A 72,089-nucleotide genomic window follows, 5' to 3' on the forward strand; every position below is an offset into this window, starting at 1 on the left:
CTCTGAACTTCATTGTACTCTTACAAGCATCATGTGTGGCACCACCTACACTGTAGACGTTAAGGCTATCAATGGCAACTGCTCCAGTGACCCGAGTCCGGCCTTGACATTCAGCTCAGGTATGAGATGGAGAACATTACACGCATGCTCACACACACACACACGCGCGCACACACACACACACACACACACACACACACACACACACACACACACACACACACACACACACACACACACACACACACACACACACACACACACACACACACACACACACACACACACACACACACACACACACACACACACACACACACACCTCTTTTAAACCTGTGATGTGACAAAAAAGATGATTCTGATTAACTTTATTACTCAATTTTTCCTCTTCCCAGCCCTGTGTGCTCCATATAATGTTACTGCCAGTCTGGTGTGTCCCAACTCAACCCATGTGACCTGGGTAGGAAGCCCCAGTGCCACAGCTTACAATGTGACAGCAGTGGGCCAGGATGGACAAGTACATAACTGCAACACCAATAGTACCAGCTGTCAGATACCCAACATGCACTGTGGCCAGAACTATACCATCACAGTGACACCATATGCTGATTCATGTGCTGGGAATCCCAGCATTCCTTATCAGTTCATTGCAGGTAAAGTGCAGAAACTAGACTTAATTTCTAAAAACTATGTACTATTAGACTAATTAAACACTTTGAACATCATCAAGAAGATCGTGGTTCATATTACAAGAGTTGGTCATTTATACTGACAAACTTGATTCCCACAGTATGCCTAATGGATAATTAACATCTGACACTTACTGTAATTGTGTAATCAAATTACTTTTTGTGTACTATTCTGCGGCCCACAGAACTACCAGAACTCTATGAATACATAGTTGAAGTTGAGATCAGCACTGTTGATGTTGAAGTGTTAAAGCAACTGAAGGACATCGTGGACAACACTAGTCTTCCTATAAGAGTCAGTGACTCAATAAACATCACAGAAGTCAATATAACCATCATAGGTAAGAATATTCTATTAAACTTTGCAATTCATTTAGAAGTTAAAGGAAATTAAAATGGTGCCCTTTGCTTTGGGAAATACCATACATGCGAACGATGCTAGTCGGGAACAATGCAAGTTGGAAAACATGCCCCCCCAGTTATGCAATACCCGTTGTATATACAATAGAGTTGTTCCTGTCTGTCTGTCTGTCTGTCTGTCTGTCTGTCTGTCTGTCTGTCTGTCTGTCTGTCTGTCTGTGTCCCTTTTATTATTATTAAGTTGTATGTTGATTGAAATGTCAGTCTCAAGTACTGTTCCTAAATATTCTATGTGAAGCATTGCATATCGAATCTGAGAACAGGTGAGAAGATGTTCACCAAAGGCGCCGTAATTCAGATTTTGATGTGTTATAGGTCATAGATATGGAATGCACAATTGAGTAAAGGGAGGAAGGAAGAAATACGTTGCTCCATTTCTCTTTATTAATTTTGAGATTCAAATCATGGTTATTTACATTTTGCTTCATTATATCTTGAAGCCCAGTTAGATTTTTTCTTCTTAGCTCATCACATTATTGCTTTAATCAAAAGCATGCTTAACTTTGGAATTGTCTTCTCTTTGTAGTGCCATGTGTTCCTACCAACATCTCTGTAGCTCCTGAATGTATCAGCAACAGTGCTGTTGTGTCCTGGTCTGGCCACAAAGGAGCAGTACAGTACTATGTTTCTGCCTCAAGTAGTCAAGACAATGTCACCTGCCTGTCCTCTGAACTCCATTGTACTCTTACAAGCATCATGTGTGGCACCACCTACACTGTACGCGTTAAGGCTATCAATGGCAACTGCTCCAGTGACCCGAGTCCGGCCTTGACATTCAGCTCAGGTATGAGATGGAGAACATTACACGCATGCTCGCACACACACCCACACCCACACACGTGCGCACGCACACACTTCTTGTAAACCTGTGATGTGACAAAACGATGATTCTGATTAACTTTCTCAATCTTTTTCTTTCTCTTCCCAGCCCCATGTGCTCCATATAATGTTACTGCCAGCCTGGTGTGTCCCAACTCAACCCATGTGACCTCACTGACCTGGGTAGGAAGCCCCAGTGCCACAGCTTACAATGTAACAGCGGTGGGCCAGGATGGACAAATACATGACTGCAACACCAACAGTACCAGCTGTCAGATACCCAACATGCACTGTGGCCAGAACTTCACCATCACAGTGACACCATATGCTGACTCATGTGCTGGGAATCCCAGCATTCCTTATCAGTTGATGGCAGGTACAGAGCGGGAACAAGACCTAAAAACGATTTAGTATAAGACTATTTCAAATATTCTCCTCGTACTTTGGGTTCAGTTCAAGGAAACATGAAAGAGAATAAACATTTATTTTTCTTCACTTCTTACCTCTAATGTCTCCAGGTCCCTGCCCATCTAGTAATGTTTCTGTTTCTACATTATGCGGAGTTAGCAACGTGTCCTGGTCCCCTGACACAGGAGCAGACATGTACATAGCAACAGCAACAACACATGATGGAGACATCTACACCTGTGACTCAGGCAATGCAAACTCCTGCTCTTTCACTGATCTAGACTGTGGTGAAAACTACTCTGTCACTGTTGTAGCTGTGGACAGAGGTTGTCAAAGTCAACCAAGTTCAGCTGTGGATCTGAAAACAGGTGAGAAGATGATCACCAAAGGCACCGTAATTCTGATTTTGAAGTGTTAGATTTTCTCTGTGGGACTCAACTTACTTCAATTGAATGACTTAAAATCGGGATATGGAATGCACAATTGAGTAAAGGGAGGAACCAAGAAATACGTTGTTCCATTTCTCTTTATTCATTTTGAGATTCAAATCATGGTTATTTACATTTTGCTTCATTATATCTTGAAGCCCAGTTAGATTTTTTCTTCTTAGCTCATCACATTATTGCTTTAATCAAAAGCATGCTTAACTTTGGAATTGTCTTCTCTTTGTAGTGCCATGTGTTCCTACCAACATCTCTGTAGCTCCTGAATGTATCAGCAACAGTGCTGTTGTGTCCTGGTCTGGCCACAAAGGAGCAGTACAGTACTATGTTTCTGCCTCAAGTAGTCAAGACAATGTCACCTGCCTGTCCTCTGAACTCCATTGTACTCTTACAAGCATCATGTGTGGCACCACCTACACTGTACGCGTTAAGGCTATCAATGGCAACTGCTCCAGTGACCCGAGTCCGGCCTTGACATTCAGCTCAGGTATGAGATGGAGAACATTACACGCATGCTCGCACACACACCCACACCCACACACGTGCGCACGCACACACTTCTTGTAAACCTGTGATGTGACAAAACGATGATTCTGATTAACTTTCTCAATCTTTTTCTTTCTCTTCCCAGCCCCATGTGCTCCATATAATGTTACTGCCAGCCTGGTGTGTCCCAACTCAACCCATGTGACCTCACTGACCTGGGTAGGAAGCCCCAGTGCCACAGCTTACAATGTAACAGCGGTGGGCCAGGATGGACAAATACATGACTGCAACACCAACAGTACCAGCTGTCAGATACCCAACATGCACTGTGGCCAGAACTTCACCATCACAGTGACACCATATGCTGACTCATGTGCTGGGAATCCCAGCATTCCTTATCAGTTGATGGCAGGTACAGAGCGGGAACAAGACCTAAAAACGATTTAGTATAAGACTATTTCAAATATTCTCCTCGTACTTTGGGTTCAGTTCAAGGAAACATGAAAGAGAATAAACATTTATTTTTCTTCACTTCTTACCTCTAATGTCTCCAGGTCCCTGCCCACCTAGTAATGTTTCTGTTTCTACATTATGCGGAGTTAGCAACGTGTCCTGGTCCCCTGACACAGGAGCAGACATGTACATAGCAACAGCAACAACACATGATGGAGACATCTACACCTGTGACTCAGGCAATGCAAACTCCTGCTCTTTCACTGATCTAGACTGTGGTGAAAACTACTCTGTCACTGTTGTAGCTGTGGACAGAGGTTGTCAAAGTCAACCAAGTTCAGCTGTGGATCTGAAAACAGGTGAGAAGATGATCACCAAAGGCACCGTAATTCTGATTTTGAAGTGTTAGATTTTCTCTGTGGGACTCAACTTACTTCAATTGAATGACTTAAAATCGGGATATGGAATGCACAATTGAGTAAAGGGAGGAACCAAGAAATACGTTGTTCCATTTCTCTTTATTCATTTTGAGATTCAAATCATGTTAATTTACATTTTGCTTAATTATATCTTGAAGCCCAGTTAGATTTTTCTTCTTAGCTCATCACATTATTGCTTTAATCATGCTTAACTTTGGAATTGTCTTCTCTTTGTAGTGCCATGTGTTCCTACCAACATCTCTGTAGCTCCTGAATGTATCAGCAACAGTGCTGTTGTGTCCTGGTCTGGCCACAAAGGAACAGTACAGTACTATGTTTCTGCCTCAAGTAGTCAAGACAATGTCACCTGCCTGTCCTCTGAACTCCATTGTACTCTTACAAGCATCATGTGTGGCACCACCTACACTGTACGCGTTAAGGCTATCAATGGCAACTGCTCCAGTTCCCCGAGTCTGGCCTTGACATTAAGCTCAGGTAGGAGATGGAGAACGTTACATGCACACACACACACATGCACGTGCACGTGCACGTGCACACACACACACACACACACACACACACACACACACATCTTGTAAACCTGTGATGTGACAAAAAAGATGATTCTGATTAACTTTCTTACTCAATTTTTCCTCTTCCCAGCCCCGTGTGCTCCATATAATGTTACTGCCAGTCTGGTGTGTCCCAACTCAACCCATGTGACCTGGGTAGGAAGCCCCAGTGCCACAGCTTACAATGTGACAGCGGTGGGCCAGGATGGACAAGTACATAACTGCAACACCAACAGTACCAGCTGTCAGATACCCAACATGCACTGTGGCCAGAACTATACCATCACAGTGACACCATATGCTGATTCATGTGCTGGGAATCCCAGCATTCCTTATCAGTTCATTGCAGGTAAAGTGCGGAAACTAGTCTTAATTTCTAAAAACTATGTACTATTAGACTAATTAAACACTTAAGAACATCATCAAGAAGATCGTGGTTTATATTACAAGAGTTGGTCATTTATACTGACAAACTTGATTCCCACAGTATGCCTAATGGATAATTAACATCTTACACTTACTGTAATTGTGTAATCAAATTACTTTTTGTGTACTATTCTGCGGCCCACAGAACTACCAGAACTCTATGAATACATAGTTGAAGTTGAGATCAGCACTGTTGATTTTGACGTGTTAAAGCAACTGAAGGACATCGTGGACAACACTAGTCTTCCTATAAGAGTCAGTGACTCAATAAACATCACAGAAGTCAATATAACCATCATAGGTAAGAATATTCTATTAAACTTTGCAATTCATTTAGAAGTTAAAGCAAATTAAAATGGTGCCCTTTGCTTTGGGAAATACCATACATGCGAACGATGCTAGTCGGGAACAATGCAAGTTGGAAAACATGCCCCCCCAGTTATGCAATACCCGTTGTATATACAATAGAGTTGTTCCTGTCTGTCTGTCTGTCTGTCTGTCTGTCTGTCTGTCTGTCTGTCTGTCTGTCTGTCTGTCTGTCTGTCTGTCTGTCTGTCTGTCTGTCTGTCTGTCTGTCTGTCTGTGTCCCTTTTATTATTATTATTAAGTTGTATGTTGATTGAAATGTCAGTCTCAAGTACTGTTCCTAAATATTCTATGTGAAGCATTGCATATCGAATCTGAGAACAGGTGAGAAGATGTTCACCAAAGGCGCCGTAATTCAGATTTGATGTGTTATAGGTCATAGATATGGAATGCACAATTGAGTAAAGGGAGGAAGGAAGAAATACGTTGCTCCATTTCTCTTTATTAATTTTGAGATTCAAATCATGGTTATTTACATTTTGCTTCATTATATCTTGAAGCCCAGTTAGATTTTTTCTTCTTAGCTCATCACATAATTGCTTTAATCAAAAGCATGCTTAACTTTGGAATCGTCTTCTCTTTGTAGTGCCATGTGTTCCTACCAACATCTCTGTAGCTCCTGAATGTATCAGCAACAGTGCTGTTGTGTCCTGGTCTGGCCACAAAGGAGCAATACAGTACTATGTTTCTGCCTCAAGTAGTCAAGACAATGCCACCTGCCTGTCCTCTGAACTTCATTGTACTCTTACAAGCATCATGTGTGGCACCACCTACACTGTAGACGTTAAGGCTATCAATGGCAACTGCTCCAGTGACCCGAGTCCGGCCTTGACATTCAGCTCAGGTATGAGATGGAGAACATTACACGCATGCTCGCACACACACCCACACCCACACACGTGCGCACGCACACACTTCTTGTAAACCTGTGATGTGACAAAACGATGATTCTGATTAACTTTCTCAATCTTTTTCTTTCTCTTCCCAGCCCCATGTGCTCCATATAATGTTACTGCCAGCCTGGTGTGTCCCAACTCAACCCATGTGACCTCACTGACCTGGGTAGGAAGCCCCAGTGCCACAGCTTACAATGTAACAGCGGTGGGCAAGGATGGACAAATACATGACTGCAACACCAACAGTACCAGCTGTCAGATACCCAACATGCACTGTGGCCAGAACTTCACCATCACAGTGACACCATATGCTGACTCATGTGCTGGGAATCCCAGCATTCCTTATCAGTTGATGGCAGGTACAGAGCGGGAACAAGACCTAAAAACGATTTAGTATAAGACTATTTCAAATATTCTCCTCGTACTTTGGGTTCAGTTCAAGGAAACATGAAAGAGAATAAACATTTATTTTTCTTCACTTCTTACCTCTAATGTCTCCAGGTCCCTGCCCACCTAGTAATGTTTCTGTTTCTACATTATGCGGAGTTAGCAACGTGTCCTGGTCCCCTGACACAGGAGCAGACATGTACATAGCAACAGCAACAACACATGATGGAGACATCTACACCTGTGACTCAGGCAATGCAAACTCCTGCTCTTTCACTGATCTAGACTGTGGTGAAAACTACTCTGTCACTGTTGTAGCTGTGGACAGAGGTTGTCAAAGTCAACCAAGTTCAGCTGTGGATCTGAAAACAGGTGAGAAGATGATCACCAAAGGCACCGTAATTCTGATTTTGAAGTGTTAGATTTTCTCTGTGGGACTCAACTTACTTCAATTGAATGACTTAAAATCGGGATATGGAATGCACAATTGAGTAAAGGGAGGAACCAAGAAATACGTTGTTCCATTTCTCTTTATTCATTTTGAGATTCAAATCATGTTAATTTACATTTTGCTTAATTATATCTTGAAGCCCAGTTAGATTTTTCTTCTTAGCTCATCACATTATTGCTTTAATCATGCTTAACTTTGGAATTGTCTTCTCTTTGTAGTGCCATGTGTTCCTACCAACATCTCTGTAGCTCCTGAATGTATCAGCAACAGTGCTGTTGTGTCCTGGTCTGGCCACAAAGGAACAGTACAGTACTATGTTTCTGCCTCAAGTAGTCAAGACAATGTCACCTGCCTGTCCTCTGAACTCCATTGTACTCTTACAAGCATCATGTGTGGCACCACCTACACTGTACGCGTTAAGGCTATCAATGGCAACTGCTCCAGTTCCCCGAGTCTGGCCTTGACATTAAGCTCAGGTAGGAGATGGAGAACGTTACATGCACACACACATGCACGTGCACGTGCACACACACACACACACACACACACACACACACACACACACACACACACACACACACACACACACACACACACACACACACACACACACACACACACACACACATCTTGTAAACCTGTGATGTGACAAAAAAGATGATTCTGATTAACTTTCTTACTCAATTTTTCCTCTTCCCAGCCCCGTGTGCTCCATATAATGTTACTGCCAGTCTGGTGTGTCCCAACTCAACCCATGTGACCTGGGTAGGAAGCCCCAGTGCCACAGCTTACAATGTGACAGCGGTGGGCCAGGATGGACAAGTACATAACTGCAACACCAACAGTACCAGCTGTCAGATACCCAACATGCACTGTGTCCAGAACTATACCATCACAGTGACACCATATGCTGATTCATGTGCTGGGAATCCCAGCATTCCTTATCAGTTCATTGCAGGTAAAGTGCGGAAACTAGACTTAATTTCTAAAAACTATGTACTATTAGACTAATTAAACACTTAAGAACATCATCAAGAAGATCGTGGTTTATATTACAAGAGTTGGTCATTTATACTGACAAACTTGATTCCCACAGTATGCCTAATGGATAATTAACATCTTACACTTACTGTAATTGTGTAATCAAATTACTTTTTGTGTACTATTCTGCGGCCCACAGAACTACCACAACTCTATGAATACATAGTTGAAGTTGAGATCAGCACTGTTGATTTTGACGTGTTAAAGCAACTGAAGGACATCGTGGACAACACTAGTCTTCCTATAAGAGTCAGTGACTCAATAAACATCACAGAAGTCAATATAACCATCATAGGTAAGAATATTCTATTAAACTTTGCAATTCATTTAGAAGTTAAAGGAAATTAAAATGGTGCCCTTTGCTTTGGGAAATACCATACATGCGAACGATGCTAGTCGGGAACAATGCAAGTTGGAAAACATGCCCCCCCAGTTATGCAATACCCGTTGTATATACAATAGAGTTGTTCCTGTCTAATTCAGATTTGATGTGTTATAGGTCATAGATATGGAATGCACAATTGAGTAAAGGGAGGAAGGAAGAAATACGTTGCTCCATTTCTCTTTATTAATTTTGAGATTCAAATCATGGTTATTTACATTTTGCTTCATTATATCTTGAAGCCCAGTTAGATTCTTTCTTCTTAGCTCATCACATTATTGCTTTAATCATGCTTAACTTTGGAATTGTCTTTTCTTTGTAGTGCCATGTGTTCCTACCAACATCTCTGTAGCTCCTGAATGTATCAGCAACAGTGCTGTTGTGTCCTGGTCTGGCCACAAAGGAGCAGTACAGTACTATGTTTCTGCCTCAAGTAGTCAAGACAATGCCACCTGCCTGTCCTCTGAACTTCATTGTACTCTTACAAGCATCATGTGTGGCACCACCTACACTGTAGACGTTAAGGCTATCAATGGCAACTGCTCCAGTGACCCGAGTCCGGCCTTGACATTCAGCTCAGGTATGAGATGGAGAACATTACACGCATGCTCGCACACACACCCACACCCACACACGTGCGCACGCACACACTTCTTGTAAACCTGTGATGTGACAAAACGATGATTCTGATTAACTTTCTCAATCTTTTTCTTTCTCTTCCCAGCCCCATGTGCTCCATATAATGTTACTGCCAGCCTGGTGTGTCCCAACTCAACCCATGTGACCTCACTGACCTGGGTAGGAAGCCCCAGTGCCACAGCTTACAATGTAACAGCGGTGGGCCAGGATGGACAAATACATGACTGCAACACCAACAGTACCAGCTGTCAGATACCCAACATGCACTGTGGCCAGAACTTCACCATCACAGTGACACCATATGCTGACTCATGTGCTGGGAATCCCAGCATTCCTTATCAGTTGATGGCAGGTACAGAGCGGGAACAAGACCTAAAAACGATTTAGTATAAGACTATTTCAAATATTCTCCTCGTACTTTGGGTTCAGTTCAAGGAAACATGAAAGAGAATAAACATTTATTTTTCTTCACTTCTTACCTCTAATGTCTCCAGGTCCCTGCCCACCTAGTAATGTTTCTGTTTCTACATTATGCGGAGTTAGCAACGTGTCCTGGTCCCCTGACACAGGAGCAGACATGTACATAGCAACAGCAACAACACATGATGGAGACATCTACACCTGTGACTCAGGCAATGCAAACTCCTGCTCTTTCACTGATCTAGACTGTGGTGAAAACTACTCTGTCACTGTTGTAGCTGTGGACAGAGGTTGTCAAAGTCAACCAAGTTCAGCTGTGGATCTGAAAACAGGTGAGAAGATGATCACCAAAGGCACCGTAATTCTGATTTTGAAGTGTTAGATTTTCTCTGTGGGACTCAACTTACTTCAATTGAATGACTTAAAATCGGGATATGGAATGCACAATTGAGTAAAGGGAGGAACCAAGAAATACGTTGTTCCATTTCTCTTTATTCATTTTGAGATTCAAATCATGTTAATTTACATTTTGCTTAATTATATCTTGAAGCCCAGTTAGATTTTTCTTCTTAGCTCATCACATTATTGCTTTAATCATGCTTAACTTTGGAATTGTCTTCTCTTTGTAGTGCCATGTGTTCCTACCAACATCTCTGTAGCTCCTGAATGTATCAGCAACAGTGCTGTTGTGTCCTGGTCTGGCCACAAAGGAACAGTACAGTACTATGTTTCTGCCTCAAGTAGTCAAGACAATGTCACCTGCCTGTCCTCTGAACTCCATTGTACTCTTACAAGCATCATGTGTGGCACCACCTACACTGTACGCGTTAAGGCTATCAATGGCAACTGCTCCAGTTCCCCGAGTCTGGCCTTGACATTAAGCTCAGGTAGGAGATGGAGAACGTTACATGCACACACACATGCACGTGCACACACACACACACACACACACACACACACACACACACACACACACACACACACACACACACACACACACACACACACACACACACACACACACACACACACACACATCTTGTAAACCTGTGATGTGACAAAAAAGATGATTCTGATTAACTTTCTTACTCAATTTTTCCTCTTCCCAGCCCCGTGTGCTCCATATAATGTTACTGCCAGTCTGGTGTGTCCCAACTCAACCCATGTGACCTGGGTAGGAAGCCCCAGTGCCACAGCTTACAATGTGACAGCGGTGGGCCAGGATGGACAAGTACATAACTGCAACACCAACAGTACCAGCTGTCAGATACCCAACATGCACTGTGTCCAGAACTATACCATCACAGTGACACCATATGCTGATTCATGTGCTGGGAATCCCAGCATTCCTTATCAGTTCATTGCAGGTAAAGTGCGGAAACTAGACTTAATTTCTAAAAACTATGTACTATTAGACTAATTAAACACTTAAGAACATCATCAAGAAGATCGTGGTTTATATTACAAGAGTTGGTCATTTATACTGACAAACTTGATTCCCACAGTATGCCTAATGGATAATTAACATCTTACACTTACTGTAATTGTGTAATCAAATTACTTTTTGTGTACTATTCTGTGGCCCACAGAACTACCAGAACTCTATGAATACATAGTTGAAGTTGAGATCAGCACTGTTGATTTTGACGTGTTAAAGCAACTGAAGGACATCGTGGACAACACTAGTCTTCCTATAAGAGTCAGTGACTCAATAAACATCACAGAAGTCAATATAACCATCATAGGTAAGAATATTCTATTAAACTTTGCAATTCATTTAGAAGTTAAAGGAAATTAAAATGGTGCCCTTTGCTTTGGGAAATACCATACATGCAAACGATGCTAGTCGGGAACAATGCAAGTTGGAAAACATGCCCCCCCAGTTATGCAATACCCGTTGTATATACAATAGAGTTGTTCCTGTCTAATTCAGATTTGATGTGTTATAGGTCATAGATATGGAATGCACAATTGAGTAAAGGGAGGAAGGAAGAAATACGTTGCTCCATTTCTCTTTATTAATTTTGAGATTCAAATCATGGTTATTTACATTTTGCTTCATTATATCTTGAAGCCCAGTTAGATTCTTTCTTCTTAGCTCATCACATTATTGCTTTAATCATGCTTAACTTTGGAATTGTCTTTTCTTTGTAGTGCCATGTGTTCCTACCAACATCTCTGTAGCTCCTGAATGTATCAGCAACAGTGCTGTTGTGTCCTGGTCTGGCCACAAAGGAGCAGTACAGTACTATGTTTCTGCCTCAAGTAGTCAAGACAATGCCACCTGCCTGTCCTCTGAACTTCATTGTACTCTTACAAGCATCATGTGTGGCACCACCTACACTGTAGACGTTAAGGCTATCAATGGCAACTGCTCCAGTGACCCGAGTCCGGCCTTGACATTCAGCTCAGGTATGAGATGGAGAACATTACACGCATGCTCGCACACACACCCACACCCACACACGTGCGCACGCACACACTTCTTGTAAACCTGTGATGTGACAAAACGATGATTCTGATTAACTTTCTCAATCTTTTTCTTTCTCTTCCCAGCCCCATGTGCTCCATATAATGTTACTGCCAGCCTGGTGTGTCCCAACTCAACCCATGTGACCTCACTGACCTGGGTAGGAAGCCCCAGTGCCACAGCTTACAATGTAACAGCGGTGGGCCAGGATGGACAAATACATGACTGCAACACCAACAGTACCAGCTGTCAGATACCCAACATGCACTGTGGCCAGAACTTCACCATCACAGTGACACCATATGCTGACTCATGTGCTGGGAATCCCAGCATTCCTTATCAGTTGATGGCAGGTACAGAGCGGGAACAAGACCTAAAAACGATTTAGTATAAGACTATTTCAAATATTCTCCTCGTACTTTGGGTTCAGTTCAAGGAAACATGAAAGAGAATAAACATTTATTTTTCTTCACTTCTTACCTCTAATGTCTCCAGGTCCCTGCCCACCTAGTAATGTTTCTGTTTCTACATTATGCGGAGTTAGCAACGTGTCCTGGTCCCCTGACACAGGAGCAGACATGTACATAGCAACAGCAACAACACATGATGGAGACATCTACACCTGTGACTCAGGCAATGCAAACTCCTGCTCTTTCACTGATCTAGACTGTGGTGAAAACTACTCTGTCACTGTTGTAGCTGTGGACAGAGGTTGTCAAAGTCAACCAAGTTCAGCTGTGGATCTGAAAACAGGTGAGAAGATGATCACCAAAGGCACCGTAATTCTGATTTTGAAGTGTTAGATTTTCTCTGTGGGACTCAACTTACTTCAATTGAATGACTTAAAATCGGGATATGGAATGCACAATTGAGTAAAGGGAGGAACCAAGAAATACGTTGTTCCATTTATCTTTATTCATTTTGAGATTCAAATCATGTTAATTTACATTTTGCTTAATTATATCTTGAAGCCCAGTTAGATTTTTCTTCTTAGCTCATCACATTATTGCTTTAATCATGCTTAACTTTGGAATTGTCTTCTCTTTGTAGTGCCATGTGTTCCTACCAACATCTCTGTAGCTCCTGAATGTATCAGTAACAGTGCTGTTGTGTCCTGGTCTGGCCACAAAGGAGCAGTACAGTACTATGTTTCTGCCTCAAGTAGTCAAGACAATGTCACCTGCCTGTCCTCTGAACTCCATTGTACTCTTACAAGCATCATGTGTGGCACCACCTACACTGTACGTGTTAAGGCTATCAATGGCAACTGCTCCAGTTCCCCGAGTCTGGCCTTGACATTAAGCTCAGGTAGGAGATGGAGAACGTTACATGCACACACACACACACATGCACGTGCACACGCACACACACACACACACACACACACACACACACACACACACACACACACACACACACACACACACACACACACACACATCTTGTAAACCTGTGATGTGACAAAAAAGATGATTCTGATTAACTTTCTTTTTTTTTTAAGATATTTTTTTGCGGCTTACGCCTTTTATTGATTTTTTTTTTAAGGGACAGATAGTAGGCTGACAGGAAACGGGAGAGAGATGGGGGGATGACATGCAGTAAAGGCCGTGTCGGGTCCGGGAGTCGAACCCGCGGCACACTGCGACTGGATTACCAGTCCGGTGCCCAGACCGTTACGCTACGGCCTGGGCCTGATTAACTTTCTTACTCAATTTTTCCTCTTCCCAGCCCCGTGTGCTCCATATAATGTTACTGCCAGTCTGGTGTGTCCCAACTCAACCCATGTGACCTGGGTAGGAAGCCCCAGTGCCACAGCTTACAATGTGACAGCAGTGGGCCAGGATGGACAAGTACATAACTGCAACACCAACAGTACCAGCTGTCAGATACCCAACATGCACTGTGGCCAGAACTATACCATCACAGTGACACCATATGCTGATTCATGTGCTGGGAATCCCAGCATTCCTTATCAGTTCATTGCAGGTAAAGTGCGGAAACTAGACTTAATTTCTAAAAACTATGTACTATTAGACTAATTAAACACTTAAGAACATCATCAAGAAGATCGTGGTTTATATTACAAGAGTTGGTCATTTATACTGACAAACTTGATTCCCACAGTATGCCTAATGGATAATTAACATCTTACACTTACTGTAATTGTGTAATCAAATTACTTTTTGTGTACTATTCTGCGGCCCACAGAACTACCAGAACTCTATGAATACATAGTTGAAGTTGAGATCAGCACTGTTGATTTTGACGTGTTAAAGCAACTGAAGGACATCGTGGACAACACTAGTCTTCCTATAAGAGTCAGTGACTCAATAAACATCACAGAAGTCAATATAACCATCATAGGTAAGAATATTCTATTAAACTTTGCAATTCATTTAGAAGTTAAAGGAAACTAAAATGGTGCCCTTTGCTTTGGGAAATACCATACATGCGAACGATGCTAGTCGGGAACAATGCAAGTTGGAAAACATGCCCCCCCAGTTATGCAATACCCGTTGTATATACAATAGAGTTGTTCCTGTCTGTCTGTCTGTCTGTCTGTCTGTCTGTCTGTCTGTCTGTCTGTCTGTCTGTCTGTCTGTCTGTCTGTGTCCCTTTTATTATTATTATTAAGTTGTATGTTGATTGAAATGTCAGTCTCAAGTACTGTTCCTAAATATTCTATGTGAAGCATTGCATATCGAATCTGAGAACAGGTGAGAAGATGTTCACCAAAGGCGCCGTAATTCAGATTTGATGTGTTATAGGTCATAGATATGGAATGCACAATTGAGTAAAGGGAGGAAGGAAGAAATACGTTGCTCCATTTCTCTTTATTAATTTTGAGATTCAAATCATGGTTATTTACATTTTGCTTCATTATATCTTGAAGCCCAGTTAGATTTTTTCTTCTTAGCTCATCACATTATTGCTTTAATCAAAAGCATGCTTAACTTTGGAATTTTCTTCTCTTTGTAGTGCCATGTGTTCCTACCAACATCTCTGTAGCTCCTGAATGTATCAGCAACAGTGCTGTTGTGTCCTGGTCTGGCCACAAAGGAGCAGTACAGTACTATGTTTCTGCCTCAAGTAGTCAAGACAATGCCACCTGCCTGTCCTCTGAACTTCATTGTACTCTTACAAGCATCATGTGTGGCACCACCTACACTGTAGACGTTAAGGCTATCAATGGCAACTGCTCCAGTGACCCGAGTCCGGCCTTGACATTCAGCTCAGGTATGAGATGGAGAACATTACACGCATGCTCGCACACACACCCACACCCACACACGTGCGCACGCACACACTTCTTGTAAACCTGTGATGTGACAAAACGATGATTCTGATTAACTTTCTCAATCTTTTTCTTTCTCTTCCCAGCCCCATGTGCTCCATATAATGTTACTGCCAGCCTGGTGTGTCCCAACTCAACCCATGTGACCTCACTGACCTGGGTAGGAAGCCCCAGTGCCACAGCTTACAATGTAACAGCGGTGGGCCAGGATGGACAAATACATGACTGCAACACCAACAGTACCAGCTGTCAGATACCCAACATGCACTGTGGCCAGAACTTCACCATCACAGTGACACCATATGCTGACTCATGTGCTGGGAATCCCAGCATTCCTTATCAGTTGATGGCAGGTACAGAGCGGGAACAAGACCTAAAAACGATTTAGTATAAGACTATTTCAAATATTCTCCTCGTACTTTGGGTTCAGTTCAAGGAAACATGAAAGAGAATAAACATTTATTTTTCTTCACTTCTTACCTCTAATGTCTCCAGGTCCCTGCCCACCTAGTAATGTTTCTGTTTCTACATTATGCGGAGTTAGCAACGTGTCCTGGTCCCCTGACACAGGAGCAGACATGTACATAGCAACAGCAACAACACATGATGGAGACATCTACACCTGTGACTCAGGCAATGCAAACTCCTGCTCTTTCACTGATCTAGACTGTGGTGAAAACTACTCTGTCACTGTTGTAGCTGTGGACAGAGGTTGTCAAAGTCAACCAAGTTCAGCTGTGGATCTGAAAACAGGTGAGAAGATGATCACCAAAGGCACCGTAATTCTGATTTTGAAGTGTTAGATTTTCTCTGTGGGACTCAACTTACTTCGATTGAATGACTTAAAATCGGGATATGGAATGCACAATTGAGTAAAGGGAGGAACCAAGAAATACGTTGTTCCATTTCTCTTTATTCATTTTGAGATTCAAATCATGTTAATTTACATTTTGCTTAATTATATCTTGAAGCCCAGTTAGATTTTTCTTCTTAGCTCATCACATTATTGCTTTAATCATGCTTAACTTTGGAATTGTCTTCTCTTTGTAGTGCCATGTGTTCCTACCAACATCTCTGTAGCTCCTGAATGTATCAGCAACAGTGCTGTTGTGTCCTGGTCTGGCCACAAAGGAACAGTACAGTACTATGTTTCTGCCTCAAGTAGTCAAGACAATGTCACCTGCCTGTCCTCTGAACTCCATTGTACTCTTACAAGCATCATGTGTGGCACCACCTACACTGTACGCGTTAAGGCTATCAATGGCAACTGCTCCAGTTCCCCGAGTCTGGCCTTGACATTAAGCTCAGGTAGGAGATGGAGAACGTTACATGCACACACACACACATGCACGTGCACACACACACACACACACACACACACACACACACACACACACACACACACACACACACACACACACACACACACACACACACACATCTTGTAAACCTGTGATGTGACAAAAAAGATGATTCTGATTAACTTTCTTACTCAATTTTTCCTCTTCCCAGCCCCGTGTGCTCCATATAATGTTACTGCCAGTCTGGTGTGTCCCAACTCAACCCATGTGACCTGGGTAGGAAGCCCCAGTGCCACAGCTTACAATGTGACAGCGGTGGGCCAGGATGGACAAGTACATAACTGCAACACCAACAGTACCAGCTGTCAGATACCCAACATGCACTGTGGCCAGAACTATACCATCACAGTGACACCATATGCTGATTCATGTGCTGGGAATCCCAGCATTCCTTATCAGTTCATTGCAGGTAAAGTGCGGAAACTAGACTTAATTTCTAAAAACTATGTACTATTAGACTAATTAAACACTTAAGAACATCATCAAGAAGATCGTGGTTTATATTACAAGAGTTGGTCATTTATACTGACAAACTTGATTCCCACAGTATGCCTAATGGATAATTAACATCTTACACTTACTGTAATTGTGTAATCAAATTACTTTTTGTGTACTATTCTGCGGCCCACAGAACTACCAGAACTCTATGAATACATAGTTGAAGTTGAGATCAGCACTGTTGATTTTGACGTGTTAAAGCAACTGAAGGACATCGTGGACAACACTAGTCTTCCTATAAGAGTCAGTGACTCAATAAACATCACAGAAGTCAATATAACCATCATAGGTAAGAATATTCTATTAAACTTTGCAATTCATTTAGAAGTTAAAGGAAACTAAAATGGTGCCCTTTGCTTTGGGAAATACCATACATGCGAACGATGCTAGTCGGGAACAATGCAAGTTGGAAAACATGCCCCCCCAGTTATGCAATACCCGTTGTATATACAATAGAGTTGTTCCTGTCTGTCTGTCTGTCTGTCTGTCTGTCTGTCTGTGTCCCTTTTATTATTATTATTAAGTTGTATGTTGATTGAAATGTCAGTCTCAAGTACTGTTCCTAAATATTCTATGTGAAGCATTGCATATCGAATCTGAGAACAGGTGAGAAGATGTTCACCAAAGGCGCCGTAATTCAGATTTGATGTGTTATAGGTCATAGATATGGAATGCACAATTGAGTAAAGGGAGGAAGGAAGAAATACGTTGCTCCATTTCTCTTTATTAATTTTGAGATTCAAATCATGGTTATTTACATTTTGCTTCATTATATCTTGAAGCCCAGTTAGATTTTTTCTTCTTAGCTCATCACATTATTGCTTTAATCAAAAGCATGCTTAACTTTGGAATTTTCTTCTCTTTGTAGTGCCATGTGTTCCTACCAACATCTCTGTAGCTCCTGAATGTATCAGCAACAGTGCTGTTGTGTCCTGGTCTGGCCACAAAGGAGCAGTACAGTACTATGTTTCTGCCTCAAGTAGTCAAGACAATGCCACCTGCCTGTCCTCTGAACTTCATTGTACTCTTACAAGCATCATGTGTGGCACCACCTACACTGTAGACGTTAAGGCTATCAATGGCAACTGCTCCAGTGACCCGAGTCCGGCCTTGACATTCAGCTCAGGTATGAGATGGAGAACATTACACGCATGCTCGCACACACACCCACACCCACACACGTGCGCACGCACACACTTCTTGTAAACCTGTGATGTGACAAAACGATGATTCTGATTAACTTTCTCAATCTTTTTCTTTCTCTTCCCAGCCCCATGTGCTCCATATAATGTCACTGCCAGCCTGGTGTGTCCCAACTCAACCCATGTGACCTCACTGACCTGGGTAGGAAGCCCCAGTGCCACAGCTTACAATGTAACAGCGGTGGGCCAGGATGGACAAATACATGACTGCAACACCAACAGTACCAGCTGTCAGATACCCAACATGCACTGTGGCCAGAACTTCACCATCACAGTGACACCATATGCTGACTCATGTGCTGGGAATCCCAGCATTCCTTATCAGTTGATGGCAGGTACAGAGCGGGAACAAGACCTAAAAACGATTTAGTATAAGACTATTTCAAATATTCTCCTCGTACTTTGGGTTCAGTTCAAGGAAACATGAAAGAGAATAAACATTTATTTTTCTTCACTTCTTACCTCTAATGTCTCCAGGTCCCTGCCCACCTAGTAATGTTTCTGTTTCTACATTATGCGGAGTTAGCAACGTGTCCTGGTCCCCTGACACAGGAGCAGACATGTACATAGCAACAGCAACAACACATGATGGAGACATCTACACCTGTGACTCAGGCAATGCAAACTCCTGCTCTTTCACTGATCTAGACTGTGGTGAAAACTACTCTGTCACTGTTGTAGCTGTGGACAGAGGTTGTCAAAGTCAACCAAGTTCAGCTGTGGATCTGAAAACAGGTGAGAAGATGATCACCAAAGGCACCGTAATTCTGATTTTGAAGTGTTAGATTTTCTCTGTGGGACTCAACTTACTTCAATTGAATGACTTAAAATCGGGATATGGAATGCACAATTGAGTAAAGGGAGGAACCAAGAAATACGTTGTTCCATTTCTCTTTATTCATTTTGAGATTCAAATCATGTTAATTTACATTTTGCTTAATTATATCTTGAAGCCCAGTTAGATTTTTCTTCTTAGCTCATCACATTATTGCTTTAATCATGCTTAACTTTGGAATTGTCTTCTCTTTGTAGTGCCATGTGTTCCTACCAACATCTCTGTAGCTCCTGAATGTATCAGCAACAGTGCTGTTGTGTCCTGGTCTGGCCACAAAGGAACAGTACAGTACTATGTTTCTGCCTCAAGTAGTCAAGACAATGTCACCTGCCTGTCCTCTGAACTCCATTGTACTCTTACAAGCATCATGTGTGGCACCACCTACACTGTACGCGTTAAGGCTATCAATGGCAACTGCTCCAGTTCCCCGAGTCTGGCCTTGACATTAAGCTCAGGTAGGAGATGGAGAACGTTACATGCACACACACACACATGCACGTGCACGTGCACACACACACACACACACACACACACACACACACACACACACACACACACACACACACACACACACACACACACACACACACACACACACACACACACACACACACACACACACACATCTTGTAAACCTGTGATGTGACAAAAAAGATGATTCTGATTAACTTTCTTACTCAATTTTTCCTCTTCCCAGCCCCGTGTGCTCCATATAATGTTACTGCCAGTCTGGTGTGTCCCAACTCAACCCATGTGACCTGGGTAGGAAGCCCCAGTGCCACAGCTTACAATGTGACAGCGGTGGGCCAGGATGGACAAGTACATAACTGCAACACCAACAGTACCAGCTGTCAGATACCCAACATGCACTGTGGCCAGAACTATACCATCACAGTGACACCATATGCTGATTCATGTGCTGGGAATCCCAGCATTCCTTATCAGTTCATTGCAGGTAAAGCGCGGAAACTAGACTTAATTTCTAAAAACTATGTACTATTAGACTAATTAAACACTTAAGAACATCATCAAGAAGATCGTGGTTTATATTACAAGAGTTGGTCATTTATACTGACAAACTTGATTCCCACAGTATGCCTAATGGATAATTAACATCTGACACTTACTGTAATTGTGTAATCAAATTACTTTTTGTGTACTATTCTGCGGCCCACAGAACTACCAGAACTCTATGAATACATAGTTGAAGTTGAGATCAGCACTGTTGATTTTGACGTGTTAAAGCAACTGAAGGACATCGTGGACAACACTAGTCTTCCTATAAGAGTCAGTGACTCAATAAACATCACAGAAGTCAATATAACCATCATAGGTAAGAATATTCTATTAAACTTTGCAATTTATTTAGAAGTTAAAGGAAATTAAAATGGTGCCCTTTGCTTTGGGAAATACCATACATGCGAACGATGCTAGTCGGGAACAATGCAAGTTGGAAAACATGCCCCCCCAGTTATGCAATACCCGTTGTATATACAATAGAGTTGTTCCTGTCTAATTCAGATTTGATGTGTTATAGGTCATAGATATGGAATGCACAATTGAGTAAAGAGAGGAAGGATCAAATATGTTGCTCCATTTCTCTTTATTAATTTTGAGATTCAAATCATGGTTATTTACATTTTGCTTCATTATATCTTGAAGCCCAGTTAGATTCTTTCTTCTTAGCTCATCACATTATTGCTTTAATCATGCTTAACTTTGGAATTGTCTTTTCTTTGTAGTGCCATGTGTTCCTACCAACATCTCTGTAGCTCCTGAATGTATCAGCAACAGTGCTGTTGTGTCCTGGTCTGGCCACAAAGGAGCAGTACAGTACTATGTTTCTGCCTCAAGTAGTCAAGACAATGCAACCTGCCTGTCCTCTGAACTTCATTGTACTCTTACAAGCATCATGTGTGGCACCACCTACACTGTAGACGTTAAGGCTATCAATGGCAACTGCTCCAGTGACCCGAGTCCGGCCTTGACATTCAGCTCAGGTATGAGATGGAGAACATTACACGCATGCTCGCACACACACCCACACCCACACACGTGCGCACGCACACACTTCTTGTAAACCTGTGATGTGACAAAACGATGATTCTGATTAACTTTCTCACTCTTTTTCTTTCTCTTCCCAGCCCCATGTGCTCCATATAATATTACGGCCAGTCTGGTGTGTCCCAACTCAACCCATGTGACCTCACTGACCTGGGTAGAAAGCCCCAGTGCCACAGCTTACAATGTGACAGCGGTGGGCCAGGATGGACAAGTACATGACTGCAACACCAACAGTACCAGCTGTCAAATACCCAACATGCACTGTGGCCAGAACTTCACCATCACAGTGACACCATATGCTGACTCATGTGCTGGGAATCCCAGCATTCCTTATCAGTTGATGGCAGGTACAGAGCGGGAACAACACCTAAAATCTAAAAACAATTTATTATTAGACTATTTCAAATATTCTCCCCATGCTTTGGGTTCAGTTCAAGGAAACATGAAAGAGAATAAACTTTTATTTTTCTCCATTTCTTACCTCTTATGTCTCCAGGTCCCTGCCCGCCTAGTAATGTTTCTGTTTCTACATTATGCGGAGTTAGCACAGTGTCCTGGTCCCCTGACAGAGGAGCAGACATGTACATAGCAACAGCAACAACACATGATGGAGACATCTACACCTGTGACTCAGGCAATGCAAACTCCTGCTCTTTCACTGATCTAGACTGTGGTGAAAACTACACTGTCACTGTTGTAGCTGTGGACAGAGGTTGTCAGAGTCAACCAAGTTCAGCTGTGGATCTGAAAACAGGTGAGAAGATGTTCACCAAAGGCACCGTAATTCTGATTTTGAAGTGTTAGACTTTCTCTGTGGGACTCAACTTACTTCAATTGAATGACTTAAAATCGGGATATGGAATGCACAATTGAGTAAAGGGATGAACCAAGAAATACATTGTTCCATTTCTCTTTATTAATTTTGAGATTCAAATCATGTTAATTTACATTTAGCTTCATTATATCTTGAAGCCCAGTTAGATTTTTCTTCTTAGCTCATCACATTATTGCTTTAATCATGCTTAACTTTGGAATTGTCTTCTCTTTGTAGTGCCATGTGTTCCTACCAACATCTCTGTAGCTCCTGAATGTATCAGCAACAGTGCTGTTGTGTCCTTGTCTGGCCACAAAGGAACAGTACAGTACTATGTTTCTGCCTCAAGTAGTCAAGACAATGTCACCTGCCTGTCCTCTGAACTCCATTGTACTCTTACAAGCATCATGTGTGGCACCACCTACACTGTACGTGTTAAGGCTATCAATGGCAACTGCTCCAGTGACCCGAGTCCGGCCTTGACATTCAGCTCAGGTATGAGATGTAGAACATTACACGCATGCTCGCACACACACCCACACCTACGTGCGCACGCACACACTTCTTGTAAACCTGTGATGTGACAAAAACGATGTTTCTGATTAACTTTCTCATTCTTTTTCTTTCTCTTCCCAGCCCCATGTGCTCCATATAATGTTACTGCCAATCTGGTGTGTCCCAACTCAACCCATGTGACCTCACTGACCTGGGTAGGAAGCCCCAGTGCCACAGCTTACAATGTGACAGCGGTGGGCCAGGATGGACAAATACATGACTGCAACACCAACAGTACCAGCTGTCAGATACCCAACATGCACTGTGGCCAGAACTTCACCATCACAGTGACACCATATTCTGACTCATGTGCTGGGAATCCCAGCATTCCTTATCAGTTGATGGCAGGTACAGAGCGGGAACAAGACCTAAAATCTAAAAACAATTTATTATTAGACTATTTCAAATATTCTCCCCATGCTTTGGGTTCAGTTCAAGGAAACATGACAGAGAATAAACTTTTATTTTTCTCCATTTCTTACCTCTTATGTCTCCAGGTCCCTGCCCGCCTAGTAATGTTTCTGTTTCTAAATTATGCGGAGTTAGCACAGTGTCCTGGTCCCCTGACAGAGGAGCAGACATGTACATAGCAACAGCAACAACACATGATGGAGACATCTACACCTGTGACTCAGACAATGCAAACTCCAGCTCTTTCACTGATCTAGACTGTGGTGAAAACTACTCTGTCACTGTTGTAGCTGTGGACAGAGGTTGTCAGAGTCAACCAAGTTCAGCTGTGGATCTTAAAACAGGTGAGAAGATGTTCACCAAAGGCACCTTAATTCTGATTTTGAAGTGTTAGGTCATTTTCTCTGTGGGACTCAACTTACTTCAATTGAATGACTTAAAATCGGGATATGGAATGCACAATTGAGTAAAGGGAGGAACCAAGAAATACGTTGTTCCATTTCTCTTTATTCATTTTGAGATTCAAATCATTTTAATTTACATTTTGCTTAATTATATATTGAAGCCCAGTTAGATTTTTCTTCTTAGCTCATCACATATTGCTTTAATCATGCTTAACTTTGGAATTGTCTTCTCTTTGTAGTGCCATGTGTTCCTACCAACATCTCTGTAGCTCCTGAATGTATCAGCAACAGTGCTGTTGTGTCCTGGTCTGGCCACAAAGGAACAGTACAGTACTATGTTTCTGCCTCAAGTAGTCAAGACAATGTCACCTGCCTGTCCTCTGAACTCCATTCTACTCTTACAAGCATCATGTGTGGCACCACCTACACTGTACGCGTTAAGGCTATCAATGGCAACTGCTCCAGTGACCCGAGTCCAGCCTTGACATTCAGCTCAGGTATGAGATGGAGAACATTACACGCATGCTCGCACACACACACACGCGTGCGCACGTGTGCACACACACACACACACACACACACACACACACACACACACACACACACACACACACACACACACACACACACACACACACAGACTTCTTGTAAACCGTTGATGTGACAAAAACGATGATTCTGATTAACTTTCTCACTCTTTTTCTTTCTCTTCCCAGCCCCATGTGCTCCATATAATGTTACTGCCAGTCTGGTGTGTCCCAACTCAACCCATGTGACCTCACTGACCTGGGTAGGAAGCCCCAGTGCCACAGCTTACAATGTGACAGCGGTGGGCCAGGATGGACAAGTACATGACTGCAACACCAACAGTACCAGCTGTCAGATACCCAACATGCACTGTGGCCAGAACTTCACCATCACAGTGACACCATATGCTGACTCATGTGCTGGGAATTCCAGCATTCCGTATCAGTTGATGACAGGTACAGAGCGGGAACAAGACCTAAAAATGATTTAGTATTAGACTATTTCAAATATTCTCCCCATGCTTTGTGTTCAGTTCAAGGAAACATGAAAGAGAATAAACTTTAATTTTTCTCCATTTCTTACCTCTTATGTCTCCAGGTCCCTGCCCACCTAGTAATGTTTCTGTTTCTACATTATGCGGAGTTAGCAACGTGTCCTGGTCCCCTGACAGAGGAGCAGACATGTACATAGCAACAGCAACAACACATGATGGAGACATCTACACCTGTGACTCAGGCAATGCAAACTCCTGCTCTTTCACTGATCTAGACTGTGGTGAAAACTACTCTGTCACTGTTGTAGCTGTGGACAGAGGTTGTCACAGTCAACCAAGTTCAGCTGTGGAACTGAAAACAGGTGAGATGATGGTCACTAATCCTTTTCTTGACTTGTTGTGTCATAAACTTAAATTGATTAAGTGTCTTAAAATCTAGATTAAGATCAATGCATGAATTGAGTGAAGGGAGGAAGGATTGAACATGTTTGCCACCCCCAAATTTAAAATTATTTAAGAAATATGAATACAAAGAAAACACTTTGCCCATTAATATAGTCTTTTCCCCCATTTCTTCTATGCGAATCAGAGATTCAAATCATGTTGTGACAAAATTGTCAAATGTTTGTCATTGGTTTCCTTAAGTTCATATTTTCTTAATGTAAAGATTTTCTCCTCAATAACAACACTCCCCTCGCACCTATTTCTCTTCCCAGCCCCGTGTGCCCCAGTGAGTGTTAGTGCCAGTCTGGTGTGTCCCAACTCAGCCAAAGTGACCTGGGTAGAAAGCTCCAGTGCCACATCTTACAATGTGACAGCAGTGGGTCAGGATGGACACATACATGACTGCTCCACCAACAGTACCAGCTGTCAGATACCCAACATGCACTGTGGCCAGAACTATACCATCACAGTGACACCATATGCTGACTCATGTGCTGGGAATCCCAGCATTCCTTATCGGTTGATGGCAGGTACAGAGCGGGAACAAGACCTAAAATCTAAAAACGATGTACTATTAGACCAATTATAATATTCTCCACAACATGAAAGAGAATAAACTTTTATTTTTCTCCATTTCTTACCTCTTATGTCTCCAGGTCCCTGCCCACCTAGTAATATTTCTGTTTCTACATTATGCGGAGTTAGCAACGTGTCCTGGTCCCCTGACAGAGGAGCAGACATGTACATAGCAACAGCAACAACACATGATGGAGACATCTACACCTGTGACTCAGGCAATGCAAACTCCTGCTCTTTCACTGATCTAGACTGTGGTGAAAACTACTCTGTCACTGTTGTAGCTGTGGACAGAGGTTGTCACAGTCAACCAAGTTCAGCTGTGTATCTGAAAACAGGTGAGAAGATGCTCACCAAAGGCACCGTAATTCTGATTTTGAAGCGTTAAGTAATTTTCTCTGTGGGACTCAACTTAATTCAATTGAATGACTTAAAATTGGGATATGGAATGCACAATTGAGTAAAGGGATGAACCAAGAATTACCTAGTTCCATTTCTCTTTATTAATTTTGAGATTCAAATCATGGTTATTAACATTTTGCTTCATTATATCTTGAAGCCCAGTTAGATTTTTTTCTTCTTAGCTCATCACATTATGGCTTTAATCATGCTTAACTTTGGAATTGTCTTCTCTTTGTAGTGCCATGTGTTGCTGCCAACATCTCTGTAGCTCCTGAATGTATCAGCAACAGTGCTGTTGTGTCCTGGTCTGGCCACAAAGGAACAGTACAGTACTATGTTTCTGCCTCAAGTAGTCAAGACAATGTCACCTGCCTGTCCTCTGAACTCCATTGTACTCTTACAAGCATCATGTGTGGCACCACCTACACTGTACGCGTTAAGGCTATCAATGGCAACTGCTCCAGTGACCATAGTCCGGCCTTGACATTCAGCTCAGGTATGAGATGGAGAACATTACATGCATGCTTGCACACACACACACGCTCGCGTGCGCGCACACACACACACACACACACACACACACACACACACACACACACACACACACACACACACACACACACACACACACGTGCGCACACACACACTTCTTGTAAACCTGTGATGTTACAAAAACGATGATTCTGATTAACTTTCTCACTCTTTTTCTTTCTCTTCCCAGCCCCATGTGCTCCATATAATATTACGGCCAGTCTGGTGTGTCCCAACTCAACCCATGTGACCTCACTGACCTGGGTAGAAAGCCCCAGTGCCACAGCTTACAATGTGACAGCGGTGGGCCAGGATGGACAAGTACATGACTGCAACACCAACAGTACCAGCTGTCAAATACCCAACATGCACTGTGGCCAGAACTTCACCATCACAGTGACACCATATGCTGACTCATGTGCTGGGAATCCCAGCATTCCTTATCAGTTGATGGCAGGTACAGAGCGGGAACAACACCTAAAATCTAAAAACGATTTATTATTAGACTATTTCAAATATTCTCCCCATGCTTTGGGTTCAGTTCAAGGAAACATGAAAGAGAATAAACTTTTATTTTTCTCCATTTCTTACCTCTTATGTCTCCAGGTCCCTGCCCGCCTAGTAATGTTTCTGTTTCTACATTATGCGGAGTTAGCACAGTGTCCTGGTCCCCTGACAGAGGAGCAGACATGTACATAGCAACAGCAACAACACATGATGGAGACATCTACACCTGTGACTCAGGCAATGCAAACTCCTGCTCTTTCACTGATCTAGACTGTGGTGAAAACTACTCTGTCACTGTTGTAGCTGTGGACAGAGGTTGTCACAGTCAACCAAGTTCAGCTGTGGATCTGAAAACAGGTGAGAAGATGTTCACCAAAGGCACCGTAATTCTGATTTTGAAGTGTTAGACTTTCTCTGTGGGACTCAACTTACTTCAATTGAATGACTTAAAATCGGGATATGGAATGCACAATTGAGTAAAGGGATGAACCAAGAAATACATTGTTCCATTTCTCTTTATTAATTTTGAGATTCAAATCATGTTAATTTACATTTAGCTTCATTATATCTTGAAGCCCAGTTAGATTTTTCTTCTTAGCTCATCACATTATTGCTTTAATCATGCTTAACTTTGGAATTGTCTTCTCTTTGTAGTGCCATGTGTTCCTACCAACATCTCTGTAGCTCCTGAATGTATCAGCAACAGTGCTGTTGTGTCCTTGTCTGGCCACAAAGGAACAGTACAGTACTATGTTTCTGCCTCAAGTAGTCAAGACAATGTCACCTGCCTGTCCTCTGAACTCCATTGTACTCTTACAAGCATCATGTGTGGCACCACCTACACTGTACGTGTTAAGGCTATCAATGGCAACTGCTCCAGTGACCCGAGTCCGGCCTTGACATTCAGCTCAGGTATGAGATGTAGAACATTACACGCATGCTCGCACACACACCCACACCTACGTGCGCACGCACACACTTCTTGTAAACCTGTGATGTGACAAAAACGATGTTTCTGATTAACTTTCTCATTCTTTTTCTTTCTCTTCCCAGCCCCATGTGCTCCATATAATGTTACTGCCAATCTGGTGTGTCCCAACTCAACCCATGTGACCTCACTGACCTGGGTAGGAAGCCCCAGTGCCACAGCTTACAATGTGACAGCGGTGGGCCAGGATGGACAAATACATGACTGCAACACCAACAGTACCAGCTGTCATATACCCAACATGCACTGTGGCCAGAACTTCACCATCACAGTGACACCATATTCTGACTCATGTGCTGGGAATCCCAGCATTCCTTATCAGTTGATGGCAGGTACAGAGCGGGAACAAGACCTAAAATCTAAAAACAATTTATTATTAGACTATTTCAAATATTCTCCCCATGCTTTGGGTTCAGTTCAAGGAAACATGACAGAGAATAAACTTTTATTTTTCTCCATTTCTTACCTCTTATGTCTCCAGGTCCCTGCCCGCCTAGTAATGTTTCTGTTTCTACATTATGCGGAGTTAGCACAGTGTCCTGGTCCCCTGACAGAGGAGCAGACATGTACATAGCAACAGCAACAACACATGATGGAGACATCTACACCTGTGACTCAGACAATGCAAACTCCAGCTCTTTCACTGATCTAGACTGTGGTGAAAACTACTCTGTCACTGTTGTAGCTGTGGACAGAGGTTGTCAGAGTCAACCAAGTTCAGCTGTGGATCTTAAAACAGGTGAGAAGATGTTCACCAAAGGCACCTTAATTCTGATTTTGAAGTGTTAGGTCATTTTCTCTGTGGGACTCAACTTACTTCAATTGAATGACTTAAAATCGGGATATGGAATGCACAATTGAGTAAAGGGAGGAACCAAGAAATACGTTGTTCCATTTCTCTTTATTCATTTTGAGATTCAAATCATTTTAATTTACATTTTGCTTAATTATATATTGAAGCCCAGTTAGATTTTTCTTCTTAGCTCATCACATATTGCTTTAATCATGCTTAACTTTGGAATTGTCTTCTCTTTGTAGTGCCATGTGTTCCTACCAACATCTCTGTAGCTCCTGAATGTATCAGCAACAGTGCTGTTGTGTCCTGGTCTGGCCACAAAGGAACAGTACAGTACTATGTTTCTGCCTCAAGTAGTCAAGACAATGTCACCTGCCTGTCCTCTGAACTCCATTCTACTCTTACAAGCATCATGTGTGGCACCACCTACACTGTACGCGTTAAGGCTATCAATGGCAACTGCTCCAGTGACCCGAGTCCAGCCTTGACATTCAGCTCAGGTATGAGATGGAGAACATTACACGCATGCTCGCACACACACACACACGCGTGCGCACGTGTGCACACACACACACACACACACACACACACACACACACACACACACACACACACACACACACACACACACACACACACACACACACACACACACACACACACACACACACACAGACTTCTTGTAAACCGTTGATGTGACAAAAACGATGATTCTGATTAACTTTCTCACTCTTTTTCTTTCTCTTCCCAGCCCCATGTGCTCCATATAATGTTACTGCCAGTCTGGTGTGTCCCAACTCAACCCATGTGACCTCACTGACCTGGGTAGGAAGCCCCAGTGCCACAGCTTACAATGTGACAGCGGTGGGCCAGGATGGACAAGTACATGACTGCAACACCAACGGTACCAGCTGTCAGATACCCAACATGCACTGTGGCCAGAACTTCACCATCACAGTGACACCATATGCTGACTCATGTGCTGGGAATTCCAGCATTCCGTATCAGTTGATGGCAGGTACAGAGCGGGAACAAGACCTAAAAATGATTTAGTATTAGACTATTTCAAATATTCTCCCCATGCTTTGTGTTCAGTTCAAGGAAACATGAAAGAGAATAAACTTTAATTTTTCTCCATTTCTTACCTCTTATGTCTCCAGGTCCCTGCCCACCTAGTAATGTTTCTGTTTCTACATTATGCGGAGTTAGCAACGTGTCCTGGTCCCCTGACAGAGGAGCAGACATGTACATAGCAACAGCAACAACACATGATGGAGACATCTACACCTGTGACTCAGGCAATGCAAACTCCTGCTCTTTCACTGATCTAGACTGTGGTGAAAACTACTCTGTCACTGTTGTAGCTGTGGACAGAGGTTGTCACAGTCAACCAAGTTCAGCTGTGGAACTGAAAACAGGTGAGATGATGGTCACTAATCCTTTTCTTGACTTGTTGTGTCATAAACTTAAATTGATTAAGTGTCTTAAAATCTAGATTAAGATCAATGCATGAATTGAGTGAAGGGAGGAAGGATTGAACATGTTTGCCACCCCCAAATTTAAAATTATTTAAGAAATATGAATACAAAGAAAACACTTTGCCCATTAATATAGTCTTTTCCCCCATTTCTTCTATGCGAATCAGAGATTCAAATCATGTTGTGACAAAATTGTCAAATGTTTGTCATTGGTTTCCTTAAGTTCATATTTTCTTAATGTAAAGATTTTCTCCTCAATAACAACACTCCCCTCGCACCTATTTCTCTTCCCAGCCCCGTGTGCCCCAGTGAGTGTTAGTGCCAGTCTGGTGTGTCCCAACTCAGCCAAAGTGACCTGGGTAGAAAGCTCCAGTGCCACATCTTACAATGTGACAGCAGTGGGTCAGGATGGACACATACATGACTGCTCCACCAACAGTACCAGCTGTCAGATACCCAACATGCACTGTGGCCAGAACTATACCATCACAGTGACACCATATGCTGACTCATGTGCTGGGAATCCCAGCATTCCTCTTCACTTTAGTGCAGGTACACAGAGAAAACAATATGTACTAACTATAAAGGTGCAATTTTGGGAAGTTGAAAGTGTGGTTGCATTGACGCGAGGAATCCACTGGGAACTGAATTCTGTCTTACCATTATATATTTAATATATAATATTATATAATATATTGCGATATCATGTGAAGCATGACAACAGTGACAACAGTCACAGTGTGTGAAACATGAAAAAAAATCTCGGACCGAGAACAATAGTGTGTTGCCTATAGCAACCACACTAATATGACTAAAGACTATGCACTAATATGAACAATCTACAACAGACTAATTTGATAGTCTAATTAAGATGCTCAGCATACGTTTTGTACTTTTGTTTGATCAATTGAAGCACAAATGAAAGAGAATAATCGTTCTTTCTCTCCACTTCTTCCCTCCATCTCTCCAGGGCCCTGCGCCCCCAGTAATGTTTCTGTTTCTGCATCATGTGGGGCTAGCACAGTGTCCTGGTCCAATGTTTCAGGAGCAGACGCGTACATAGCAACAGCAACAGGACATGATGGACACAACCACACCTGCAACTCAAGCACTGCAAACACCTGCTCTTTCACTTATCTACACTGTGGTGGAAACTACTCTGTCAGTGTTGTAGCTGTTGACAGAGGTTGTCACAGTGAACCAAGTTCAGCTGTGGAACTGAAAACAGGTGAGATGATGGTCACTAACGACTGTGTACTGCTGACCGGAGCATTTTCACGTTCTTCAGTACGATATAATTTAAATGTTGGTATCAGGATGTCTGACTTAATTACTAAATGCATTACTTAATTACTCATTTAATTCCCGTGAATACATCAAATATATTTACCTCTTTCTCTTCCTAGTACCATGTGCCCCAGTGAATGTTAGTGCCAGTCTGGTGTGTCCCAACACAGCCCATGTGACCTGGGCAGGAAGCTCCAGTACCACATCTTACAATGTGACGGCAGTGGGTCATGATGGACACATACATGACTGCTCCACCAACAGTACCGGCTGTCACATACCCAACATGCACTGTGGCCAGAACGTTACCATCACAGTGACACCATATGCTGACTCATGTGCTGGGAATCCCAGCATTCCTTATCACTTCAGTGCAGGTAAAAAGATGGAACAAGACTTAATTACTCTAAAGGCTATGTACTAATTCTATCAACATCCAAAACAGAACATTTTGAATGGTCTAATTGCAATTTGCATGAAATACATGAAAGACAATAATCTTTCTTTCTCACCATTTCTTCCCTCCATCTCTCCAGGTCCCTGCCCCCCCGGTAATGTCTCTGTTTCTGCATCATGTGGGGCTAGCACAGTGTCCTGGTCCCCTCTACCAGGAGCAGATATGCACATAGCAACAGCAACAGCACATGATGGACACGAACACACCTGTAACGCAAGCGTTGTAAACTCCTGCTCTTTCACTGATCTACACTGTGGTGAAAACTACTCTGTCAGTCTTGTAGCTGTTGGCAGAGGTTGTCCCAGTGAACCGAGTCCAGCTGTGGAACTGAAAACAGGTGAGATGATGGTCACTAATCCTTTTCTTGACTTGTTGTGTCATAAACTTAAATTGATTAAGTGTCTTAAAATCTAGATTAAGATCAATGCATGAATTGAGTGAAGGGAGGAAGGATTGAACATGTTTGCCACCCCCAAATTTAAAATTATTTAAGAAATATGAATACAAAGAAAACACTTTGCCCATTAATATAGTCTTTTCCCCCATTTCTTCTATGCAAATCAGAGATTCAAATCATGTTGTGACAAAATTGTCAAATGTTTGTCATTGGTTTCCTTAAGTTCATATTTTCTTAATGTAAAGATTTTCTCCTCAATAACAACAACACTCCCCTCGCACCTATTTCTCTTCCCAGCCCCGTGTGCCCCAGTGAGTGTTAGTGCCAGTCTGGTGTGTCCCAACTCAGCCAATGTGACCTGGGTAGAAAGCTCCAGTGCCACATCTTACAATGTGACAGCAGTGGGTCAGGATGGACACATACATGACTGCTCCACCAACAGTACCAGCTGTCAGATACCCAACATGCACTGTGGCCAGAACTATACCATCACAGTGACACCATATGCTGACTCATGTGCTGGGAATCCCAGCATTCCTCTTCACTTTAGTGCAGGTACACAGAGAAAACAATATGTACTAACTATAAAGGTGCAATTTTGGGAAGTTGAAAGTGTGGTTGCATTGACGCGAGGAATCCACTGGGAACTGAATTCTGTCTTACCATTATATATTTAATATATAATATTATATAATATATTGCGATATCATGTGAAGCATGACAACAGTGACAACAGTCACAGTGTGTGAAACATGAAAAAAATTCTCGGACCGAGAACAATAGTGTGTTGCCTATAGCAACCACACTAATATGACTAAAGACTATGCACTAATATGAACAATCTACAACAGACTAATTTGATAGTCTAATTAAGATGCTCAGCATACGTTTTGTACTTTTGTTTGATCAATTGAAGCACAAATGAAAGAGAATAATCGTTCTTTCTCTCCACTTCTTCCCTCCATCTCTCCAGGGCCCTGCGCCCCCAGTAATGTTTCTGTTTCTGCATCATGTGGGGCTAGCACAGTGTCCTGGTCCAATGTTTCAGGAGCAGACGCGTACAAAGCAACAGCAACAGGACATGATGGACACAACCACACCTGCAACTCAAGCACTGCAAACACCTGCTCTTTCACTGATCTACACTGTGGTGGAAACTACTCTGTCAGTGTTGTAGCTGTTGACAGAGGTTGTCACAGTGAACCAAGTTCAGCTGTGGAACTGAAAACAGGTGAGATGATGGTCACTAACGACTGTGTAATGCTGACCGGAGCATTTACACGTTCTTCAGTACGATATAATTTAAATGTTGGTATCAGGATGTCTGACTTAATTACTAAATGCATTACTTAATTACTCATTTAATTCCTGTGAATACATCAATTATATTTACCTCTTTCTCTTCCTAGTACCATGTCCCCCAGTGAATGTTAGTGCCAGTCTGGTGTGTCCCAACACAGCCCATGTGACCTGGGCAGGAAGCTCCAGTGCCACATCTTACAATGTGACGGCAGTGGGTCATGATGGACACATACATGACTGCTCCACCAACAGTACCGGCTGTCACATACCCAACATGCACTGTGGCCAGAACGTTACCATCACAGTGACACCATATGCTGACTCATGTGCTGGGAATCCCAGCATTCCTTATCACTTCAGTGCAGGTAAAAAGATGGAACAAGACTTAATTACTCTAAAGGCTATGTACTAATTCTATCAACATCCAAAACAGAACATTTTGAATGGTCTAATTGCAATTTGCATGAAATACATGATAGACAATAATCTTTCTTTCTCACATTTTCTTCCCTCCATCTCTCCAGGTCCCTGCCCCCCCGGTAATGTCTCTGTTTCTGCATCATGTGGGGCTAGCACAGTGTCCTGGTCCCCTCTACCAGGAGCAGATATGCACATAGCAACAGCAACAGCACATGATGGACACGAACACACCTGTAACGCAAGCGTTGTAAACTCCTGCTCTTTCACTGATCTACACTGTGGTGAAAACTACTCTGTCAGTCTTGTAGCTGTTGGCAGAGGTTGTCCCAGTGAACCGAGTCCAGCTGTGGAACTGAAAACAGGTGAGATGATGGTCACTAATCCTCTTCTTGACTTGTTGCGTCATAAACTTAAATTGCTTAAGTGTCTTAAAATCTAGATTAAGATCAATGCATGAATTGAGTGAAGGGAGGAAGGATTGAACATGTTTGCCACCCCCAAATTTAAAATTATTTAAGAAATATGAATACAAAGAAAACACTTTGCCCATTAATATAGTCTTTTCCCCCATTTCTTCTATGCGAATCAGAGATTCAAATCATGTTGTGACAAAATTGTCAAATGTTTGTCATTGGTTTCCTTAAGTTCATATTTTCTTAATGTAAAGATTTTCTCCTCAATAACAACAACACTCCCCTCGCACCTATTTCTCTTCCCAGCCCCGTGTGCCCCAGTGAGTGTTAGTGCCAGTCTGGTGTGTCCCAACTCAGCCAATGTGACCTGGGTAGAAAGCTCCAGTGCCACATCTTACAATGTGACAGCAGTGGGTCAGGATGGACACATACATGACTGCTCCACCAACAGTACCAGCTGTCAGATACCCAACATGCACTGTGGCCAGAACTATACCATCACAGTGACACCATATGCTGACTCATGTGCTGGGAATCCCAGCATTCCTCTTCACTTTAGTGCAGGTACACAGAGAAAACAATATGTACTAACTATAAAGGTGCAATTTTGGGAAGTTGAAAGTGTGGTTGCATTGACGCGAGGAATCCACTGGGAACTGAATTCTGTCTTACCATTATATATTTAATATATAATATTATATTATATATTGCGATATCATGTGAAGCATGACAACAGTGACAACAGTCACAGTGTGTGAAACATGAAAAAAAACCTCGGACCGAGAATAATAGTGTGTTGCCTATAGCAACCACACTAATATGACTAAAGACTATGCACTAATATGAACAATCTACAACAGACTAATTTGATAGTCTAATTAAGATGCTCAGCATACGTTTTGTACTTTTGTTTGATCAATTGAAGCACAAATGAAAGAGAATAATCGTTCTTTCTCTCCACTTCTTCCCTCCATCTCTCCAGGGCCCTGCGCCCCCAGTAATGTTTCTGTTTCTGCATCATGTGGGGCTAGCACAGTGTCCTGGTCCAATGTTTCAGGAGCAGACACGTACATAGCAACAGCAACAGGACATGATGGACACAACCACACCTGCAACTCAAGCACTGCAAACACCTGCTCTTTCACTGATCTACACTGTGGTGGAAACTACTCTGTCAGTGTTGTAGCTGTTGACAAAGGTTGTCACAGTGAACCAAGTTCAGCTGTGGAACTGAAAACAGGTGAGATGATGGTCACTAACGACTGTGTAATGCTGACCGGAGAATTTACACGTTCTTCAGTACGATATAATTTAAATGTTGGTATCAGGATGTCTGACTTAATTACTAAATGCATTACTTAATTACTCATTTAATTCCCATGAATACATCAAATATATTTACCTCTTTCTCTTCCTAGTACCATGTGCCCCAGTGAATGTTAGTGCCAGTCTGGCGTGTCCCAACACAGCCCATGTGACCTGGGCAGGAAGCTCCAGTGCCACATCTTACAATGTGACGGCAGTGGGTCATGATGGACACATACATGACTGCTCCACCAACAGTACCGGCTGTCACATACCCAACATGCACTGTGGCCAGAACGTTACCATCACAGTGACACCATATGCTGACTCATGTGCTGGGAATCCCAGCATTCCTTATCACTTCAGTGCAGGTAAAAAGATGGAACAAGACTTAATTACTCTAAAGGCTATGTACTAATTCTATCAACATCCAAAACAGAACATTTTGAATGGTCTAATTGCAATTTGCATGAAATACATGATAGACAATAATCTTTCTTTCTCACATTTTCTTCCCTCCATCTCTCCAGGTCCCTGCCCCCCCGGTAATGTCTCTGTTTCTGCATCATGTGGGGCTAGCACAGTGTCCTGGTCCCCTCTACCAGGAGCAGATATGCACATAGCAACAGCAACAGCACATGATGGACACGAACACACCTGTAACGCAAGCGTTGTAAACTCCTGCTCTTTCACTGATCTACACTGTGGTGAAAACTACTCTGTCAGTCTTGTAGCTGTTGGCAGAGGTTGTCCCAGTGAACCGAGTCCAGCTGTGGAACTGAAAACAGGTGAGATGATGGTCACTAATCCTCTTCTTGACTTGTTGCGTCATAAACTTAAATTGCTTAAGTGTCTTAAAATCTAGATTAAGATCAATGCATGAATTGAGTGAAGGTAGGAAGGATTGAACATGTTTGCCACCCCCAAATTTAAAATTATTTAAGAAATATGAATACAAAGAAAACACTTTGCCCATTAATATAGTCTTTTCCCCCATTTCTTCTATGCGAATCAGAGATTCAAATCATGTTGTGACAAAATTGTCAAATGTTTGTCATTGGTTTCCTTAAGTTCATATTTTCTTAATGTAAAGATTTTCTCCTCAATAACAACACTCCCCTCACTCCTATTTCTCTTCCCAGCCCCGTGTGCCCCAGTGAGTGTTAGTGCCAGTCTGGTGTGTCCCAACTCAGCCAGTGTGACCTGGGTAGAAAGCTCCAGTGCCACATCTTACAATGTGACAGCAGTGGGTCAGGATGGACACATACATGACTGCTCCACCAACAGTACCAGCTGTCAGATACCCAACATGCACTGTGGCCAGAACTATACCATCACAGTGACACCATATGCTGACTCATGTGCTGGGAATCCCAGCATTCCTCTTCACTTTAGTGCAGGTACACAGAGAAAACAATATGTACTAACTATAAAGGTTCAATTTTGGGAAGTTGAAAGTGTGGTTGCATTGACACGAGTCGCGAGGAATCCACTGGGAACTGAATTCTGTCTTACCATTATATATTTAATATATAATATTATATTATATATTGCGATATCATGTGAAGCATGACAACAGTCACAGTGTGTGAAACATGAAAAAAAACCTCGGACCGAGAATAATAGTGTGTTGCCTATAGCAACCACACTAATATGACTAAAGACTATGCACTAATATGAACAATCTACAACAGACTAATTTGATAGTCTAATTAAGATGCTCAGCATACGTTTTGTACTTTTGTTTGATCAATTGAAGCACAAATGAAAGAGAATAATCGTTCTTTCTCTCCACTTCTTCCCTCCATCTCTCCAGGGCCCTGCGCCCCCAGTAATGTTTCTGTTTCTGCATCATGTGGGGCTAGCACAGTGTCCTGGTCCAATGTTTCAGGAGCAGACGCGTACATAGCAACAGCAACAGGACATGATGGACACAACCACACCTGCAACTCAAGCACTGCAAACACCTGCTCTTTCACTTATCTACACTGTGGTGGAAACTACTCTGTCAGTGTTGTAGCTGTTGACAGAGGTTGTCACAGTGAACCAAGTTCAGCTGTGGAACTGAAAACAGGTGAGATGATGGTCACTAACGACTGTGTACTGCTGACCGGAGCATTTTCACGTTCTTCAGTACGATATAATTTAAATGTTGGTATCAGGATGTCTGACTTAATTACTAAATGCATTACTTAATTACTCATTTAATTCCCGTGAATACATCAAATATATTTACCTCTTTCTCTTCCTAGTACCATGTGCCCCAGTGAATGTTAGTGCCAGTCTGGTGTGTCCCAACACAGCCCATGTGACCTGGGCAGGAAGCTCCAGTACCACATCTTACAATGTGACGGCAGTGGGTCATGATGGACACATACATGACTGCTCCACCAACAGTACCGGCTGTCACATACCCAACATGCACTGTGGCCAGAACGTTACCATCACAGTGACACCATATGCTGACTCATGTGCTGGGAATCCCAGCATTCCTTATCACTTCAGTGCAGGTAAAAAGATGGAACAAGACTTAATTACTCTAAAGGCTATGTACTAATTCTATCAACATCCAAAACAGAACATTTTGAATGGTCTAATTGCAATTTGCATGAAATACATGAAAGACAATAATCTTTCTTTCTCACCATTTCTTCCCTCCATCTCTCCAGGTCCCTGCCCCCCCGGTAATGTCTCTGTTTCTGCATCATGTGGGGCTAGCACAGTGTCCTGGTCCCCTCTACCAGGAGCAGATATGCACATAGCAACAGCAACAGCACATGATGGACACGAACACACCTGTAACGCAAGTGTTGTAAACTCCTGCTCTTTCACTGATCTACACTGTGGTGAAAACTACTCTGTCAGTCTTGTAGCTGTTGGCAGAGGTTGTCCCAGTGAACCGAGTCCAGCTGTGGAACTGAAAACAGGTGAGATGATGGTCACTAATCCTTTTCTTGACTTGTTGTGTCATAAACTTAAATTGATTAAGTGTCTTAAAATCTAGATTAAGATCAATGCATGAATTGAGTGAAGGGAGGAAGGATTGAACATGTTTGCCACCCCCAAATTTAAAATTATTTAAGAAATATGAATACAAAGAAAACACTTTGCCCATTAATATAGTCTTTTCCCCCATTTCTTCTATGCAAATCAGAGATTCAAATCATGTTGTGACAAAATTGTCAAATGTTTGTCATTGGTTTCCTTAAGTTCATATTTTCTTAATGTAAAGATTTTCTCCTCAATAACAACAACACTCCCCTCGCACCTATTTCTCTTCCCAGCCCCGTGTGCCCCAGTGAGTGTTAGTGCCAGTCTGGTGTGTCCCAACTCAGCCAATGTGACCTGGGTAGAAAGCTCCAGTGCCACATCTTACAATGTGACAGCAGTGGGTCAGGATGGACACATACATGACTGCTCCACCAACAGTACCAGCTGTCAGATACCCAACATGCACTGTGGCCAGAACTATACCATCACAGTGACACCATATGCTGACTCATGTGCTGGGAATCCCAGCATTCCTCTTCACTTTAGTGCAGGTACACAGAGAAAACAATATGTACTAACTATAAAGGTGCAATTTTGGGAAGTTGAAAGTGTGGTTGCATTGACGCGAGGAATCCACTGGGAACTGAATTCTGTCTTACCATTATATATTTAATATATAATATTATATAATATATTGCGATATCATGTGAAGCATGACAACAGTGACAACAGTCACAGTGTGTGAAACATGAAAAAAATTCTCGGACCGAGAACAATAGTGTGTTGCCTATAGCAACCACACTAATATGACTAAAGACTATGCACTAATATGAACAATCTACAACAGACTAATTTGATAGTCTAATTAAGATGCTCAGCATACGTTTTGTACTTTTGTTTGATCAATTGAAGCACAAATGAAAGAGAATAATCGTTCTTTCTCTCCACTTCTTCCCTCCATCTCTCCAGGGCCCTGCGCCCCCAGTAATGTTTCTGTTTCTGCATCATGTGGGGCTAGCACAGTGTCCTGGTCCAATGTTTCAGGAGCAGACGCGTACAAAGCAACAGCAACAGGACATGATGGACACAACCACACCTGCAACTCAAGCACTGCAAACACCTGCTCTTTCACTGATCTACACTGTGGTGGAAACTACTCTGTCAGTGTTGTAGCTGTTGACAGAGGTTGTCACAGTGAACCAAGTTCAGCTGTGGAACTGAAAACAGGTGAGATGATGGTCACTAACGACTGTGTAATGCTGACCGGAGCATTTACACGTTCTTCAGTACGATATAATTTAAATGTTGGTATCAGGATGTCTGACTTAATTACTAAATGCATTACTTAATTACTCATTTAATTCCTGTGAATACATCAATTATATTTACCTCTTTCTCTTCCTAGTACCATGTCCCCCAGTGAATGTTAGTGCCAGTCTGGTGTGTCCCAACACAGCCCATGTGACCTGGGCAGGAAGCTCCAGTGCCACATCTTACAATGTGACGGCAGTGGGTCATGATGGACACATACATGACTGCTCCACCAACAGTACCGGCTGTCACATACCCAACATGCACTGTGGCCAGAACGTTACCATCACAGTGACACCATATGCTGACTCATGTGCTGGGAATCCCAGCATTCCTTATCACTTCAGTGCAGGTAAAAAGATGGAACAAGACTTAATTACTCTAAAGGCTATGTACTAATTCTATCAACATCCAAAACAGAACATTTTGAATGGTCTAATTGCAATTTGCATGAAATACATGATAGACAATAATCTTTCTTTCTCACATTTTCTTCCCTCCATCTCTCCAGGTCCCTGCCCCCCCGGTAATGTCTCTGTTTCTGCATCATGTGGGGCTAGCACAGTGTCCTGGTCCCCTCTACCAGGAGCAGATATGCACATAGCAACAGCAACAGCACATGATGGACACGAACACACCTGTAACGCAAGCGTTGTAAACTCCTGCTCTTTCACTGATCTACACTGTGGTGAAAACTACTCTGTCAGTCTTGTAGCTGTTGGCAGAGGTTGTCCCAGTGAACCGAGTCCAGCTGTGGAACTGAAAACAGGTGAGATGATGGTCACTAATCCTTTTCTTGACTTGTTGCGTCATAAACTTAAATTGCTTAAGTGTCTTAAAATCTAGATTAAGATCAATGCATGAATTGAGTGAAGGGAGGAAGGATTGAACATGTTTGCCACCCCCAAATTTAAAATTATTTAAGAAATATGAATACAAAGAAAACACTTTGCCCATTAATATAGTCTTTTCCCCCATTTCTTCTATGCGAATCAGAGATTCAAATCATGTTGTGACAAAATTGTCAAATGTTTGTCATTGGTTTCCTTAAGTTCATATTTTCTTAATGTAAAGATTTTCTCCTCAATAACAACAACACTCCCCTCGCACCTATTTCTCTTCCCAGCCCCGTGTGCCCCAGTGAGTGTTAGTGCCAGTCTGGTGTGTCCCAACTCAGCCAATGTGACCTGGGTAGAAAGCTCCAGTGCCACATCTTACAATGTGACAGCAGTGGGTCAGGATGGACACATACATGACTGCTCCACCAACAGTACCAGCTGTCAGATACCCAACATGCACTGTGGCCAGAACTATACCATCACAGTGACACCATATGCTGACTCATGTGCTGGGAATCCCAGCATTCCTCTTCACTTTAGTGCAGGTACACAGAGAAAACAATATGTACTAACTATAAAGGTGCAATTTTGGGAAGTTGAAAGTGTGTTTGCATTGACGCGAGGAATCCACTGGGAACTGAATTCTGTCTTACCATTATATATTTAATATATAATATTATATTATATATTGCGATATCATGTGAAGCATGACAACAGTGACAACAGTCACAGTGTGTGAAACATGAAAAAAAACCTCGGACCGAGAATAATAGTGTGTTGCCTATAGCAACCACACTAATATGACTAAAGACTATGCACTAATATGAACAATCTACAACAGACTAATTTGATAGTCTAATTAAGATGCTCAGCATACGTTTTGTACTTTTGTTTGATCAATTGAAGCACAAATGAAAGAGAATAATCGTTCTTTCTCTCCACTTCTTCCCTCCATCTCTCCAGGGCCCTGCGCCCCCAGTAATGTTTCTGTTTCTGCATCATGTGGGGCTAGCACAGTGTCCTGGTCCAATGTTTCAGGAGCAGACACGTACATAGCAACAGCAACAGGACATGATGGACACAACCACACCTGCAACTCAAGCACCGCAAACACCTGCTCTTTCACTGATCTACACTGTGGTGGAAACTACTCTGTCAGTGTTGTAGCTGTTGACAGAGGTTGTCACAGTGAACCAAGTTCAGCTGTGGAACTGAAAACAGGTGAGATGATGGTCACTAACGACTGTGTAATGCTGACCGGAGAATTTACACGTTCTTCAGTACGATATAATTTAAATGTTGGTATCAGGATGTCTGACTTAATTACTAAATGCATTACTTAATTACTCATTTAATTCCCATGAATACATCAAATATATTTACCTCTTTCTCTTCCTAGTACCATGTGCCCCAGTGAATGTTAGTGCCAGTCTGGCGTGTCCCAACACAGCCCATGTGACCTGGGCAGGAAGCTCCAGTGCCACATCTTACAATGTGACGGCAGTGGGTCATGATGGACACATACATGACTGCTCCACCAACAGTACCGGCTGTCACATACCCAACATGCACTGTGGCCAGAACGTTACCATCACAGTGACACCATATGCTGACTCATGTGCTGGGAATCCCAGCATTCCTTATCACTTCAGTGCAGGTAAAAAGATGGAACAAGACTTAATTACTCTAAAGGCTATGTACTAATTCTATCAACATCCAAAACAGAACATTTTGAATGGTCTAATTGCAATTTGCATGAAATACATGATAGACAATAATCTTTCTTTCTCACATTTTCTTCCCTCCATCTCTCCAGGTCCCTGCCCCCCCGGTAATGTCTCTGTTTCTGCATCATGTGGGGCTAGCACAGTGTCCTGGTCCCCTCTACCAGGAGCAGATATGCACATAGCAACAGCAACAGCACATGATGGACACGAACACACCTGTAACGCAAGCGTTGTAAACTCCTGCTCTTTCACTGATCTACACTGTGGTGAAAACTACTCTGTCAGTCTTGTAGCTGTTGGCAGAGGTTGTCCCAGTGAACCGAGTCCAGCTGTGGAACTGAAAACAGGTGAGATGATGGTCACTAATCCTCTTCTTGACTTGTTGCGTCATAAACTTAAATTGCTTAAGTGTCTTAAAATCTAGATTAAGATCAATGCATGAATTGAGTGAAGGTAGGAAGGATTGAACATGTTTGCCACCCCCAAATTTAAAATTATTTAAGAAATATGAATACAAAGAAAACACTTTGCCCATTAATATAGTCTTTTCCCCCATTTCTTCTATGCGAATCAGAGATTCAAATCATGTTGTGACAAAATTGTCAAATGTTTGTCATTGGTTTCCTTAAGTTCATATTTTCTTAATGTAAAGATTTTCTCCTCAATAACAACACTCCCCTCGCACCTATTTCTCTTCCCAGCCCCGTGTGCCCCAGTGAGTGTTAGTGCCAGTCTGGTGTGTCCCAACTCAGCCAGTGTGACCTGGGTAGAAAGCTCCAGTGCCACATCTTACAATGTGACAGCAGTGGGTCAGGATGGACACATACATGACTGCTCCACCAACAGTACCAGCTGTCAGATACCCAACATGCACTGTGGCCAGAACTATACCATCACAGTGACACCATATGCTGACTCATGTGCTGGGAATCCCAGCATTCCTCTTCACTTTAGTGCAGGTACACAGAGAAAACAATATGTACTAACTATAAAGGTGCAATTTTGGGAAGTTGAAAGTGTGGTTGCATTGACACGAGTCGCGAGGAATCCACTGGGAACTGAATTCTGTCTTACCATTATATATTTAATATATAATATTATATTATATATTGCGATATCATGTGAAGCATGACAACAGTGACAACAGTCACAGTGTGTGAAACATGAAAAAAAACCTCGGACCGAGAATAATAGTGTGTTGCCTATAGCAACCACACTAATATGACTAAAGACTATGCACTAATATGAACAATCTACAACAGACTAATTTGATAGTCTAATTAAGATGCTCAGCATACGTTTTGTACTTTTGTTTGATCAATTGAAGCACAAATGAAAGAGAATAATCGTTCTTTCTCTCCACTTCTTCCCTCCATCTCTCCAGGGCCCTGCGCCCCCAGTAATGTTTCTGTTTCTGCATCATGTGGGGCTAGCACAGTGTCCTGGTCCAATGTTTCAGGAGCAGACACGTACATAGCAACAGCAACAGGACATGATGGACACAACCACACCTGCAACTCAAGCACTGCAAACACCTGCTCTTTCACTGATCTACACTGTGGTGGAAACTACTCTGTCAGTGTTGTAGCTGTTGACAGAGGTTGTCACAGTGAACCAAGTTCAGCTGTGGAACTGAAAACAGGTGAGATGATGGTCACTAACGACTGTGTAATGCTGACCGGAGAATTTACACGTTCTTCAGTACGATATAATTTAAATGTTGGTATCAGGATGTCTGACTTAATTACTAAATGCATTACTTAATTACTCATTTAATTCCCATGAATACATCAAATATATTTACCTCTTTCTCTTCCTAGTACCATGTGCCCCAGTGAATGTTAGTGCCAGTCTGGCGTGTCCCAACACAGCCCATGTGACCTGGGCAGGAAGCTCTAGTGCCACATCTTACAATGTGACGGCAGTGGGTCATGATGGACACATACATGACTGCTCCACCAACAGTACCGGCTGTCACATACCCAACATGCACTGTGGCCAGAACGTTACCATCACAGTGACACCATATGCTGACTCATGTGCTGGGAATCCCAGCATTCCTTATCACTTCAGTGCAGGTAAAAAGATGGAACAAGACTTAATTACTCTAAAGGCTATGTACTAATTCTATCAACATCCAAAACAGAACATTTTGAATGGTCTAATTGCAATTTGCATGAAATACATGATAGACAATAATCTTTCTTTCTCACATTTTCTTCCCTCCATCTCTCCAGGTCCCTGCCCCCCCGGTAATGTCTCTGTTTCTGCATCATGTGGGGCTAGCACAGTGTCCTGGTCCCCTCTACCAGGAGCAGATATGCACATAGCAACAGCAACAGCACATGATGGACACGAACACACCTGTAACGCAAGCGTTGTAAACTCCTGCTCTTTCACTGATCTACACTGTGGTGAAAACTACTCTGTCAGTCTTGTAGCTGTTGGCAGAGGTTGTCCCAGTGAACCGAGTCCAGCTGTGGAACTGAAAACAGGTGAGATGATGGTCACTAATCCTCTTCTTGACTTGTTGCGTCATAAACTTAAATTGCTTAAGTGTCTTAAAATCTAGATTAAGATCAATGCATGAATTGAGTGAAGGTAGGAAGGATTGAACATGTTTGCCACCCCCAAATTTAAAATTATTTAAGAAATATGAATACAAAGAAAACACTTTGCCCATTAATATAGTCTTTTCCCCCATTTCTTCTATGCGAATCAGAGATTCAAATCATGTTGTGACAAAATTGTCAAATGTTTGTCATTGGTTTCCTTAAGTTCATATTTTCTTAATGTAAAGATTTTCTCCTCAATAACAACACTCCCCTCGCACCTATTTCTCTTCCCAGCCCCGTGTGCCCCAGTGAGTGTTAGTGCCAGTCTGGTGTGTCCCAACTCAGCCAGTGTGACCTGGGTAGAAAGCTCCAGTGCCACATCTTACAATGTGACAGCAGTGGGTCAGGATGGACACATACATGACTGCTCCACCAACAGTACCAGCTGTCAGATACCCAACATGCACTGTGGCCAGAACTATACCATCACAGTGACACCATATGCTGACTCATGTGCTGGGAATCCCAGCATTCCTCTTCACTTTAGTGCAGGTACACAGAGAAAACAATATGTACTAACTATAAAGGTGCAATTTTGGGAAGTTGAAAGTGTGGTTGCATTGACACGAGTCGCGAGGAATCCACTGGGAACTGAATTCTGTCTTACCATTATATATTTAATATATAATATTATATTATATATTGCGATATCATGTGAAGCATGACAACAGTGACAACAGTCACAGTGTGTGAAACATGAAAAAAAACCTCGGACCGAGAATAATAGTGTGTTGCCTATAGCAACCACACTAATATGACTAAAGACTATGCACTAATATGAACAATCTACAACAGACTAATTTGATAGTCTAATTAAGATGCTCAGCATACGTTTTGTACTTTTGTTTGATCAATTGAAGCACAAATGAAAGAGAATAATCGTTCTTTCTCTCCACTTCTTCCCTCCATCTCTCCAGGGCCCTGCGCCCCCAGTAATGTTTCTGTTTCTGCATCATGTGGGGCTAGCACAGTGTCCTGGTCCAATGTTTCAGGAGCAGACACGTACATAGCAACAGCAACAGGACATGATGGACACAACCACACCTGCAACTCAAGCACTGCAAACACCTGCTCTTTCACTGATCTACACTGTGGTGGAAACTACTCTGTCAGTGTTGTAGCTGTTGACAGAGGTTGTCACAGTGAACCAAGTTCAGCTGTGGAACTGAAAACAGGTGAGATGATGGTCACTAACGACTGTGTAATGCTGACCGGAGAATTTACACGTTCTTCAGTACGATATAATTTAAATGTTGGTATCAGGATGTCTGACTTAATTACTAAATGCATTACTTAATTACTCATTTAATTCCCATGAATACATCAAATATATTTACCTCTTTCTCTTCCTAGTACCATGTGCCCCAGTGAATGTTAGTGCCAGTCTGGCGTGTCCCAACACAGCCCATGTGACCTGGGCAGGAAGCTCCAGTGCCACATCTTACAATGTGACGGCAGTGGGTCATGATGGACACATACATGACTGCTCCACCAACAGTACCGGCTGTCACATACCCAACATGCACTGTGGCCAGAACGTTACCATCACAGTGACACCATATGCTGACTCATGTGCTGGGAATCCCAGCATTCCTTATCACTTCAGTGCAGGTAAAAAGATGGAACAAGACTTAATTACTCTAAAGGCTATGTACTAATTCTATCAACATCCAAAACAGAACATTTTGAATGGTCTAATTGCAATTTGCATGAAATACATGATAGACAATAATCTTTCTTTCTCACATTTTCTTCCCTCCATCTCTCCAGGTCCCTGCCCCCCCGGTAATGTCTCTGTTTCTGCATCATGTGGGGCTAGCACAGTGTCCTGGTCCCCTCTACCAGGAGCAGATATGCACATAGCAACAGCAACAGCACATGATGGACACGAACACACCTGTAACGCAAGCGTTGTAAACTCCTGCTCTTTCACTGATCTACACTGTGGTGAAAACTACTCTGTCAGTCTTGTAGCTGTTGGCAGAGGTTGTCCCAGTGAACCGAGTCCAGCTGTGGAACTGAAAACAGGTGAGATGATGGTCACTAATCCTCTTCTTGACTTGTTGCGTCATAAACTTAAATTGCTTAAGTGTCTTAAAATCTAGATTAAGATCAATGCATGAATTGAGTGAAGGTAGGAAGGATTGAACATGTTTGCCACCCCCAAATTTAAAATTATTTAAGAAATATGAATACAAAGAAAACACTTTGCCCATTAATATAGTCTTTTCCCCCATTTCTTCTATGCGAATCAGAGATTCAAATCATGTTGTGACAAAATTGTCAAATGTTTGTCATTGGTTTCCTTAAGTTCATATTTTCTTAATGTAAAGATTTTCTCCTCAATAACAACACTCCCCTCGCACCTATTTCTCTTCCCAGCCCCGTGTGCCCCAGTGAGTGTTAGTGCCAGTCTGGTGTGTCCCAACTCAGCCAGTGTGACCTGGGTAGAAAGCTCCAGTGCCACATCTTACAATGTGACAGCAGTGGGTCAGGATGGACACATACATGACTGCTCCACCAACAGTACCAGCTGTCAGATACCCAACATGCACTGTGGCCAGAACTATACCATCACAGTGACACCATATGCTGACTCATGTGCTGGGAATCCCAGCATTCCTCTTCACTTTAGTGCAGGTACACAGAGAAAACAATATGTACTAACTATAAAGGTGCAATTTTGGGAAGTTGAAAGTGTGGTTGCATTGACACGAGTCGCGAGGAATCCACTGGGAACTGAATTCTGTCTTACCATTATATATTTAATATATAATATTATATTATATATTGCGATATCATGTGAAGCATGACAACAGTGACAACAGTCACAGTGTGTGAAACATGAAAAAAAACCTCGGACCGAGAATAATAGTGTGTTGCCTATAGCAACCACACTAATATGACTAAAGACTATGCACTAATATGAACAATCTACAACAGACTAATTTGATAGTCTAATTAAGATGCTCAGCATACGTTTTGTACTTTTGTTTGATCAATTGAAGCACAAATGAAAGAGAATAATCGTTCTTTCTCTCCACTTCTTCCCTCCATCTCTCCAGGGCCCTGCGCCCCCAGTAATGTTTCTGTTTCTGCATCATGTGGGGCTAGCACAGTGTCCTGGTCCAATGTTTCAGGAGCAGACACGTACATAGCAACAGCAACAGGACATGATGGACACAACCACACCTGCAACTCAAGCACTGCAAACACCTGCTCTTTCACTGATCTACACTGTGGTGGAAACTACTCTGTCAGTGTTGTAGCTGTTGACAGAGGTTGTCACAGTGAACCAAGTTCAGCTGTGGAACTGAAAACAGGTGAGATGATGGTCACTAACGACTGTGTAATGCTGACCGGAGAATTTACACGTTCTTCAGTACGATATAATTTAAATGTTGGTATCAGGATGTCTGACTTAATTACTAAATGCATTACTTAATTACTCATTTAATTCCCATGAATACATCAAATATATTTACCTCTTTCTCTTCCTAGTACCATGTGCCCCAGTGAATGTTAGTGCCAGTCTGGCGTGTCCCAACACAGCCCATGTGACCTGGGCAGGAAGCTCTAGTGCCACATCTTACAATGTGACGGCAGTGGGTCATGATGGACACATACATGACTGCTCCACCAACAGTACCGGCTGTCACATACCCAACATGCACTGTGGCCAGAACGTTACCATCACAGTGACACCATATGCTGACTCATGTGCTGGGAATCCCAGCATTCCTTATCACTTCAGTGCAGGTAAAAAGATGGAACAAGACTTAATTACTCTAAAGGCTATGTACTAATTCTATCAACATCCAAAACAGAACATTTTGAATGGTCTAATTGCAATTTGCATGAAATACATGATAGACAATAATCTTTCTTTCTCACATTTTCTTCCCTCCATCTCTCCAGGTCCCTGCCCCCCCGGTAATGTCTCTGTTTCTGCATCATGTGGGGCTAGCACAGTGTCCTGGTCCCCTCTACCAGGAGCAGATATGCACATAGCAACAGCAACAGCACATGATGGACACGAACACACCTGTAACGCAAGCGTTGTAAACTCCTGCTCTTTCACTGATCTACACTGTGGTGAAAACTACTCTGTCAGTCTTGTAGCTGTTGGCAGAGGTTGTCCCAGTGAACCGAGTCCAGCTGTGGAACTGAAAACAGGTGAGATGATGGTCACTAATCCTCTTCTTGACTTGTTGCGTCATAAACTTAAATTGCTTAAGTGTCTTAAAATCTAGATTAAGATCAATGCATGAATTGAGTGAAGGTAGGAAGGATTGAACATGTTTGCCACCCCCAAATTTAAAATTATTTAAGAAATATGAATACAAAGAAAACACTTTGCCCATTAATATAGTCTTTTCCCCCATTTCTTCTATGCGAATCAGAGATTCAAATCATGTTGTGACAAAATTGTCAAATGTTTGTCATTGGTTTCCTTAAGTTCATATTTTCTTAATGTAAAGATTTTCTCCTCAATAACAACACTCCCCTCGCACCTATTTCTCTTCCCAGCCCCGTGTGCCCCAGTGAGTGTTAGTGCCAGTCTGGTGTGTCCCAACTCAGCCAGTGTGACCTGGGTAGAAAGCTCCAGTGCCACATCTTACAATGTGACAGCAGTGGGTCAGGATGGACACATACATGACTGCTCCACCAACAGTACCAGCTGTCAGATACCCAACATGCACTGTGGCCAGAACTATACCATCACAGTGACACCATATGCTGACTCATGTGCTGGGAATCCCAGCATTCCTCTTCACTTTAGTGCAGGTACACAGAGAAAACAATATGTACTAACTATAAAGGTGCAATTTTGGGAAGTTGAAAGTGTGGTTGCATTGACACGAGTCGCGAGGAATCCACTGGGAACTGAATTCTGTCTTACCATTATATATTTAATATATAATATTATATTATATATTGCGATATCATGTGAAGCATGACAACAGTGACAACAGTCACAGTGTGTGAAACATGAAAAAAAACCTCGGACCGAGAATAATAGTGTGTTGCCTATAGCAACCACACTAATATGACTAAAGACTATGCACTAATATGAACAATCTACAACAGACTAATTTGATAGTCTAATTAAGATGCTCAGCATACGTTTTGTACTTTTGTTTGATCAATTGAAGCACAAATGAAAGAGAATAATCGTTATTTCTCTCCACTTCTTCCCTCCATCTCTCCAGGTCCCTGCGCCCCCAGTAATGTTTCTGTTTCTGCATCATGTGGGGCTAGCACAGTGTCCTGGTCCAATGTTTCAGGAGCAGACGCGTACATAGCAACAGCAACAGGACATGATGGACACAACCACACCTGCAACTCAAGCACTGCAAACACCTGCTCTTTCACTGATCTACACTGTGGTGAAAACTACTCTGTCAGTGTTGTAGCTGTTGACAGAGGTTGTCACAGTGAACCAAGTTCAGCTGTGGAACTGAAAACAGGTGAGAAGATGTTCACGAAAAACGCTAATGCTGCTTTTGACCTGTTAGGTTTTTTCATGTTCTCTTCCGAAAGATTTATTTGGAATGAATGGATTCGAATCTAGGTTGGACTTAGTGACTTGATTGCTAAATTAATAAACAAACGCATATTATAGTAGAACATTTTACTTGAAAACGTTCCTGAAAGTGTGTGATTTCCTTTCGAAATTAATTTAATTCCTTGAACATCATTATGATATAACAACATGTCAACATTGTGTTTTGCCTTTGTCTCTTCTCAGTTCCGTGTGCCCCAGTGAATGTTAATGCCAGTCTGGCGTGTCCCAGCTCAGCCCATGTGACCTGGGTAGGAAGCTCCAGTGCCACATCTTACAATGTGACGGCAGTGGGTCAGGATAGACACATACGTGACTGCTCCACCAACAGTACCAGCTGTCAGATACCCAACATGCACTGTGGCCAGAACTATACCATCACAGTGACACCATATTATACTGACTCATGTGCTGGGAATCCCAGCACTCATCATCACTTCATTGCAGGTATTCAGAGAGAACAAGATTTAAAGCTATGCATCTGAACAGTCTTCAACAGACTTTTGAAACATTGTATTTAATCAGTTTTTTCTCTCCACTTCTTCCCTCCATCTCTCCAGGTCCCTGCGCCCCCAGTAATGTTCATGTTTCTACAGAATGTGGGGTTAGCACAGTGTCCTGGTCCAATGTTTCAGGAGCAGATATGTACATAGCAACAGCAGCAGCACATGATGGACACGAACACACCTGTAACTCAAGCGTTGCAAACTCCTGCTCTTTCACTGATCTACACTGTGGTGAAAACTACTCTGTCAGTGTTGTAGCTGTGGACAGAGGTTGTCACACAGAACCAAGTTCAACTGTGGAACTAAAAACAGGTTAGAAGATGTTCACCACAAAACACTGCAGTGCTGCTTTTTACCTGTTGGGTCGTTTTAATTAGGTGTCAATTACATTTTATTAAATGGCTTAAAATCTAGATATAGATGAATGCATGGAATTAAATGATTAAGTGGAGGAAGGCAAAAATAAATTAACTCCTAGACAATGTAAATTCCTTTAAAATTATGTTTCCACTCGGAAAACAATCTGTTTTATTTTATAACACATTGCCATGTTACCCCTTAATATTTTGCAGGTTCAAATCTTAATTTACAATTTTCCTAATGGTAGTCTGGAGCCCTGCTACATTGATTTTTATTTCATTATATCAAAGTTGCTGTACAATGTTTAACTCTGTATCCGTCCTTTGCAGTGCCATGTGTTCCTACCAGCATCTCGGTAGCTCCTGACTGTATCAGGAACAGTGCTGTTGTGTCCTGGTCTGGCCACAAAGGAACAGTACAGTACTATGTTTCTGCCTCAAGTAGTCAAGACAATGTCACCTGCCTGTCCTCTGAACTCCATTGTACTCTTACAAGCATCATGTGTGGCACCACCTACACTGTACACGTTAAGGCTATCAATGGCAACTGCTCCAGTGACCATAGTCCGGCCTTGACATTCAGCTCAGGTATGAGATGGAGAACATTACACGCATGCTCGCACACACACACACACACACACACACACACACACACACACACACACACAGACGGACCCCCGTGGACTACCGTGATCCCCAAGGGTCCACGGGGACCCCCCCAGGGGTCCACAGACGCGGGTCGGGCCATCCCGTATGTAGGAAGGCCTAGGTAGATCTGCTATTTTCGGTGGGCAAAAGAGGTGACAGCTCTGGAACGCAGGGTCGCCTGGGGACGGCGAAGGGCTCCACGGAACCGGACCGGCAAGGTGCACGCGGTGGTGCCAGGCCCGGGCGCGTGGGCCGTTCCCCGGGCACGATGCGCGCGGAAAAAGGCCTGCTGGAACCCCAGAGAACCACTCAGGCTCGCCTGGAGACGGCGGAGAGCTCCACGGAATCGGACCGGCGAGGCGCACGTGCCGGGCCCCGGGCACGCGGCAATACCACCGCAAATATACCAAAGTCAACCTATTACGTCGCAAACGGGTAGATATAGCCGCGACGAGTCCCGTTCTGCCGCGACGAGTCGGACCGGCGAGGCGCACGTGCCGGGCCCCGGGCCCATCGGCAATACCACCGCAAATATACCAAAGTCAACCTATTACGTCGCAAACGGGTAGATATAGCCGCGACGAGTCCCGTTCTGCCGCGACGAGTCCAGCTCACGCCACAACGGATTCTTAACGCTGCAACGAATTATTTTATAGCCCCGACGTTGGGGCGAATTGTTGAACCGTTGGGACGAATTGATATTTACGCCAGGACGTACTCGAATATACGTCATCAACGGAAAATAATAGGTCGCGACGCAAAATGATTCAGTCACAACCTACGTCGTCCGTCGTGAATGGATTTCGCTGTCTCTCGAATATGTTACATTTCAGCAATGAGAAATTCAGATCCTTCCTTCTTAGGATATCATCTTAAAGTGAACATTTTATCCTCAATAACAACACTCCCCATATGGTGTCACTGTGACACCATATGCTGACTCATGTGCTGGGAATCCCAGCATTCCTTATCGGTTGATGGCAGGTACAGAGCGGGAACAAGACCTAAAATCTAAAAACGATGTACTATTAGACCAATTAAAATATTCTCCACACACTTTGGGTTCAGTTCAAGGAAACATGAAAGAGAATAAACTTTTATTTTACTCCATTTCTTACGACATGAGACACTTAATATATAAATTAATTTACATTTAAATTAATAAACATAGAGTTTGCATGTTCTCCCCGTGTCCCCTAGGGTAGATACCCTCACAAAAACATGCCGTAATCCTGGTCTCTAAAACTACCTCCCCCTGGCCAGCCGGGGCGCCTGATGGAGGGGAAAGGAACTGGTCGGAAAATAACGTGTCCCTTCCACGCGCTACGTCCGGCCGGGGAAATTCCCCTCTGTCAGGTGAAAAGAAGCAGCTTGGACTCCTCATGCATAGAAGGAGGCATGAGGTCAGTCCGCTGCCCCCCCAGGTTGGCAGAGGAAGTGTAGCGCCCAGGATTACATTAGATAATTGGCACTGGGTGAAAAGAAAACTGGGTTACAAAAATCGTGGGATAAAAATTTAAAAAAAAAAATATATATATATATATATATATATATATAAATTAATATTAGAAATGTTTCTAGACCTTCCTTTTCCGTGGTATACCGGTAATTGTGTTGCTAGAAAACCCTGCCCCCAAATTGATTTGCTGTCAGCTACTGATATTCACAAACACTGCAAATAAACTTGGGCCCATTTAAAATGTTTAGGTTGTAATTTCTGAGTAAGTAGAGAAAAAAGAATCCCGCACACACTGTCTTCACTTGAGTTTAGATTTATTGAGCAACGTTTCGGTTGTCAGACCTTCATCAGGCATAAAGAAGAACTGACAAATAGTCAGTATTAGTACAACTCTGGGATCAGCAATCACATGGTGTGATTCACCAAGTTAATGATTTTTTCTGACCTCTAGTTCTAGGAAACAGACACACAACAGCTTAAGGTATTAATGCCAGTAAAATGTTGAAAATGAGTGGAATGCCCCTTTAATACATCTTCTAGAATAGATTCAACAACTGCTGCTACAACACAACAAAACTATTCTCTTGACACCAACCAACAACATTATTAACCAGTAAGTGAGACATGAAGCTAACATATGTTTTAAAAATAGATGAAACCTTTTATATTTATTTGAATTATGTAAATAATTATACTTATACAATTATATATATATATATATATATATATATATATATATATATATATATAAATATCCTTTCTTAATGCAGTAAGTGAAACATAGTGGATCGTGGGCCTCTTGTACCTGGGCTCAGGCCCCCTAATATTAGCTGTGACACATACAATTTTAGGTGTACACTGATGCCACTCTTACATGACCAAGCATGAGTACTTTGGAATCTGCCCAACGTGCCTGTAATTCTTGGTTATGAGATCTTAAAAGCTGAAGCATCCCACCCTAAGTAAAACATTGCAATGTGATGTGAGAGTGCAAACTGGTCGACACAAACTCTGGACTCCTGGATTGCTGTCCTCAACTCCATACCTTCGAGCATCAGGGTCCGGAGCTCTCCAGTGTTGCTAGCTGCGCTGTCACACTGCAGTGTGTCTACATAGTAATTAGTGCGCCTCCTTCCCTCTCCTAGCTGTGTCAGTTTGCTCAACATCATCACCTGATACATAACTAATAATTAAACTTTACCTTATCAGCAACAACAACACCACCACCACCAACAACAGCACCACCAACAACAGCACCTCCAACAACAGCACCACCACCAACAACAACAGCACCACCAACAACAACAGCAACAACAGCACCACCAACAACAACAACAACAGCACCACCACCAACAACAACAGCACCACCAACAACAACAACAGCAACAACAACAGCACCACCAACAACACCTCCAACAACACCACCACCACCAACAACAGCACCACCAACAACAGCACCTCCAACAACAGCACCACCACCAACAACAACAGCACCACCAACAACAGCACCTCCAACAACAGCACCACCAACAACAACAACAACAGCAACAACAACAGCACCACCAACAACACCTCCAACAACACCACCACCAACAACAGCACCTCCAACAACAACACCACCACCAACAACAACAGCACCACCAACAACAGCACCTCCAACAACAGCACCACCAACAACAACAACAGCAACAACAACAGCACCACCAACAACACCTCCAACAACACCACCACCAACAACAACACCTCCAACAACAGCACCACCAACAACAACAGCAACAACAACAGCACCACCAACAACAGCAGCAACAACAACAGCACCTCCAACAACAGCAGCAACAACAGCACCACCACCAACACCACCACCACCACCAACAGCAACAATGAGTATGTACATCATGTCTTGCCCTCTTCTTTATACTATAGCTTTTGACTAAATAATAACTACATTGGAATGCAGCTTTTTTACAATTCATGAAAGTTTGAACATCATTGTCCACCTTGGGAATGTATATCGTTGCTGTCGGGCAGAAACCTTATCTTCATATTTTAACCTTTTGTGTTTTATTTTTCTCGTGAATCTTATAAATTAACACGCTACTTGATTACACTACACTACTACAGTGTCACACAAAAGTATCGTGAAACGACACGTTTTGACCATGTCGATCTGCTACTTTTGAATATATTTATATTTGAATCCTGAAAAGTAACAGTTTATTAACTCCATTGGAATTATGAGATATCCACCCGACAGAGATGATATGGTTATTGCATAACTACAGTATACTGTCTTTGATTTTATCTTCGCCCAGAATGGATCATGGAAGTTAGTCTTCAAAGGGCTTTCACAGATGATTTAAATAAAGAAGAAAGTACAGGATTCCAACATCTTAAAAAACGTATGGAGGTCCTGGTAAGAGAGTGTGTGTGTGTGTGTGTGTGTGTGTGTGTGTGTGTGTGTGTGTGTGTGTGTGTGTGTGTGTGTGTGTGTCCATCATATTGCTGTGTTCCTGTCATTAAAAGTATAATTTAATTTGCAGTTGGAGGAGACTTACAACAACAGCATCACAGCATTCATTTCTGTTAAAGTTAAAAACTTTAGGTACAGTATTTTACAGCAACAAATACAGCAATTTAGATGTACTGTAGGGCTGTGCGACACATTTATGTTCTCAACTTTTTTCCTGGTTTGTTCTTACTAACAGACAAGGAAGCACTATTGTAAACTACGTTTTGCAAACATCATCTGTTAATGAAACGGAATTATTCAAAGCAAATGCAGATCTTTTACCTGCCTTGAAGAAGGGAAATCTGCCTGCAGAAGGCCCAGTTTTGACAACTTACCAGAGTACGTTTTTAAAATAAGCTTCAGAAAAATGATGTCATCAATTTGGAATCAGATAGTAAAAAGATATCAACTTATCCTGTTCCCTTTTTCCCAAGGTACAAAAGAAATCATTTTTCCTGAAACGTACACTGGTCAAACCATAAGCATGACTTGCACTCCTGAGTTTCTGGCCAAAGTTACTAGTTGGAAGTGGGAATTCAATGGGAAGGATGCCACAAACTCAAAAAGGTTTGAAGTCTCTAATAGTGGCCAGACTCTTACAATTAAGAACGTTATTGAGAGTGATTCGGGTAAGTACCAATTGCTACCATAACTTTTAATGACACAAGTCAATATCTGTGCAATGCAGCCACAGTTCATGATAAGTTTGAATAATACAAAATGAGTTGTGTTCTGCACTACTTCACTATGACCACACTATGACCACACTATGACCACACTATGACCACACACACACACACACACACACACACACACACACACACACACACACACACACACACACACACACACACACACACACACACACACACACACACACACACACACACACACACACACACACACACACACACACACACACACACACGTGCATGCTCCCCTTTCTCCCTGCTAATTGTGCCATAATAATAATAAAATGTTGCAAATGTGCCATTTTAATTTTGAACCTGTACAATATTCTATATCACTACTTTGTACTGTAACTCACATGTAAAAGTTGTACTATTTTACATTGTACTGAACTAATTCAAGCTTAATTTTAATCTCAGGGTATTATAAATGTATCCTGGAAGATAAGGTTCGAGCAATGAGATTCGTGCAGAAAGGATACATGAAATCTGATGTCATCAAAGAAGCTCCCGACATACGAGTCAATAGCACTTACAACATCCCCTGTAAGGGAGGTTATACTCAAGACCTCCCTTGTTGCGTGCAAAGTCCCTATAAAGTCCAGTGGAGGAATGAGTCCGAAGTGGACTTACCTTCTGTTACGAGTGAGTATGGATGAGGACTCAAATGCAGGCGACAGTAGGCAGAGCAATAAACTTAGAAGGATTTATTAAACAAACTGAGGTTCTTCCATAAACAGGGCAAAGAAGGCAGGACAAAAACACAGAAACCAGACAGGAACTCACACTACAGGGAACTATACGAACCAACAAGAACATAATGCAAACACAGGACTTAAATACACACAGGATAAGAGGGCACAGGTGGAACCAAAATAATAATCAACACTAGGATAGGCTGGGGGACTAAAAGGACACAGGTGGAAACACTGACAAATTACAATAGGTTAGACAAGGTAAGTAACAGTAACTAGGAAGACAGGAACACTAGGCACAATACTACAAAATAAGAAACACAAAACCAAAACCAAAGAGAACAGTCAGGAACACATGAGCAAATACATACAAAACATACAGAAATCAGTGAAATGACAGAAGTACAAATTAAAGTCCAATATCAAATTAAGGACAGTCAAAGTTCACGGTCCGAGGAGCGGACCGCGACATAAACTTAACATAGGTACATAGGCAACAATTAAACTGAGGCTAAAGTGTATCAGCGTAGATATAGAGGTTCCAATTTAACAGAGCTAGATACTGAGATGATACTACTAGACATGATACTACTGACATGATTCTGCTGACATGATACTGACATGTTACTAGACATGATACTATACAATGATACTGACATTATACTGACCATGATATTGACATGATATTGACAAGATACTCAAAGTTCACGGTCCGAGGAGCGGACCGTGACACCTTCAGGTAAGAATGAATTGGCGAGGCACATCGGTGTCTTCCAGCCGGAACCAGTCTTTCTCTCTTGCTCGACTTCTTGTCTCTACTCTGTCTTATCTAATAAAGCATAATTTAGTCTTACAAAAGGAAAAAATAATGGCTCATCACAGTGCACTTCTGGGACTACAATACAAGCTATACACACAGCTGTCTGTAATTCACCAATATGATTAAATGTTCACAGATAACCAAGGTCAAGAAGATAATTTCTGCATCATCTACAAGTACAGAATTGGAAACTGCGCAGGTGATGTCGAAAAACACTTCACGTGTTATGCGACTGGGACCAACACCAATTACGCCATTTATAAAGAGACAACAACTCTGAACATCTTCCGTGGGAGTAAGTCAAGCAATTTACTGTCTACAGTTGGCCTGGGGTGGAAATTCAACCCAGGAGCTTCCCACCATACCAATAGGAACATTTGTAATAGAGATTTTATTAAGGGACCAAGAAGTCATGAAGAAGGTCACTTATTGTTTTTGGGTTTGTTTTTTTCTTCGTCTTCTCCTTCTTCCGCCAAAAATAGCACTTCTGGCTGAACCGTGCAGTCGGTCTTCGCGAAACATGGTAATCTGGTAGAGGGCCATACCAAACGGTGACTATGCGAAGCCCATGATGATTGGCCAAATGGTGGCGCTATAGCGCTCAATTGAAAATGCTAACTTTGAACCTGCATAGCTCATGAACCGTTTGGCCGTTGGCAATGACACTTTGATACACATATGTGTCTCCTCATGCCGAACAACTTTCGTGTTCTGACTTTTGACCTCTGACCTTTAGAATCTAAAGTTTAGATCACCTGCCATTTTTAATTATATGATAAACAGTTAAAATGTATCTACTCCCAGGATCTTTGCTCAAAATGCACGAAAACTTCTACACGTGAACTTTGGACCTATACAGACAAGAAATCGTAGTACATTTATTTTAAGTGAAAAATGTTTTTATGAGCCAATGAAAATTGCTGGTTTGTGAAAATTCTTCTTTTGTCCCGAATACATACATGCAGCGTCATATGCTTTTTCAACTGTAGAGTATGGTAGAGGGTCATGCCAAATAGTACTTACTCCAATAGGTCAAAGGGGGGCGCTATGGCAATTTTTTGAAAATTAAACCTTTTGAATAGGCATAACTCATGCCTCGATTGTCGAAAAGTCATGGCACTTGTTTCCACTTGTTCCTTGACTCATGGGGAACACATGTGTCACTTTGATCAGTAAGCTCCGCCCTCAGATCTTCTGCCACTTTGAGCAGTTTAAAAAACGCTTATACCAGATTTTCTGCCAGATTTTTTTTTTTAGCAATTTGCATGAAATGTTCATTGTCTCTTTGTAGCTCAGACTGCTCAGTCAGTAGAGCTCTTGCCTTTGGACCACAATGTTGTGTGTTCGAATCCAGGTACTGTCAACTCAGCTTGTCCGTCTTATTTGTGCATATTGTTCTTATTGCGCATTGTCTTCTTTCTTGGTCCCGCCTTATCGCTGCTTGCAGCTATATTTTTTCCCCCTTCTTCTTCTTCTCCTTCTTCCGCCAAAAATTGCAGTTCTGACTGAACGGTGCAGTCGGTTTTCGCGAAACGCTGACTGACGATTGACTTTTGACCTGACTGTTAGATCACCCGCCATTTTAATTATATGAAAAACAGTTAAAATGTATCTCCTCAGGGGCACGGTGGCACAGTTGGTAGTGCTGTCGCCTCACAGCTAGAAGGTCCTGGGTTTGATTCCCGCTGGGGACGCTTAAGTACTGGCGGCGTGTTCCTTCCTCCGCGTCATCAGTGCCAATACCCGAGGCGGGGGTTGGCGATAGGGCTTTTCTGTGTGGAGTTTGCATGTTCTCCCCGTGTCCCCTAGGGTAGATACCCTAACAAAAACATGCCATAATCCTGGTCTCTAAACTACCTACCCCTGGCCAGCCGGGGCGCCTGATGGAGTAGAAAGGAACTGGTCGGAATAACGTGTCCCTTCCATGCACTACGTCCGGCTGGGGAAATTCCCCTCTGTCAGGTGAAAAGAAGCAGACTCCTCATGCATAGAAGGAGGCATGAGGTCAGTCCGCTGCCCCCCCAGGTTGGCAGAGGAAGTGTAGCGCCCAGGATTACATTAGATAATTGGCACTGGGTGAAAAGAAAACTGGGTTACAAAATCGTGGGATAAAAATTTGAAAAAATAAATAAAAAATGTATCTCCTCCCAGGATCTTTGATCAAAATGCACACACGTGAACTTTGGACCTATACAGACATATTATCGTAGTACATTTATTTTAAGTAAAAATAATGACGTTTTTATGAGCCAATGAAAATTGCTGGTTTGTTAAAATTCTTCTTTTGTCCCTAATACATACATGCAGCATCATACTGTATGCTTTTGCAACTGTACAGTATGGTAGAGGGTCATGCCAAATAGCACTGAAAGCATACAAAGAGAAGTTTGTACGTGAAAACACTGTAGTAATGGATAAAGACCAGGACATGATGTTACTGTTTAGAATGAGTCAACTGACTGTGTGTGCATAGCTCAGTCGGTAGAGCTCTCACCTTTGGACCACAGGGTCACTGGTTCAAACCAGGTAGCGACAACTCAGCCTGTGATTCTTATTTGTGCATATTGTTCTTATTGTGTATTGTCTTCTTTCTTGGTCCCGCCTTATCGCTGCTTGCAGCTATATTTATTATTATTATTGTTGTTGTCATACAACGTATGTATTATTGTTGCAGTCATAAAATTTGCATGTAAATAACTGTATTCTTTGCACTTGGCACAAGGTCCTACATGTTATCATGAGGAGTATGGTAGTGGACGAGAAGGAGACATATCAGAACGAGCATGTGATGATGGCCAGGTTGGAAAAATAAGCGTCAAATGTCTCAGTGGACAATGGGAACTTCTGGAGGATAGTTGTATTGTAAAAGAAATAGGAAATCTTCTGACTCAATCCCAGGTAAAAGAGGCCTTTTTTAAAATCTTTATATGGAATACAACCACATGAAGGGGAATCACTTTCACCAGTGGTTCTCAAAATGGGCTCTGAGGACCCCCAGGCGTCCTCGAGGGTGTTCCAGGGGGTCCCCACCAGTGAAATGAGTTAATAAATCTGTTTAGCCACTATAACCCTATACACAGCGGATATTTGAAAATAGGTGATCTACAAGCTCACAACACGTTGGGATACTTGTTGGGAAGTTATAAGTCAGCTACTTTCAAAAAATAACTTTTTTTTGGAATGTGGAATATTTGTTGAAATGGTTTAACAACAATTATCTTGTATGAGGGTCTTTGGTACAAGATATTTCCAGATGGGGCCCGGTCCACTGATTATTAATTTGGGGGTTCTTGACATTTGAGAACCACTGGTAACAGTACAGAACCACTGGTAACAGAATGTTCTTGGTTGGTACCATGCAAATGCAATTGACATGTTTGATTCTTTTAGGATTTGGTTGCGAAGACAGTTCCAGCATTTGTGGGGAATCTAACTAATGTGGCAGAAGCACATCAAACAGAAATTACTGGTTCGAGTGCAACCATATCTGCTATTATTGACATCCTGGACAACATTGCAGATGTCGCCGTTGATGTCGATGAGATTGTCATGACGGTAAGCGGTGGAAAGAAATCCCCATATAGGTTGCTATGTGCCTCGCAGCCCTCGCCTCAAAAATATACCTATTAAGGCCTATTAAAGAAAATATATAGAATGTCATTATGGAGTAGGTGAATGATTCTTACTTTCATGGTAACCTAATAATCTCAGCTTAATGAAAATAAGAAACACTAGATGTTAGACCTGTTGTTCATCACTAAAACACCCAATTGAGAACCACAGACGAGCTTTATTATGTCACATTGTACTTTGCTTACAGTATTATGCAATATTTTGTAGCTTAAAACAAGATAAACATGTTATCACTCTAACAAAGAAATGCTGTTTTGTCTGCAGAATATCCTGGAAATAGTGGATGTCATCATTGATGAAGCAGCAACAGAATCCTGGTCCATTTTAAACACCAACAAAACCCTCAATGTCAGCTCAAAGTTTCTAATTTCATTGGAAAGTATCACTGACGCCTTGGAAGGGGAGTTTAATATATCAACCGAACTCATTCTGCTGGACAGAACAAGATTCAACAACTCGTACAAGGCGGACATTAACTCTAGTGTCACCCTCAACATTCTAAACACCAGTGCTACCAACCTCTTCATTACCACCATTGTCTTCCCCCTCAACAGCATCCTGCCTCCCAGGAATGTCAGCTTCAACGCCAGCAGCTTCAATACCACTAGCAACGAAACCAGCTATGAGAACACCATCAATGGCAAAGTTCTGATGGTCAAGCTGAACACCACAGTTGAAAATGTGATAATAACTTTTGACAAACAAAACACGTCATTGACATTGAGCCCACAGTGCGTCTTCTGGAACTTTGCACTCTTTGATAACCTCGGCGGATGGGACCACGAGGGGTGTGCTTTTGTGTCAGACATAAATGATACCGTCACCTGTAACTGCACCCACCTAACCTCCTTCTCAATTCTTATGTCGATTGACATTCCCCAAGAAATTGAAGTTTTACTGGACATAATCACGTACATTGGCGTAGGGATATCAATGGGATCATTGGTCATTTGTCTCATCGTTGAGATAGTCGTTTGGAAGGAAATGAGAAAAAGAGGAAACAGCATCTTATACATGCGTCATGTTTGTATTGTGAACATTGCTGTGTCTCTGCTCAAGGCAAACATATGGTTCATCATTGGATCAGCAATTGCCGACAACCCCCTTGAAAATCCAGGGGAAGATTACAGAGTTCCAGTCGCTCCATGCCGCGCAGCAACATTTTTCATACACTTTTTCTACCTTGCCCTGTTCTTTTGGTCGCTTGTGAATGGCCTTCTCCTGCTTTACCAAAACATCTACACCTTCTCCCGACCGTCTAAACCAATCATGGTGGCCATGGGTTTCTGTTTGGGCTACGGAGGCCCTTTAATTATAGCAGTCGTCACCATTGCCTCTACAGCGGGCAACAATGGCTACATCAGAGAATACAACGCTTGTTGGCTAAACTGGCACAAGACGAAAGCCCTACTTGCGTTTGTGATTCCAGCCTTGACCATTGTTCTTATAAACTTCATAATTCTAATGGTGTCCTTGTACACAATTCTGACTGCTGGCCACTTAGATCAAAAGAAAATGGTAATTGTCATCGCAAGATTCTTGGCCTTTTTGACTGCTTTCATTGGAATTACTTGGGGTCTGGGAGTGGGAACTATGACAGCTCCAACGAATATTGGAATCCATATTGCCTTCGCATTCTTCAACTCATTACAGGTAAGGAAAAAACATATAGGCTAATTTTCCTACTTATATTGATCCCAAATGACTTGCCATGGGGTCTATTTTGAGGGGTGCTAGCCCCTCCTATGCCCAGCTTTTTTTGTTTGTGGGATGATTTGATTGGCTGAGGATACATATTGCGGATGAAAAGTGAGGGCAGAAAATTGAAGACGCAAATTGTGATTGTCCGGAATCAGATGTATGATGATAAGAGCGCCCCTCACTTCACACAGGTGTGATTTGTCAGAAATGCCCCTGTTGTCCAGTTTCCCTCCACTCTATCACAGTCTCGTAAATCTTGTTTTGGGGTGAGCGTTCAGCATAACATCTGTTTAGCAGACTGTGGCGGCTCATGTGGGACAACCAAGGCATGGATGTTTGTAATGGCAGCTAATAACACATTCATGAAACAAGCAAAAACTAAAAAAACACATTTGACCGCAACAAATTGCATAAAAGCAATATTACTTATTGCCTCCGTTCTATGCTATGAGGTCTGCTGGGGAAACTTCAATTCCGCAAAGTTATGGCAAGAGCTGTGACATTTTTAACAAAGTAATTTATTGGGCAAAAAAGGTCACAAACAAACAGTTTGGGCATGAATTTATAGTCCTACTATACATTACTATACTGATGTATACAACCATCAATAAAACACTTGTCTTTATTTATTTATTTCATTTAGGGTTTCTTCATTTTAATGTTTGGGACACTGTTGGATTCAGAGGTATGTTGTAGTATACAAATATAGAACATACACTAATGCAGATGCATACTAAACTATATTAAAATAAAACATTTGAAAAAAGTATGTATTTTATGTTTGTTGTATAACATTCAAACACTCTGCCTACAGACCCGAAAGGCCTTATTAAAAGTAGGACGACGACTTGCAGGACTTCCAAGCACCGGCACCGGCTCTAATCGAAAAAAAGTAAGTGCATTTGAAAATCTGTAGTTTTTAAAACCACAGTTAGTTCCACTAGCATCAGTTTGCCATTTGACTTTTCTTTTGCAGTTTCCCCCCATTTTCTCCAAATTTATTTGCTGGTGTGAAATTGGCCTAATGTGCACAACCAGTAACAACCAGTAAGACGCCCTGGCTGAGGGCGAGAAGCGACCTCGCCCTGAAGGGCAGGGTCGTGTGCAAACTGGCGCTTTGGCATGGGGGGTCAGATCAACATATGCAATGAATTCTGTACTGGCGTGGAGCGTGTCTTGAGTGTTCAGGGTAAGATGAGGTCAGATCAACATATGAAATGTCGGAACAGGTCAGCTCCATATATGGAGATCTAAGTGTGGCAGCAGGGGCAGTGTCTTGAGTGTACAGGGTTTGATGAGGGCCCAGGTAGGGCCAGGCCAAACTTTTCAAGTTTTCGATGAGGGTTTGATGAGGTCAGTGCTGTGATCTTCATATATGGAGACGGCCATATATGGGGCATCAACCATATATGGAGATGGCCGTATATGGAGAATCGACCATACAGTATATGGTGGTGTGACGTGTCACAAGGTGTGATGTCACGAGGCGTCATGAGCTGACAACCATATGAGTGTGACCTGACTGACGGACAGGTTTTCATAGTAATTTGCGACCTTGCAGTCGTAATTAACACTTCTTTGACTGTGTTGACCTTGGAATGGAGCAAGAATTTTACCTTTACCGTCACATAATCCCATTTAGAAAAATATATCTGAATATGAATTTAAACATAAAAGCGATGCCATTGTGGAATGCAGGTAGCCACGAGGCAAAAGTAAAGTAAAATACCAAGCTATTGCACCTCACACCAGATGGACTAAATTATAATTTGGTCACTTAGCTTCTGGACTTCTACAAGGACATACAAATTAATGTTACTATGAGAATTTTTAGTGTTTCATTCTCCACTAGTAACCCTCCCCACCAAACAGGCACCCAGAACAACCAGTAGGAGGCGCTAGTGCACAGACAACTGTCAAGGACACAAGTGAAGTGCCTCTTTAATGATGGTGTCGGCTTGCATTGTGTGAACACATCCTTCTACCCTAATAGAAATCCTTATACCCTAATAGAAATCCTTATACCCTAATAGAAATCCTTATACCATAATATAAATCCTTATACCATAATAGAAATCCTTCTACCCTAATAGAAATCCTTCTACCCTAATAGAAATCCTTCTACCCTAATAGAAATTGGAGGACTATGAGAAGCTGGAGTTTTGTTTTGGGAGGGGTATTTTTGCTTTGGCAGACTTTTTATGCAAATCGTGGGAAATGAGGCAGAATGTTTTGTTTGTGTAAAAATGTTTCTTTTACACAATGCAATATTGAAGCAATGTTATGGTGTGTCCGGTAAGTCCATGTGGGCTGGGCGCCTTTGGTGCATGACACAGAAATAAATAATCTATCTATCTATATATAGCCTAATAGACATCCTTCTACCCTAATAGAAATCATTCTACCCTAATAGAAATCCTTCACCCTAATAGAAAGGGGTACACAATTACATGGCCCTGATGGCCGTTTATCAGTTCTCCTTCTCCTACCAAACCACTCCGTTAGCACACATCGATCCATGTACAAACGATCCTGCACGCCACCCGAATCCATATGCACTACATTGCTTCCCCACAACTGCCATATTTACTGTACAAATACACAGCAGCACGCTACAGTACAGTACAGTACAGTATGGCAAGGCACAGTACAGTACAGTATGGAACAGTGCAGTAGCGTACAGTACGGTACAGTATGGGACAGTATTGTACAGTTCTACAGTACCTTATAGTACAGTATGGCACAGTTCAGTATGATATAGTACAGTCCAGTATGCTACAATACGGTACAGTACAGTACAGTACAGTACAGTACAGTACAGTACAGTACAGTACAGTACAGTACAGTACAGTACAGTACAGTACAGTACAGTACAGTACAGTACAGTACAGTACAGTACAGTACAGTACAGAAGAGAGCAGAACAGAGGAGAACAGTACAGTGGAGCACAGTACAGTATGGAACAGTGCAGTAGCGTACAGTACGGTACAGTATGGGACAGTATTGTACAGTTCTACAGTACCTTATAGTACAGTATGGCACAGTTCAGTATGATATAGTACAGTCCAGTATGCTACAATACGGTACAGTACAGTACAGTACAGTACAGTACAGTACAGTACAGTACAGTACAGTACAGTACAGTACAGTACAGAAGAGAGCAGAACAGAGGAGAACAGTACAGTGGAGCACAGTACAGTGGAGTACAGTACAGTACAGTACAGTGGAGTACAGTGGAGTACAGCACAGTCCATTCCAGTCCAGTCCAGCACAGCACAGCACAGTACAGTGCAGTGCAGCGCAGCGCAGTACAGGACAGTGCAGAGGACTACAGTATAGTACAGAGGAGTACAGTATACTATTCCCGCTAGGTTACCACATTTACGACATCCAAGCAACTTATGATATGAAACATGCTTGCCATGCTTGCTTTTAGACGGAAATAAAAACAAGCAAAACAAACAATAGGGCCACTCAGCCAGGTTGCCAAGTTTGCACTGGATATATTATATCCAGTGCAAACTTACATATTATGAAAACATCATGGGTTGCCATGTTTGCTTTTCCAAGTTAAAAAAACAAACAAAAAAACAGTATTGAGGTTCGCCCTCTCGCTATTGCCTTCTTCCCATTTGCGACGTGTGGCGCTAGGATGAGCGGGCTGAAGGCCCGCGTAATTCTAGTTCTTATAGTTACTGGTCCATGTTTTCCATACAGAGTACAAGTCGTGGTACAAGTGGTGGTACTTCCTTTGGATTCTCTGGATTCTCGGACTTGTTCAGGCAAAGGCGAAGTAAGTTGCATCATGTTTAATAATAATAGATTCACTGATCTAACCGGCAGCGGTGGCTCAGGGGTAGAGTGGCCGGATGGGAACCGTGAGGTTGCCAGTTCGAACCCGGGCTCCCGTCTTGAGCAAGACACTGAACCCCTACTTGCTGCTGATGTGCTGGTTGGTGCCTTGCATGGTTTCCGTATGAATGCGTGTGTGAATGGGTGAATGTAATACAATCTATGCAAATATCTACGCAATATAAATGCACCATTTACGGGCCGTAGCCAAACACAAGTTAATTTGGGGGTCCTTCATGACACAAAGAAGTTTGGGAACCACTTATAAATATTTTGCAGATTGAATGAGCCATTTCACTAAAACATTTCTTGTTCTCCAGATATCTACCATTTGTCAGGAGCCAACAACACAAGCAGTTCTGTTCCGACAGAATCATTCATTAGTACCAACAATTAATGGAGTGTGTTAGCAATTAATGTCGATACTATTCATTAAAAGTGTATTTATTTATTTTTGTGTTTTGTTTAACGGTTAAAGCTCTATTATATAGCCTATTCCAATAGTAATCAATGGTGTATTGTTTGTTCAGGAACAGGTGTTTTCCCGTTTCTCCAGTAAACACTAAACAGAAAATACAATTTCAGGTCGGGAAGGGATAGCCATTTTATCCAATCAGGAGAGAGAACCCTACCATGATCATTTATCAGCTTCAATTTTATAGTGATCCAGTTCCAATTTTGTCTCTTCTGTTATCTGTTTAATAAAGATGGGGAGAGCCTTATTCATTGTCAGGAAATTCGACCACATAACACCCATTTTAGCTTCCCTGCACTGGCTCCCAATCTCCTTTAGAATTGATTTCAAAGACCTTCTCACGTTATACAAGGTCTGGTCTCCACCCTACAGCTTTGATCTAATCTCCCCCTATGTCCCAACTCGCTGTCTGAGATGAGATCATCAAGCAAAGACCTTATAGATCCCCAAGTCTGTAATTTAAAGACCAAAGCAAGTCCTCTTTTAAATCCCTATACTGAAAATGCACTTATAGATTAGCTTTCAGTGCCAACTCCTATTAATCATTTTTTATTTAATTTCACTGATTATTGAAATGTCTTCTGTTGCTTATTTTATTTTGCTGACTATTGAAATGTTTCCTGTTGCATCTTGTTCTGTTGTTCGTATCCTTGTTCCTTATGTCATGTGTGAAGCACAATTTCGAAAGGTGCTATATAAAGAAAGTTTTATTATTAATATTATTATTTACTCTATATAGCAATGATTGCTATGGGGAAATAGGGCTATTTAACACTTTAATTCATGAATTATCACTTACATCACCTGCAAATTGTAATGCACAAGGTTTGCTGTCAGTTCACCCCTTTGCGGGGTGTGTGGGTCAATATGTCAATGGGGTGGGTGGGGGGTAGGCCTATCATGGGTAAAGTTAATTGAGAATCTGTCCACATCAAGGATGCAGCACTGTGGTCCTTGCCCCGGTCACAACAAAGCACTTTAAAACAGCAGTGCTGAATGAAGGTATAGAGTAGACCAAATGTTATTCCTCCTGTGTCTTGAGCCATAATATTGTCCTCTTCTGTCTTAACCACATTAACAATGGCGTCCCTATTTTGGGAAAAGAAAAAGAAAACAGCAACACTTGCACATTGGCTATATACTGTTGATTGTACAATGAAATGTTTACTGCTGTGTCAGCCCCAGTGGTGGCACATTACACATTGCATCGCTATTTTTGCTATTTGTTGTACAATGAAATATAGGGCTTAAGTGTTTAAGACTGCTTTGCCAGGCCCAGTGTTGGCACAGATGTGAATTTGTGAAAGGCATTGCTGTTGGTCCAATGCAGTTGCTTACCGTGTCCTTGGTTTGCACCCCAGTCGTACAACAGATGTGGTCCAAGTGCACTTAGTACTAGCCCACGGCCAGAGCCCCGAATCCCTAGGCCACTATAGGCCTAGGCTATATAGACAGTTGGGTGGGACTTGCAAGAGATAGGTTTAAGAGCTCCATAAAGCTATATCTTGGAGATGTGGACATGCATGCTTCCTATTGCCATAGCAGAGTATGCCACCAGATTGTTGTTGTATGGGTGAACTTTGCCGAATAATGTATTTTATTTGTATTTATTTTAAATAATAATCAATGTTTTAAGTAAACAAAATGCATACATTGTACAATGTAATTAAACAGCTTCAAGGTCTCTGTTGTCCAATTACTGTCTGTAGGGACATAGTGTCCAGACATAATAGCCTATCCTAACAATCCACTCTCTTATGACAATGACATGCAGGACTCAGGACTCAGTAGCCTAGTACAGTATAAAACAATACAATTGGTATTAAAAGTGGTAAAGTGTAGTGACTTTTTGAGTGTGTGGTGTGCTGTGCTTCTGCAGTGACTTTTTTCCATTATAAATAAATAATTCCAAAATAAAAGTCCATGAATAAAGATAATAGGCTATTTGTAACCGTAAATGTGAATAACAATAGATCATTGTATGTATCCTCCTAACTTTGTTCTTCAAAAAAGGCACTTTTGCACGTATGATGTGCTAATTTTATTTATTTTATGATAACAAAGGTTTATGAGAAATGTGATTATCTGCCCGTTAGCTCTGATCCATATAGCTCTAATGATGCCGTTAAATGCAACCGCATTAGTATGGACCCGAGCCATGTAAGGCTCTAGGTGTGGCTATAGAAAAATTCAGAAAGGGGTCTCATGGTCAAAGGCAACTTATTTCCTGTAGGCAGAGACGACATATCTGCGGTTTATACCCGCACCTCTTCTACTACAGTGAATGGAAGAAAACGAATGAAAAAAACGAATGTCAAAATATCTATTGTAGCTGAGACCAGAGACCATGAGAAAAATGACCATGTCCCCCTCGTATATCAAACCACTGTCCCCGGTCACATATGGTTGAGACAAAGCAGTGAAAGGTCCTGAAAGTTACATAACGTCAGTCTTACCCAATAGCCTACCCAATCTTTCTATTTAATGAACACAAGGTTGCTGTACTTTATACCTCATACTTTAAATGCTTAGTACTGCATACTTTGTATTGTATTGTACTGTATGCTCAGCCACCACGGTGGATATTTTGACATTCCGTTTTTTTGTTTTTGGAATGTTGCCACTACTGTTGGAGCTTTTCATTTAAAACGTTCGTTATGCAGAGCTGGGGCGTATGCACACCTGGTTCTACCTGGGCCTGGGCCTATAGTTAGGTAAAGTTAGCTTAAGTTGTGGCAAATCTGCAAAATAAATGCTTATCACTAGTTTTCTTCACAGATGTGTTCATAAAGGTGTCTACTATCACAGAAAAAATTGTTCCAACCCAACTCCCTTGGGAAACTTTGTGACAGCTGCTGAAAGTTGGGGTACCATTATCAACCAATATAAGGCAAATAATTCCAAATTTCAGTAGCATGATGTGACATGTGACATTAGTTTTGCACAAAAAACACTCCTTTGCCTAAAAATGTCCATAGCCCAAATGTGATGAGGTCAGCACATTTGGGCACATTTGCCCAAGGTATGGGTATGGCCGAATTTAGCCCAAGGAGTATTTTCGTGCAAAACTCATGCTTGGAATGGTTTCAGCATCATGAAAACCCCTATAGTTTGACATGTCACTTAAAGTATAATGAAATTTGGATTTTGTTTGTGCGTGTGTGCGTGTGTGCGTGCGTGTGTGTGTGTGTGTGTGTGGGCAGATAGGGTTGGCTCATTTGGCTGTCAATCAAACAGCCGGGCACGCTAGTTTACAGAACGCCCACCAAATACCAATACCAAAACAAAACAACATAGGCTATTGAACAAACACAGCACAAGTTAGGGCCGATTCATACTCCTATTTTACCGCTGTTTCGGCGCTGTAGTGCCAAAATGATTTCGGCTCGTCAGAAATTTTCAGTAGCACCGAAGAGCCGACTTTAGGACGGTACCCACTACCCGCCCCCCCGAACCTCAAATGACGTCAAATTGTAGGCTCTACAGCGCCGAACCGACTTTAAAACCGGCTCTAAAATAGGAGTATGAATCGGCCCTTAGCGTTAGCGAAGTTAGCGAAAATTGTGGAGAAACATGAAGGAGAAACTAAGACCACGGCAAAGAAAAGGGAATGCAGTTACAACTAGAAAAAGTGCCCTTCTGGGCACAGGTCTCCACCAGGATGAGCACATGTGAAAAATTCCAGGCAAAGGTTTTTCCTTGGCCTCTAGGGAGTTGGCATACAAAGTTATCCACAGATCCGTG

General features: G+C 42.2%; 3 protein-coding genes and 7 long non-coding RNA genes across 10 annotated transcripts in view; all 10 read left to right on the forward strand.

The window, feature by feature from the left end:
• The first annotated feature begins 31,347 nt into the window (after window positions 1-31,347).
• LOC310876701 lies at window positions 31,348-33,061 on the forward strand. Its single transcript, XR_014570748.1, has 4 exons — window positions 31,348-31,597; window positions 31,776-32,033; window positions 32,193-32,450; window positions 32,808-33,061. It is a non-coding gene; the product is annotated as an uncharacterized lncRNA (long non-coding RNA).
• A 951-nt stretch (window positions 33,062-34,012) lies between these two features.
• LOC310876703 lies at window positions 34,013-35,205 on the forward strand. The gene is made up of 3 exons (XR_014570750.1): window positions 34,013-34,177; window positions 34,337-34,594; window positions 34,952-35,205. It is a non-coding gene; the product is annotated as an uncharacterized lncRNA (long non-coding RNA).
• An 865-nt stretch (window positions 35,206-36,070) lies between these two features.
• Window positions 36,071-37,346, forward strand: LOC310876706. Its single transcript, XR_014570753.1, has 3 exons — window positions 36,071-36,321; window positions 36,481-36,738; window positions 37,093-37,346. It is a non-coding gene; the product is annotated as an uncharacterized lncRNA (long non-coding RNA).
• A 430-nt stretch (window positions 37,347-37,776) lies between these two features.
• LOC310876708 lies at window positions 37,777-38,742 on the forward strand. The gene is made up of 3 exons (XR_014570755.1): window positions 37,777-38,024; window positions 38,203-38,460; window positions 38,620-38,742. It is a non-coding gene; the product is annotated as an uncharacterized lncRNA (long non-coding RNA).
• A 1,697-nt stretch (window positions 38,743-40,439) lies between these two features.
• On the forward strand, window positions 40,440-41,632 carry LOC310876705. The gene is made up of 3 exons (XR_014570752.1): window positions 40,440-40,604; window positions 40,764-41,021; window positions 41,379-41,632. It is a non-coding gene; the product is annotated as an uncharacterized lncRNA (long non-coding RNA).
• A 566-nt stretch (window positions 41,633-42,198) lies between these two features.
• Window positions 42,199-43,570, forward strand: LOC310876702. The gene is made up of 4 exons (XR_014570749.1): window positions 42,199-42,312; window positions 42,491-42,748; window positions 42,908-43,165; window positions 43,520-43,570. It is a non-coding gene; the product is annotated as an uncharacterized lncRNA (long non-coding RNA).
• Window positions 43,571-44,735: 1,165 nt separating this feature from the next.
• Window positions 44,736-45,718, forward strand: LOC310876707. The gene is made up of 3 exons (XR_014570754.1): window positions 44,736-44,896; window positions 45,056-45,313; window positions 45,668-45,718. It is a non-coding gene; the product is annotated as an uncharacterized lncRNA (long non-coding RNA).
• Window positions 45,719-45,767: 49 nt separating this feature from the next.
• On the forward strand, window positions 45,768-48,068 carry LOC310876872 (fibronectin type III domain-containing protein 7-like; the record flags this gene model as incomplete). Its single annotated transcript, XM_083790523.1, has 6 exons — window positions 45,768-45,925; window positions 46,351-46,608; window positions 46,787-47,044; window positions 47,204-47,461; window positions 47,816-47,880; window positions 48,051-48,068. Exons 1-6 carry the CDS (start codon window positions 45,835-45,837, stop codon window positions 48,066-48,068), a joined length of 948 nt encoding a protein of 315 aa, XP_083646649.1. The 5' UTR covers window positions 45,768-45,834.
• Window positions 48,069-49,031: 963 nt separating this feature from the next.
• Window positions 49,032-55,147, forward strand: LOC310876874 (fibronectin type III domain-containing protein 7-like; the record flags this gene model as incomplete). Its single annotated transcript, XM_083790525.1, has 7 exons — window positions 49,032-49,192; window positions 49,352-49,609; window positions 49,964-50,221; window positions 50,647-50,904; window positions 51,186-51,293; window positions 52,195-52,261; window positions 55,117-55,147. The coding sequence occupies exons 1-7, from the start codon at window positions 49,102-49,104 to the stop codon at window positions 55,145-55,147; spliced, it is 1,071 nt and encodes a 356-aa protein (XP_083646651.1). The 5' UTR covers window positions 49,032-49,101.
• Window positions 55,148-62,968: 7,821 nt separating this feature from the next.
• Window positions 62,969-72,089, forward strand: part of LOC310876875 (adhesion G-protein coupled receptor F1-like) — a gene marked incomplete at both ends in the record, with an annotated part of 12,368 nt that continues 3,247 nt past the window's right edge. The window contains 3 exons of the mRNA XM_083790526.1: window positions 62,969-63,970; window positions 64,662-64,703; window positions 64,833-64,910. Of these exons, the coding sequence (XP_083646652.1) occupies window positions 62,969-63,970; window positions 64,662-64,703; window positions 64,833-64,910 (1,122 nt within the window). The remainder of the gene's footprint in view (window positions 63,971-64,661; window positions 64,704-64,832; window positions 64,911-72,089) is intronic.

Source organism: Protomyctophum parallelum (genome assembly GCF_964188405.1).
Source record: "Protomyctophum parallelum genome assembly, chromosome: 19".
NCBI lineage: Eukaryota > Metazoa > Chordata > Actinopteri > Myctophiformes > Myctophidae > Protomyctophum > Protomyctophum parallelum.